The following is a 72,089-nucleotide window of genomic DNA, read 5'->3' as shown; positions in this document are numbered from 1 at the left end:
CAAAAAGCATTTTCATTCCCTTCAAGGACATATGGCCCAAACGGGCATGCCAAAGAGATACATGTGGGATGGAATTGACTGAGAAAACATGGTCTACATCAACGACAAGAGGATAGAGGCTGCCAGCCTTGGCACCTCTAGCAAGCACAAGTCTTCCACCACAGGTAATCTTCTAGGAAAAATTCCCAAATGAAACATGAAATCCAGCATCATCAAGCGCCCTGCAGACATAAGACTTATCAGAAGTGGAGCAGCGGTGGAAGCATAAACATATGCTGACATAAACTGCTGGAACACAAGACAAAAAGAGAAAGAGAGAACATGATACAGATGAGAACTCAGATGTATGCACGAGAAATGGAATCCATATATCTGAACACGAGACAGTCGCATACAACAGTGAGTCACTGGCTGCGGCTCTATTGGCATAAAATGCCACACCATAAAAATACCTAAAATGCCAAATAAAAATGCCCAGCCCAGATCAAGCTCAGACTCACACATGAGCTGACAAATACTCTGCTAACATCCTCTCTCAGATCATGGGTGATCTGATACAATACAATAGTACAATGAAAAGGGATCAGAAATTATACAACATAGAACCACCAAGTAGAACCATGGATACCCAAGCAGTGGGTGATCAAGCCACCACCAAGGTGCCTCGGAGAGAACCTGATGTTGATGTCGATCATACCAAACACCTGAAAATAGAGAAGATCATAGCATGTCTCTGTGTGCATCACCAATGTCTCTCAGTAGCATACAAGACCATCCTGTCAAAAATAACGCAGAACATATGTGACCATGGATTCCCCGCCTTTGGCCAGACCGCCAAAGTGTCCCCTCATGTGAGCGCCAGACGAAAGCCTCCCGCTCTCTGTCAAATAACCAGCTCAACATGAACCTAGATATCAATCCCAGCTCCAAGATTTGATTCCGCCAGACTGAAGTCGATGCGTCAGGGACGTCCCTCTCTGGAACCTGTGCACCTGTAGAAAAGTATAGATGAGGCGCGGCTGCCCCATCTGAACACCCGCTCACACTCCCTCTCTAGCACAAGAGAGTCGTGAGGGATGACCTCATCACCACCACTAGAAAGCAGCCGAGGAAGGGGCCACCAAGCCCTTCCCGCGATCCGAAGAAGAGGATCCCTTCCACGCCTTGGACTTCACCTTGGTCGGAGGATCGGAGTCGAAGTCTGATGAAGGAGAGGACACATCGGTAGAGTCAACATCCCGCTTCGTCTTCTGCTCCTTCTTCCTGGAAGCCGCTAACGTCTTGCAGTCCTTCGGCAAATGTCCCTTTTTGCCATAGTGGTAACACTAGGCCTTCGACTTCTTCTTTCCATCACCCCTCTCTGAAGCTACATAAGCCTCACCTCCATAATGTGCCGAAAGCCGCCCCTATAAGCGCAAGGATGTCTCATGCTCAAGGTCATATGTGTAAAACTGACAGGAGTCGATGATGTCTGCGCCTGCAAAGCATTGGCCACTCCATCAAACTCCGGGGGGAGCTTGTAGAGGACCGTCCCGACGAGATGCGCCTCGGGAAGAGCAAATTGCATGTGCCGAAGCTGGTCCTGTACCTGCGTAACACGAAGAAGAAAATACTGAATAGTATCTTTCGGCTCAAACTTCATCTGCTGGAGCTAGCCATAAAGTGTGACTGCCCGCATGGTGGAGGGTGCCTCGTACATCTACTGCAACTTCTGTCATACTTCAGGAGATATCCTATAGGAGGTAACCGCCGGTAAGACCGCTTTAGAAATACACCGAAGCAATGCCGAGTAAGCACAGGCATCGTCCGAGTCCCATGTGAGCACCGCTTCCTCATGGTTGTTCTCATCAAAGTCTTCAGGAAGAGGAAAAGGACGGAGAGGTCGAGGAATAGCGCCACAGACAATGTACCATAACCGCTTATGCACAAACCAAGCTTTCATGACAGCACTCCATGTGAGATAATCAGGTCCATGTAACTTATCATCAGTGGAAGTGCACGGAGGAGCCATATGGAGAGGAGATGGAATTTAGAGAGGAAACACAGCCAAAACACAAGCACAGACGGCAGAAAATGACAGTTCAAGGCAATATAACCCAAAATTTGATCAATAGAAGACAAAATCTACTGCAGAAAGTCAAACAAATCAGTCAAAAACAGCAAAAACGGCCTAAATTAACAGTCACCCAGCCACAAGAGATGCTGAAGTAGCAAAACGCAGGCTGTAAACTGCAAAAAAATAGGGAGAAAACTATCGCCAGCAGCTCTGCTGATGAAAAACGCAAGCAGTAGAGGGTGCGTAGGCAGCAGGCGATGGCAAAACTGCAAAAAACGCAGGCTGAAAACAGTCCCAAAACAGGTTGCCTGGTTGCGACAGCAATCATCTGATCAGCAGGGGTACAAAACAGTCCTGAAATCAGCAAGAAAACACAGCAGGAGCACAGATCCTGAGCTCTGATACCATGTCAGAAGTGGAGCAGCGGTGGAAGCATAAACATGTGCTGACATAAACTGCTAGAACACAAGACAAAAAGAGAAAGAAAGAACACGATACAGATGAGAACTCAGATGTATGCACGGGAAATGGAATCCATATATCTTAACACGAGACAGTCGCATACAATAGTGAGTCACTGGCTGCGTGGGCACTGGCACTGGCTCTGGCTCCTCTCTCCACAAAGTCTGCAGATGGTAAAGATGATACTGACTGAGGAGGAGCCACTGAGTATAAATAGGCTGAAAAGTGGGGAGCAAAAAATGCTGGTCGGCCAGCATTAATGCTGGCCGACTGGTACACAAAATGCTCTATTGGCATAAAATGCCACACTAGAAAACTACCTAAAATACCAAATGAAAATGCCCAACCCAGATCAAGCTCAAACTCACACATGAGCTGACAAATACTCTGCTAACAAGACTATGTGTAAGAGCAGATACATGACGTACATCTTGTAACAAAAAAGTACTGCCATTAGAGAACTGCAATCATACATCCCCAATTTCAACAATAGCAAGTGACCTATTATCACCCAAGCGAACTGAACCAGAGATAGTGCAGTATGAGTGAAACCATTCATGGCATGGTGTAACATGAAATGAAGCACCAAAATCCAAATGCCAGCATTACGCATACATAGAGTGAACCTTGGTCAACGGCATAACATCACAAAAACTAGCTACAAGTATGTACTCCCCATCGGAGTCATCAATCTACATGACATTTATTTCCTCTATTTTCACACTAAATTTTGCATGTACCATACTACGATCAGAGGGATTTTCTTGTACTTTTTCTTTCCCCTTCTCTTTGCGCTTCTTATTGCGCAACTCATGACACTGTGGGTGTATGTGACGCTTCTTGCCACAATGATGACATGTCACATTAGCATTTCTTCCACGAGACTTGCTGCGCAACTTACCACATGACTTAAACCTAAACTTCTGTGAGTCTCTACCATGGTCATTCTTGTCATTACCATCTCTGTCTTTAATAGTCAAAGCATGCGATACACAAGAGGCATCCAAGTTTTTACAGTTGATCTCTTCCTCTAGAAGAGCACTCTCTACATCAGGCAAGTTCAGAATAGTGGTAGGAGCACATAAGGCAATGCGAAATACATCCCATGACTCACTCAGAGTCCCAAGCAAAAACAATGAAGTAACCTTACCATTAAAGGTAATGCCTTGCGAAGTTAAGTTCTTAAGAATATCATGGAACTGGCTCAAATGTGCAAGCATCGTCATATTCTCCTTCATGCGCAGGTCCATAAGTTGCTTCAACCAATACATCTGACTTACTGGACTTTTCTTGTCATAGAGATTCTTGATTTTATCCCAAAGCTGCCAAGCACTCTGTGCTTCCTCAACCACATTGTAATGCACCTATTTAGTGAGAGACAAGATGAGAGTGGACTTGCATAACTCATCAAGCTCATCCCATTCATCATCAATCATAGTTTCAGCCTGCTCGTCATGCATCTTTAGTGGCTTTGTCTGCGATTTTTACACCAATACCTGCCAAACTTAACTCCTCTAGTAGGCATAATTCATACCATCAAGCTTAGTGATATTGAAGATAGCACTATCAATGGAAGAATATGTCATACTATAGTTCAAAATGGTGTAGGCAGTTCAATATTGCTTGTTATTTTCTACTGTAAATAGCCAAAGTACCACCAAAACCAAGGCAAAATGACCACCAACTGATAGCTAATGATGTTTCCCATACTAAGTACCATCAAAAGTACATTAAATCAGGATGTTCAACATGAAAATTCCACGTTATTCCATGCATAACTGCTTGCTGTAATAAATTACATGTAGGTACAATGAGAGCAAACTATAGGCAAAATGAATCTACAAAGTCAACCACTGACTCTCAAAGCATAACCAGCATCAAGTGGACATAAATCAGCATGTGGCATTCATATGGACATCGAGCAAACACCCAAGTATATCAAATGAATCCGTCAGTAAGGTGAGTGTACACAACACTGGCAAGACCTGACACAAATAGGTGTATGCTCAAGAAGTGCAAAGCCCAAATCAGCCCAAATACATCTATGAGAACCATGGCATATCAACCATGCAACATCCTTGTGAAGATCCCAATCTCAAATATCCAAATACTCAAGTAGCATAAACTGCCTGCTCAATGTCTCCCAGTCTCAAGTATCCGAATACTCAAGTAGCATAAACTGCCTGCTCAATGTCATCAAGTGTATCAAGACGCTCCCACTAGCACAAAAACCAAAAATATCAAGCAAAGAAGCTCAACAAGGGCATATGATAGCACTAGTGCCAGAAGATCTAAGATCAAGCATCAATAAGACCTCATGAGCAAATAAGCCATGTAGCATCCGTACATAGCATCCACACACATCAAGTACATCCAAACTGTAACTCTAGCAAGCCAAGAAATAGTCAAAGTAAGCAATGGAAAATCAAATGTCAAGCCAAAGCAAGGCTCAGCACCATCCAACTCCAGACAATGTAACGGGCATGTAGTAGTGGCATAGGCCAAGCATGTCAAGACCGGTCAGACATAAGTAAAGTAATGCCATAAGTACATCAAAGGTGGAGATCCAAATGCTATGTGAGGCGAGCTCAAGCTCAACCAATGATCTGAAGAAACATCAAGCTCAAAGTTGATCCCCGATGATCAATACATCAATGTATATTTTCAAAGCATGTCCCGATTCCAAGAGGCATAAGCAAACATGAAGTAGTAGGCTTCATCCCACTGTTGTACAGCAGTGATTTACTGCTTAGAACTGAGTATTTGCAACCCTTAGAGGCCAAAGGCATGGCAAAGCGCTAGCATTACATCCACCAACCAATAGGCATCAATGGCCTAGTATACTGGCATCAAGTGAAGTGTAGATAACCTCCAATCTTCATGTAGAGATCTGTGATAGACATAAACAGTAGGTATGTTGTATACACAGTCAAACTAGAGCTGAATATCAATGCCCCAAAGCCTCTACGAGGCTCAAAGCATGGCAAGGATCAATCCAAGTAGTGCCACAATGCCCAAGTGTCCAAGCATAATCATCATCAAGAGCAGAGGAGCTTTCCAGAGGACTGCAGGAAACAGGTGCAAATCACGCTAATTTGTCGATGTTTTTTGTTGCTCCTACTAAGGGTATACCAAGTGGAAGAGGGCTCAACCTTGAGCCAATGAAGGCCTAGTACAAGCCCAAGCTGGCCTACAAAGTCTTCAGGCACAGGATATGATGTGAATAAGCTCCAATGGTGGGAGCTATGGCTGACCCTGATCTTGCAAACCCTATTGTACCTGTAAACTTTGATGAAACCCTGAAGCAAGTGAATAAATACCTTTGTTGGAATGCCCAGAGGATGTCCAAGGGGGCCAGGAAGGTGCTCGGAAAGCCGAGGAGTGACAGGAGCTCAAGAAAGTTGGCTATGGCTGCCGAGAACGAAACTAGATGAGTGTAGGTAATCAATAGGAAGCTGAATGCGCCACAAACCAAGCTTGAGTAGTCATGAATCCATGCCCTGATACCAGTTGAAAGGTGAGAAGGATCAAAGCTTGCTTGGAAATGCTATGGTGGGAGAGCAAGAGCAAGAAAGAGAGAGAGACCAAATGGGAACTCCAACAGTAACAATGTGTGACCGGGCCTTCCTTTATTCAAACTGTCACTAAAAGAATAAAGAATAAAGTGAGGTGACAGACGCTCACCAACAACTGCAGTGTGTAGTGGCAGGTATTGTTAGTGTTGTAATACACGAGTAGCTAGGCGAAGGCTCCTTTACTCCCAACATATATTGTTGGTGCTATTAACCTTATGTTAATATCCACATTATTTGGCCGAGCATTAGTTGATATTCAATACGCTAGAGCTCGATCATATGGAAAGTTCTCTATTGAGTATTGGAAAACATATAATCTCATGTAGAATCCAAGTTTGTACTTAGCTTGTTGCACACCTTATTATTTAAAAACCCCGTAATACTAAACATTATTTCCTCCTCCATTGATCCTAAAATCATTGTTTGAGCCAAGTCAATAAGCCAAAAATATTCAAACATACATTCTTGGAGAACTTAACTTATTTCATAATAGGATAATAGCACATGACCTTATAGACTCCTCACTAAATTTGGTGACACATAGCATCTCCAAAGCATTGTGATTGCTCTAAAAGTACATCCCCATCTAGTATTGATATGGTTTCTTTAGGCTTATCCACAATTTTAGAACCATGTACCACAGACTTTGTAACTTTCACTAAGGTAGTTTTAACATTCATCACCATATCGTTGAAAGTTTCCATCTTTACTGGTTGTGTTTTAACAATTCTTCCTTAAACTCACTTCCTAGAAACATAAAGATGTATCAGTCTTGAATGTACTTTGATGCATGTTATACCATTTTTTTTAATTGTTAAAAGATTTAGCTCAATTTTGATTCAATCTTCAAGATATCATGCCATTTTTTGAATTTCTAGGATCCAACATAAACATATCATTTTTTTAAATATTATTATATTTAGCCATATACATTGTTTGCTTTTGAGCAAGCTTCATAAGGACATTAAGCTCTACAAGGAGAGGAACGATATTTAGAAAGAAAAGAAAAACTATTAGATATCAAATTAAAAAAAGAATGATATATGTAATATATTGAGTTAAAGAACATTGAAATACCTAATAATGTAATAAATGTCTCCAAAATCTATCAAAATTGTTAATAACTCTATTGCCATGTCAACCTTCATCAATGTTTGAGCTACAAATCTATCCATGAGTCCTATTAAAGATGGATACTCATTTAATAATCTCTTAGTTGAAAAATACAACCCAATTCACCTTGTGCTCACATGCTTCAATAATTTTCTATCCTTTATTAAATCATTTTCCATCTCTTGGACTTCAAATATCGTTTGAAACTTCTACAAAAGAAGTTACTAGATCCCCACAAACTTTTTTTTTTACAATCTTGACTTTTGATAATCAAAAATATGCATCAAGTTTTCTTGGACTATTAAAAATATGTTTTTAGCCATGGTATTGTTTTAGATTCTTCTAATTGTGAAAAAATATGCATGTTAAATATGATTTTTCACACAATAATTATTTATGCAAACCCAATTACTATTATCTTTAGTTAAGGTTTCATCTAATGAGAGAAAAAAATTAACAAGATTTGATTTTTTCCTCAAGTATTCCTTAGCAACCTCATCTAATGCTTTTTTCCGATCCCATACACTATTCAATGCAAATGTGAAAATTTATCAATAGCAAGTTGCGAGACAGAAACTCTTTGCACTCAAGATAGGCCACCATCGAGCTTCACTGCCTCAAGATTTCCCTTCATCCCCTAGCAACGCATTCAAAAAGCAAACAAACCCATGAAGTACTCAATGACACGGCACTTCTGTGGACCTCCCTACTCTTGCGTGAGTCTAAGGAAACCCCCCGAGACCCACACAACATGAGGGTGGGGCCTTAAGATTTTGGAAACCCCCCCCCCCCCCTTCCTCGTGTTATGCAATCCCCCCCTGGTGGAGACCTACACAACGCGGGAACGGGGGGGAGAGGACTTCCTAATTTTGGGAAACCCCCCCCCCCCCCCCACACACACACACACACACACATTGTGTGGCTCCCGTCAAAGAGAGAGAGAGAGAGAGAGAGAGAGAGAGAGAGAGAGAGAGAGAGAGAGAGAGAGAGAGAGAAGAGATCCCACTAAACAAAGTTTTCCTCTTGCCACAACTTATCTAATAAAAATACATTTGCAATAGTTGTAAACAAGAAAAAAAGTAATACAAAAACAATTTGAATTCTATTGTTAATGATGACAATTTGATTACAAAGCAGTGTTGTATATACAAGAGGACAATTTTTTATTTGAATACAAAATTTTGGCATATTTACAATCTCTACATTCTCTCTGTATCCAAACTTGGTGCATCTAAAGTCTCTTATTCAACATTAGTCAAGTCTATAGTATTCCAATGGGATTATGGCCTTTTGACTTCTTTGGGTATTTCGTGCAGTGGTGGAGGCATATTGGTAGGTGATGTGAAAATGTCTCGATGTGCAATTGATCATATTTTTAACCATCTGTGCTCTAAATAGGTCATCATTTGTGTAATTTGCTAAGTGATCACTCTACATAAAATCGTACAAAATGCACCTAAGTATAAAGTCACAAATACTATGCACCATTAAATTGCAAAAAACTAAACTTACATCACTTGTTTGTACCTCGAGTAGATGTTGTAAGAGTAGTTTGACATTGTAGTAAACTCTCCACTCCCAATTGTCATCACCCTGCTTTAGAACTCTGCAATTGATGGAGGCATATTGGTAGGTGATGTGAAAATGTCTCAATGTGCAATTGATCATATTTTTAACCATTTGTGCTCTAAATAGGTCATCATCTGTGTAATTTGCTAAGTGATCACTCTACATAAAATCATATAATATGCACCTAAGTATAAAGTCACAAATACTACGCTCCATTAAATTGCGAAAAACTAAACTTACATCGCTTGTTTGCACCTCGAGTAGATGTTGTAAGAGCAGTTTAACATTGTAGTAAACTCTCCCCTCCCAATTGTTATCACCTTGCTTTAGCACTCTGTAATTGATTATTCTTATATTCTCCAACATTTTGTGGTCTTGAAGCACAATCTCAACCCCTAATAAGTTTCTCAACAGATCTCTTTTGATCAAGGAAAACAAAGTTAATGCATCTCTTTCTCGTCCTCCCTCTCTCTCATGGGCTTACAAAACTTACTTCTTCATATTATCATGGTACTCGTCTATTGAATTGGCAAGAAAGTATATCCTTGTCTAAATGTCATACACTATCAAGCTTGAGTGAAATCTACAAGGCAAAGAGAACAAAATTACGAGAAAAAAATTATTTGATATAACTTAGAAAAAATATACCAAAGAGCTTCTTACCTCTCATTGTATGCTCGGGTAACTTACTCATGAATATATGTGTGCATCACGTGAGTTCAAAATAAGATATTTTTAAAATATCATTTTTATATATTTTTTACATACAAAAGGGTGTAATATAAAGGTGTTATTTATATATTAAATAGAAAAGGATTATGTTTTATTCAAAAAAATAAAGATATTTATAAATAAACCTTGAACGCACGTGATATAGAGGATATACATACAGTAGCTTCCCCATGATTATATATCATTACAAGATACTTACAATATCCAAATTACAATCTTTGTATCACAGATACACGTCCACAAGGAATGTTCTCTCCTAAATCAACATTACAAACATGAAAAAATCTATGATGAAAACCTTCTATTGTACATGAAAATGAAGGTTTACAAGAATTAAGCTACAAAAGCAAACAAAACAGTTTGTTTCAAGCCTATCTGCAAATATAACCATGTGCGCATAAGCTTCCAAAATGTCTGCGTCTTGGCAATTTTCGTTAAAACAATCTTCGACGACTTCATGTAGGCAATCTAGTGCCGAGCAATGCTAGCAACTAATCTACATTGCTCATTCCTAATATATCTTTTACATCCTTGGTGAACGAAAGCTTGGCAATGGTAGGCTCATGGGCATTCATAATCCTTCTTAGCTCCTTAAGGATGGAGACGTGTTGCTGGTATTGCTTCTGTTGAGCTTTGGCCTACAGTATAGACATACTTTTCCTAGGACTGGGTTCTTGCTACACGCTCAGTCCAACAGTTAATCCCTACCACGCAATGTGCGGGTCTTTGGGATGCGTGGTACATGTCTTGATATGCTTCTTGGATTGGTTTGAGCTTTTTGCTTAGCTCAGTTATAAGCAGGGTTCTTTACTATATACACAATGGGCTGAAAGGTGAGAAGGATCGAAGCTTGCACGCGAGCTATGGCGGGAAAGCAAGAGCAAGAAAGAGAGAGACAAGAAATGGGAACTCCAACAGTCACAATGTGTGACCGAGCCTTCCTTTATTCAAACTGTCACTAAAAGAAAAAAGAATAAAGTGACGTGATGGGCGCCCGCCACCTGCAGTGTGCAGTGGCGGGTACTGTCAGTGTAGTAATACACGGGGCGGCACGGAGGAGGCGCCTTTACCCCCAACAACCTCCCACTTAAAGGCGAATCTGCCCTAGTGAGAGAGAAAAGAAAAAAGAAAAGACAGTACAAATGTACATAGGTACAAGGGATGAGGAAAGGCAACATCTCATCCAATGCCCATCAATCTCCTGAGGAAGGCAAAGCGCTCAGGCTTTTCGTGAGCAGATCTGCAAGATTCTCGTCAATGGAGATCTTGACAAGGTCAACAGACTTGTCCTCCACACCACCACGTATGAAGTGATACCTCACCTCAATGTGTTTTGTCTTCGCATGGAAGACCGGATTCTTAGCCAACTGAATAGCACTCATAGAATCCGAATGCAGTGTAGGTATAGCATCAATCCCAAGGTCAGCAACTAGACGGCCTAGCCATATGGCCTCCTTGTAAGCCTCAGTGGCTGCAACATACTCGGTCTCAGTGGTAGACAAAGCCGTACACTTCTGAACCCTGGACATCCAAGAGATAGCCCCTCCGGCATAGGTGAATACATAGCCAGAAGTGGACTTCCTACTATCTGCATGTCCTGCATACTCGGAGTTAGTGTACCCCACGACCCCTGTATCCTGGCTGCCATAGCAAATACACATATCTGATGTGCCCTTCAGGTACCTCATGATACCCCTCACGGCATCCCAATGTCTGCTGCCAGGTGTAGCCATATAGCGTACCACAACACCAACTGCATGCACAATATCTGGACGAGTAGCTATCATGGCATACATCAAACTGCCCACGGCTGAAGCACAAGGGATCTTAGCCATCTCGGCTCTCTGCTCATCTATCTGCGGACAATCGGCCTGTGATACCTTCACATAAGAAGGTAATGGACAGCCAATAGGCTTTACGTCCTGCATGCGAAAGCGCTCAAGAACTTTATGAATGTACTCCCGCTGTGAGAGATACAAAAGCCCCTGATGCCTATCGCGCTTAATGCGCATCCCAAGTATATGTGAGGCATGTCCCAAATCCTTCATCTCAAAGCTCTTCTTCAGCTGAGATTTAAGAGCATCTAGCTCATCATGAGCTTTCCCTGCTATCAGCATATCATCAACATAGAGTACCAAGATAAGCAAACTGCCATCACGGGCTTTCTTCGTGTAAAGACACGGATCCATAGCACTCCTGCTGTAGCCCTGTGACTGCATAAAGGCATCAAACTTATTATACCATTCCCTAGGTGCCTGCTTCAAGCCATACAAGCTCTTCTTCAACTTGCACACTAGGTGCTCCCTGCCAGGTTCTGCAAAGCCCTTAGGCTAATCCATATAGATCTCATCATGCAAGTCCCCATGTAGAAAAGCCGTCTTGACATCCATCTGATATAGATCTAAGTCAAGCTGTGCAACCAAAGCCAAGACTAAGCGCATGGTGGTCATCTTAACCACAGGAGAGAAGACCTCATCAAAGTCCACACCATGTTCCTGCTTAAAACCCTTTGCTACCAATCTAGCCTTGTATGCCGGCTTGGGGTGTCCAGGGGTACTTTTCAGCTTGTACACCCACTTGCATGGCAAAGCCTTTTTGCCCTTAGGCAAGGCAACCAAATCCCAAGTCTCATTCTTATGCAGGGAGTCTATCTCAGACTGCATAGCCCTCTCCCAGGAGTGACTGTCACCCCTGCGCATAGCCTCATCATAAGTAAAAAGCTCTTCTGCATCTGTAACCAAAACATAATGTATAGAGGGCTGAAATCTGTCAGGTGGACGTCTGTCTCTAGCAGACCGTCTCACCGCAGGCTCTGCTACATGTCTAACTGCATGTCCAACACCCTGGCCATGTGGAGGAACTGCTGCAGGCTGTACTACTGGCTGTGCTGGAGCTCTAGGCTCCTCCTGAAAGATCACTCTGCGGATCTCAACCACCTTCTCAGGCTGCCTGTGCATCTTGTCTTCATGGAAGACGACATCATGGCTGCGTACTATTTTCCGCGCCTGCGGATCCCATAGGCGATAGCCCATCTCTCCTGACTCACCATAGCCAAGGAATATGCATTTAATGCTCTTTGGATCCAATTTACTCCTCTTGTCCTTTGGCACATGGCAGAATGCCTCACATCCAAAAACACGGAGATACGCATAAGAGGGTGGCTTACCATCCCAAACTTCCTCTGCAACCTGGAAATCCAATCCACTGGAAGGCGATCGGTTTATGACATGCACTGTTGTACTAACTGCCTCAGCCCAAAAACTCTGGGGTAGGCCTGCATGGCTAAGCATAGAGCGCACACGCTCCTGAATAGTCCTGTTCATGCGCTCAGCGAAACCATTCTGGGGTGGGGTGTAAGGGGCAGTCAACTGACGCTTAATACCCCTGTCATCACAAAACTGCTCAAAAGCATGCGAGACATATTCTCCCCCATTGTCAGTCCTAAGGCATTTCAGCCTATACCCAGTCTGGTTCTCAACAAGAGCAAGCCATCTCTGAAAAACTGCCAAGACATCGGACTTCTGCTTTATGGGATAAGCCCACACTTTCCTAGAAAAATCATCAATGAAGGTAACGAAGTACTTCGCGCCACCCATAGACATGCAAGGCATAGGCCCACAAACATCGGAATGCACCAATGCCAAGGGCTCACTCATGCGTGGCCTACCCAATTTCTTATGCGTAGACCTATTCTGCTTACCATAAAGACAATGATCACACGAGTCAAAACATGCATAATCCAAAGGCTGAAGATACTGCAAACCAAATAACATTTTCATTCCCTTCAAAGACGTGCCCTAAACGAGCATGCCAAAGTGATACATGTGGGATAGAACCCACTGCCAAAACATGGTCAACTGAGGACCCAGATACAACAAGAGGATAGAGGCTGCCAGCCTTGGCGCCTCTAGCAAGCACAAGTCTGCCACGAGTAATCTTCCAGGCAGAATCCCCAAAACATACATGAAATCCTGCATCATCCAGCTGTCCTGCAGACATAAGATTGCGCGTAAGCGCAGGTACATGACGTACATCCCTAAGCAAAAATGAACTGCCAGTGGAAAACTGCAACTGAATATCACCACAGCCCACAATATCAAGAGACCTATCATCTCCAAGTCTGACTGATCCAAATACAGTACGGTAAGAGTGAAACCACTCACGGTAAGGCGTGACATGAAAGGATGCACCCGAATCCAATAACCAGCACTGTGCATACATACTAGGTATCTCAGTCAAGTATGAAGCATCAGAAGAACTAGCTGCAAGTATAAACTCATCACCACCATCGGACTCCTCAATCTGCGTGGCATTAATTTCCTCAATCTTGACACTGGACTTCGCAGGTACTATGCTGCGATCAGAGAACTTCTCCTGCACTTTATCTTTCCCCTTATCCTTGCGCTTCTCATTGCGCAACTCATGACACTGGTCTAATATGGCCCTTTTTCCCACAATGATGACAAGTGACATTTGCATTGCGCCCACGCGACTTACTACGCGACTTGCCACGAGATTTAGACCGACCCTCTGCGAGTCACAGCCACGGTTATTACCACGATCATTCCTGTCATTCATGCCTCTAACTGTCAAAGCATGACTACCACGAGAGGCATCCAAGTTTTTGCGATTCACCTCTTCCTGAAGAAAAGCACTCTCAACATCTGTCAATTTTAGAGCAGCACTAGAGGCACAAAGAGCAGTGTGGAATACATCCCATGACTCATTCAGAGTCCCAAGCAAGAAAAGAGGAGTTACTTCCTCTCCAAAGGTGATATCCTGCGAAGTCAGGTTCTTCAGTATAGCATGGAACTGGCTCAAGTGAGCAGACATAGTCGCATTATCCTTCATGCGCAGATCCATAAGCTGCTTCAACCAATACATCTGACTCGCCGAACTTTTCTTATCATAAAGATTCTTGATCTTATTCCATAGATTCCATGCACTCTGTGCTTCCTCAAATACATTATAATGTACCTGTTCAGTGAGAGACAATACAATCATGGACTTGCATAGCTCATCAAGTTCAAGCCAGTCGTCATTGTCCATAGTTTCAGGCTGCTCCCCACTCAACCGAAGTGGCTTAATCTGAGATTTCTGCACCAAGACCTGCCAAATTTGACTCTTCCAATAAGAGTAGTTGGTACCATCCAACTTTGTAATGTTAAAGATAGCACTATCATGCGAAGATGACGCCATTATGCAGGCTGAAAATGCCCAAACAGTCCAAAACTGCTTGCTGTTTTACTGCAAAAACTGCCCAAAAATGACCAAAACGGGGTCCAAAGGGCGAGCAAAGTGTGCCAAAAATTGCTGCCCACTTAGTACTAGGTGCGGTACACCAAATCAGGATATTTCAACATGAAAAGTACACCTCAATCCACCAATAACTGCTTGCTGTAATAAATTGCAGGTATGCAATCTAGAGAGCAAACTATCTCAAAATAGGATCCAATGTCAAGCAAGCAATGCTAGGTCCAAAGCCGGCATGAAACGGACATAAGCAAGGCCAATGACAGTGAAAAGAACATGAGCTCAACTCCGAAGCATGTCAAAATAGCATCTGCCAGTTAAAGGCACACCCCTAGACACTCTAGGCAAAGTGTTCCTATAACTGCCAAAACCTGACACAAATAGGTGTCTGCTCAAAGAAAAGATCCAAATATGAGACTTAGCTCATAAGCATCCTGTGAACCAAGAGTACATCAATACATATCCATAAAGATCGGAGTATGATCCCAAAGTCTCAATGCGTATGTAGCTGCTCAAGATATAAACTGCTCCAAATACATGTAAGTGCTCCAATAGCATGCAACTGTCAAAGGTCAAGCAAGCATGTAAAATGCTCCCACTGGCACAAAAGACGTACAAAGCGAGCTTAGAAGCTCAAACAACCCAAGAGAAAACACTAGTGATAAGTGACCCTGTCAATGCATCAAGCGCATCCAAGAGAGCATGACATACATGAAGCACCGATCGTATTAACCATGAAGCAATACATAAGCCTAAATAAGCTCTCGATCAACTCAATGACATCCAAATAGCAACCAAGATCAGTGATCAAGTAAGCCGAGAATGCTCAAATACATCCAAATCCAAGCTCCAAATGTCGGTATGACATACACGAACCAAATAGCATATGTCACGAACCAAAGCATGTAATGCAAAAGCCTAACTGTCAAGCAGAGACATAAGGCATAGACGGTCCACGAGCATGCCAAGTCGATCCAAATGCCAGTGAAGACGGAGCTAATGCAAAGCTCAAAAGCATCCCATAATCTCATACATATGCTCCAAGTCGTCTCCAAATATCAGAGACATGATGCCAAAGCTCAAAACATACATCTAGTATCGATAGGTAAGTGCCAAAGCATGTAAAGTACCTTCAACCCACTGTTATTCCAACATGTATTTACTGTTCTAAACAGTAGATTTCAACCCCGAATTCAAGCCAAAATCATGGTCAAACCAAATGCATACATCCCCAATACATCCGGGTAGAAAGTAGACCGCATACGGACATCAAATAGCTCCAATGGAATGAGGCATAAGCAACAAATGTCAGTGTTAGGAATGCTGCCCTGTTTCCAACACTGTTATGCAGTGAATGACAGTTTCAAAACTGAGAATTATCAACTCCCAACCTCAATGTCAAGCCAAAGCATCAAAATGACATCCAAAAAAGCTCAAATGCCCTCCAAATAGACCAATGATGAGTGCTCCATGAGCAACAAAGCATTCAGCTGTAAAACGTGGAGGTCAAAGTCTGAAAATGGACGCCATATTCAGCGTGTTGAGGCCTGGAGTGCTGCTGCCAATCACGTGGAGTTATGATGGTTAGGGGGCTCAATAATGGCCCAAGATAGGCACATACCAAGCCGTGAAGGCCCAATGCAAAGGGAAGGGAAGATATGAGCTATGGAGCTCAAGAAGAGTGACTGCCCTTTATTCCTGCCCTGTTTCAAACTGAGAATACACTCAAATGCCTGCAAATGCTGAAGCAATACCTCAAGGACAAGGCCCTGATGAAGCTCAAGAAGGCCGGGATGGAGCTCGAAAAACCGGGGAGAGTTGGGAGCTCGAGAGGTCGGCTATGGCTGCCAGGATGGAAACCCAATGCGTGAAGCGAGTCGATGTGAAGGTCGGAAAGCACCGAGTCGAGCTCAAGCAAGAGAATACCAAGCTCTGATACCAATTGAAAGGTGAGAAGGATCGAAACTTACACGCGAGCTATGGCGGAAGAGCAAAAGCAAGAAAGAGAGACAAGAATTGGGAACTCCAATAGTCACAATGTGTGACCGGGCCTTCCTTTATTCAAACTGTCACTAAAAGAATAAAGAATAAAGTGACGTGACGAGCGCCCGCTACATGCAATGTGTAGTGGCAGGTACTGTCAGTGTAATAATACACGGGGCGACACGGCGGAGACGCCTTTACCCCCAACATGGGCAACAAGTATTTAACTTGGAAACTTATGTATTGAAGGCTTACATTTCTATGCTTATGTGACTGCATGGAATTGATGTATGGGCTTGGTGACATTTGAGGCTTTATTTTGAGCTACATTTGATACTTTGGAACCTTATGCTTCAGTTATTTAGTCATAGAGTTTATGGGCTTAAAGAGTTCTTGTGGTTTATGCTCTCAGCTATGTGCTGGCATTCACAAAATTGAGACCTGTTTTGAGTCCACCTTTCATAACAAGTGCTTCTTACAAACAAATCAGCCTGCTTAACTTAAAATATGCAACAGTATTTACACACCGATTTAGTGTTGGCAGAATATTTGCAAGATTGGCAATGCCTATCAAACATGGGTGTGCTTGATGTTATCATTAACGTACAAAAAAAGATAGCACCATAAAATGAACCTGCTTCAGGTCCACCTGTCTTGACAAATGCTTCTTGAGAACAAATGAACGCTGCTGAACTCTAAAATACGTAGTTTTCATGTATATTTTGAATGTGCACCAAGTTAAACCTGGATAAAATAGCAGTCTATGATATATTAAATTACAGATCTTAGAGCATCAGAGGCAATCACACTTCAAAATGCTTCCATGAAATCGATAGCCTCTGGTTTACTCAATCTAGTGCTTCCGTTTTTTGTAATTGTAGGCTGCTGCATAAGATGAATGAGCATACGGAGAGTTTATCAATTCTCGAGGCACTACAGCACCAGAAGACTGCAGCAGCTGTAGGAAGTCCTTGAAAATCCCTTTGCTTTCATTGTTAATCAAGACCATGGCAGTGCCAGGCAGTCCCAGCCTAGATGCTCTTCCAATTTGGTGAATATATTCTTGTAAGGAATGGGGCATATCAAAAATTATTACTTGCCTAACTCGAATCAGATCTAGTCCCCTTCCAAGCACCCCAGTTGATACAACCACTGGCAGCTCACACATCAAAAAGGACCTGAGAACTTGCCTTCTGTCACTCATCGGCTTTTCACCATGCAAAGCAGCGGCCTTCAAACCTGTCATATGCTGTATAGTGTCTGCCAGTAAGTCAGCACCTGCTTTAGAATTCACGAACACCACTGCTGGGGGCTGAAAATGAGATGCACTTTGTAGTATCTCGAAGAGTTTTTGCTTTTTGCGGTTGGGTTCTACCCAAATCACTGTCTGCTTTACAGAAACATTTGACAAACAAGCTTTTCCAACAGATATGAATAGATAGTTTTTCAAAATGCTGCTGGAAAACTTCTCTATACTAGGAGGAATTGTGGCGGAGAACATCATGATCTGTGGCTGCGATAAAGCTTGCACAATTTGCATGACCTGGTGTCTAAATCCACGGTCAAGCATGCAATCCACTTCATCCAGCACCAACATGCAAACATCGTCCAGGTCTACTGGGTGCTTTGCAAGGAGGTCCACCAACCTCCCTGGGGTACCTACAATCAGTTCAACCCCTTGCTTGATTCTATACAGCTGATTGGGTAGCGCATCTCCCCCAACGACAAGGGCAGTTTTGAAAAGAAGCCCTTTTCCAAATAGTTTAGCCTGTTCCTCAATCTGCGCGCATAGCTCCCTGGTAGGGGTCATTACTATGGCAAGGGGATTAACACGCTCTGGGACATAATGGTGCCGAATCATAGAGCATCGCTGAATGATGGGAAGTAAGAAGGAGGCCGTCTTTCCAGAACCTGTGTCAGCCCTGATCAAAATGTCACGACCTTTAAGAGCTGCAGGGATAGCCTGCATCTGCACAGGGGTTGGGGAAACGTAACCTGCATTTTCAAGGTTGCACTGCAGGCAAGGGGTGAAAGCACAGTCTGCAAAATCAAGAACAGGGGCAGGAGCATTCTCTCCAGTGACATTGACATCAATTTCCTGTCTGAGCACTTCTGCCTGTTGGTTTGTGAGGTTTTGATAGGGTTGCCAAACTGGCAAGCTCTGCTCTTTATCTTTCACATAGATGCAATCATCCTGGAAATAGGTAACTGTTCTGTGGTTGGATAGACGGGTAGAATTGCACCTCGATCGATCAATGACAACCTGTTTGCACTCCATGCTACAGACATCCTCATCCGTGTCATTGCAGATATACTCACCATAGCGTCCACAGACAACACAGGTGGGCTCTCCCACATCTGCAGCCCTCTGTTGCTCACTCCTCTCTTTCAAAGGCTCTTCAGTTTCTGGCAGGCTTCCCTTGTTTTGTTAATATACAAAAGAAAATATATGTACAAAGATCACACAAGAAATTAACGAATCAGTCTACTTACCCTGATCGACGGAAGGCGGGAGTGTGGAAGCAACAACTGGTGATGCTAATTGTGAAGATAGCGAGGATAATGATGACAATGATAAAGAAGAAGAAGAAGAAGAAGAAGAAGAAGAAGAAGAAGAAGAACAAGTAATGGGACCAGAACTTGCAATAGAAGCTTGAAGGCAACGTGGAACAAACATGAGCTTGGGAGGCGTCTTTTACTTTGTTGTGCCTTTTCAAGCCTTTCACTTGTCCTTGTTACAGACCACTTATAACCTCGCTTTCCTTGTCATATCAGTAATAGCTTGCCAAGAGCCACAATGAGGGGGACTAGGCTTGTCAGAATGGTGTTAAGCTAACTGAGTAAACATGAACAAATGATTTGCTTCCTTCTATTCAATATGCTTCCCCAAAATGAAGACATCCACAAAGATCACCATTGAACATTATCAGACCCTACAGAAGTTTGAAGAGACAGTCTCGCCCCAAGAAATGATGTCTCCATGATCTCCCCATTTGATTACAGGTTTTCATCATGCTCCATCTACTGTAACATCAGACATGAACACATCAATTGAAACCCTCCCGATTTCTCAAAATAAGTATTGAAAAATATAAGCCCTTTGAAGAATGGTAAATATTTTATTCCTTGCAGCTATATCAAGCACAGAAGGCAATAACACCAGTTCCTTGTCAGTTAATGTAGCAGCACAATATTTTGTTAATTGAAATAGCTGAGAACTAAAACATAAACCAATTATCAACAGGCTAAGGATGATAAGGAGTTCTGGGATTGAGGAAAATCACAAAATTTTTGTTCTTAATCATTTACCTCAACACTACAGCTACAACAACCATCATCCAGGCTAGATTTCAACATATCCTTCATCTCCAATAGCACCTGAGGGTTGCATTTTGCTCCCTCTATTGCTTTCCTCCATATTCTAGAGTCTACTCCAATATTCACTACCCGCAGGACTGTGTTTCACTCCCTTCATAGAGCAGCCTTTTCCTCATCATTGACACCTCTGCCCAAAGGACTGCATTTCACTCCCATCAAAGTGCAGATCCTTTCCAGGAGCTGCCACCTAATCACCTAGCACAGTGAAATTTATATCCAAGCTCCGCTCCACTGCATCAGCATGATTCAATATTTATCATTCTTTATTCAACAATTTTTTCAATGTTTTTTAGTTTCTTTGTCTGAGTGCTTGTCATACACTTGTGTTTCTCCCTCCTACCATTTCTCAACATCCTTTGCATATAGGAGAAAGAATACAACCAATCTTTCATGAAAAAATTGCATGAAATTGGAAAAAGCACCTACATGCAGCCTAAGGCAACTACCAACAGCAATACGGTGGATCAAGGGAGTATTGGAAAGGGGGTAACCTGTCCATGCTAAAGCCATGTAACCCAAACCAGGCTGACATCTATGCATACCAACATGAAGTATCACCCTCTCTGGCAAGCTGCCTAGAGGACTCAAAAGCCAACCATGCATATCTATGTCTCGGTCAATCCCATAGGCTATGTATGACCGACCGGATGAGGGCCTCTACCACAATTGGTCTAGCCGCTAGCTCAACTCTAACAATCTCATGTGGAATTGAGGCCTTACATCTAATCATCTTGGATATCATGGACACTAGTGTGTTAGAATTTGCCAATCCTATGGGCAGTGCCCAATGTTTTGGTCTTTAGTTCTTTTTAAGTTCTTAGTATGAACACAACTAAAGTTATAAGTTGTGTCACCACTCTTAGAGTTAAGAGTTAGAGTCAATCAGCTCTAGTTGAGTTAGAGCTAGGTCTATCTTAGACCTATCTTGTACCTTTCATTCTCATTCTTTCAGTTCAACGAGTACACTACTCTCTTTTGCTTCAGCACACTCTCATTGTCTCTCTTTTCTCTCCTCCATCATTGGCTGTCATTTTCCAACATTTGGTATAAGAGCAAGTTCTACATGTGGATTCAGTTCAGCTACCGTTAGCCGATGCCGCCCCACCTAAGATCCTGTTGCTGTCAGGCAACTCTCTGCCCGAGGAAGAGAAGGACAAGCTGCTGTTGATTTCAGCCTGCGCGCAGCCCTACGCGCAATCAAGTATGCAGCCTACATGCAGCGCGAGGAGCAACCGTTTCGGAGGAATTGCTGTTGTTTTCAACCCTGCCCATTATTTTCTCACCTCTACCCGCCATATTCTCAGCCTTGCTTGCAATTTTCTGCAAACCCTAAAAAGTGCAAAAACCCTAATTTTTAGATTTGGGGTTTTTTCGAAATTTCTACAATTTCCCATCCATTTTGGCCATCCCTTTCCGAATCTCAGCTTGCACCACCCAAAAGTTGGGATTTCTATCAATTTTTGCTCCCGAAGCTCCCGAAGCTCAAATTGACAACCAATTCAAAGAAATTTCACAATTTCCTTCACATTGCCGCCAAAAAATTTTGGGGCTTTTGCCCAATTTGCAATTCCATGTGTGAATCTTCATTGGAAACGCCAACATTGCACAATTTCATTGACATTTGCGCGAGAAATTTGGAGCTTTTTGTTCTAGAGGCTTCGGTAGGCATCACAAGGCAAATTCCAGCTATTGTTTGCTGTTGCCACGCACCCCGAGGTGACATTGCTGCAAATATTCAAGCTGTAAGGTACAAATTTCTTCAATTTCTTTAAAAGTTTAGGAAGAAATTTGGGGCTTTTGCCCAACATGCCTTCCAAGGCAACAAACAAGCAATACAACAACATTTAATTGCTGTTACAATCAAATTGAACAGAAAATTTTAAGAAAATTCAGTAAATTTTTGTAAGAATCAGAATTAGGTTGCTGCATTTGTACTTTTGAGGGCACACATTATGAGGCAAGTGTGGTACAGCAATGCATTGGTATTATTTCTTGGCTGAGTCCTGATTTGTGTCAAATTGGACACACTTCGGCATCTATGTGACAGTTTGGTACTTGGTGCATAATCCGAAGGGGATTATTGGTACTCTGAGGAGTATAATCTATACTTTAGTAGAGAGGTATTTGGCTGCAAATTTTTTACTATCGCTGATAGCATGGCATATCCAGGGACTTATGATCAAAGAAACATCCTTGGTGTCCTCACTTCAGAGGACAAACTTGATGGATTAAACTACCCGTTGTGGAGTTTTATGGTCCCTAACCTTCTTGTAGCAAAGGACTTGCGGGACTATGTTACACATGATTTGCAACGACCAAGAGGTCTTGCACTTCAAACACCTCAGCATAACACTAGAGGACAGGCTACTAGTGCTACTTCCCCTCCTCCCCCTCCTACTGAGGATCAAAGAAGATGGGACTCAAAAGATGCACATGCACTTTCTTTGATTGCCTTGTCAATAAAAAGATCGATTATTCCACACATCCAGTCCTTGTAAGACCTAAAAATCAGCATGGGATGTACTTGGCGTATGTTTGCAGCGCATAACGAGGCCAAAATATCTTATCTCAGTAGAGACTTGACCAATGTGAACATGGACAAGGGTGATAGCATGACAGATCACCTTACTCACATACAAGATTTGCACAAGTAGTACTCGATGTGGATGAAATCATTCAAGATGCTGAATTGGTAAACATCACACTGAACTCTCTTCTAGAGTCGTACATTGGCTTCCATACCTCTTTTGATGATGTCTTTGAGAGGGGAGCAACAGCCCCTTACATTTGTAGAGTTGAAAGGCCTCTTATTGCACAAGGAACAAACTCGGAAGAATGTTGCATTGCATTCAAGAGATGTGGCTATGCTTTCCAAGTTCAAAGGCAAAGGAAAAGTCAAGCAAAATGCAAAAAATCAGCAAAAGAGTGATGCTAGACAGCCATCAAATAAGGCTGTCCAAGATAAATAAAAGTTTAAAAAGAATGGAAAATGTCATTATTGCAAGAAGTCAAGTCATTATATTGATGAATGTTGTAAGAGATTAGGCAAAGAGAAGAAAAAGGACTCCAATTTGGCTATCCAAGAGGCATCAATCAACAAATCTACTGATGGTGATACTTCAAGTTTGTGGAGAGAACTATGCATTTCTGACTTGCAGTTTTGATTTCTCAATGGCTGATATAGCATTTAATGCTGCCAAAACGCGACAAACTTGATATTTTGATAGTGGAGCTTCAAAGCACATCACTTGGAGAAAGTGTTTGTTTTCCTCTTTGCATTCAACCCTTGTTGAAAAGCGTATTACATGTGCGAACAGCAGCAATTATGATGTTTGTGGCATTGGGACAATCACTATTACTGCTACAAATGGTTTAGACTTCATGCTTCTAGATGTCTTCTTTGTGCCTTTTTTATCGAACTTGTTGTCTATCTCTACTTTTAACAAGCATGGCTTTCAAGTCATCTTTGAGGATGACAAATGCATTCTCAAAGACAAGGAGATGGATTATGCACTTAGGCTGTCTGGGACCCTACATAAGGGTTTGTTTTTGTTGGATACCTATGATGCACAGTCTCATGATACTCTGGCAATCACTACTCTATTACCTGCTATGCAAAATGCGAAGCTATGGACATATTAGGTTTGGGAGTTTGATGATCCTTCAAAGATGTCTACCTACAATGGAGACTCCACCTCCTCATGCATGTAAGGGGCATGTAAGGGATGTATTTTAGGCAAGATGCATAGATTTTCCTTCAAAAAGGATGGTACAATGAGTATTGTCCAAAAATTGCAGCTTCTTCACTCTAATGTTTGTGGTTCCATGAGGATATATGCACTTGGAGGTCATCTTTACTTTGTTACATTTATTGATGACTACTCTCGGTATACAATGGGTATATGGGCTGAAAGCAAAATCTGATGTATTTATGCATTTAAACATCTTGTTGCAAAGCTTGAGGCTGAAAGTGCAAACACTTCATATAGATAGAGGAGGGAGTACATGTCTCGTGCTTTTGAGACATATTTGCTTGACCATGGCATTACTTATCAAGCCACTATTAGAATGACTCGTTAGTAAAATGGTGTTGTTGAAAGGAAGAATCACACTCTTATGGAGATGACTTGTTATATGCTCAAAAGCAAGGGGCTGCCTGGGTGATAAATTTTTTTTTAAAGGCCTTCAGTGTGCAAATCATATGTTGAATCGTACACCCACTAAGGGCACTAAAAACGATCACCCCATTTGAAGCTTGGCATGGCAAGAAACCCAAGGTTGACTACTTTTGGGTGTTTGGTTGCATAGCCCGTGTACATGTTTTGAAAGAGCTTCATGGGAAGCTTGATGACCAGGCTGTAAAATGCATATTTACTAGCTACATTTCAAAAAGCAAGGGCTTTTTGTCAGTAGAGATGTCATATTTGCTAAAAATGCTGCATTTTCACATGATCAGTTTCAAATGCCAGCCACCCATGACATTTAGCATTGGAGGATCCTACACCCATTCTTTTTAACAATCAAAGTGCTATTGCAGTTGCACAAACCTGTGTTTCATGCTTGCAAGAGAGATCAACTTGATATATGTTCCTAAATAGGAAAATGTTACAGACATTTTCACTAAGGCATTACCTTGTGAGAAGTTTGAGGCTTTTCGCAAGTCTTTAAACTTCTATCCTTTGATGATTGATCATTATTGTACTTTACCACATTGGCACTACAAGGGGGTGTTAGAATTTGCCAATTCTATGGGCAATGCCCAATGTTTTAGTCTTTAGTTCTTTTTCATTTCTTAGTGTAAACACAACTAAAGTTATAAGTTGTGTCACCACTCTTAGAGTTAAAGTTAGAGTCAGTTAACTCTATTTAAGTTAAGAGCTAGGTCTACCTTAGATCTATCTTGTACCTTTCATTCTCATTCTTTCAGTTCAGCAAGTATACTCTACTCTTTTGCTTTAGCACACTCTCATTGTCTATCTTTTCTCTCCTCCATGGTTGGCTATCGTTTTCCAACATAGTGCTCTCTTCATCGTCCTCCATTCATCACCTAATTTACTATGGTGGTCAAGACTGAGTCCCCCATATCCATACTTCATAAAGTAGTCTGAATGTGACTGGTGTATCGAAGAGCTAGAACTTTGCGCAAGGTTCTTGGAACTGCACCTGTAAGCACATCCTCTCCAAACCACCTAGTGTTGTGTATCCACGGGTCAATCTAGTATCTATTGCCTCTTGTCAACCTAAAATATGCATTACATGCTGATTAGCCTCTTAAACAGCTCCAAAACATGCTTATTTAATGAGAAACCCTAAAATGAGACGCAATTCAAGAGAGTTTCTATGAAACCCCAATTTGGGAGCATCCATCCACATCTATAAATAGACAACCTCTCCCCATTCAGCCATGATCCCTTGTGCGGATTTTCTGATGGCTATCCAACCTCCGCAACTGCTGCCACTCCATCTGCAAGTGCTCCATGCTAGTAACTTCTTCCACTGCTATCGTACCCTTTGTTCGGCACCTCCATCACTGCTGCGTTTGGCAATTTCAGCCATTGCTAGCGTTCAAACATTCTTTTGTTGCTTGCATTTGATGCTCCATCAAACAAGCACCAGTCTACTATGCCTTCTAGCAACCCTCTACTCCTTGCATTGGACATCATCTATCCCATGCAACAATGGGCTGATCTTCCACATCAGTAAGCGACTCCTCCCCAACTTGCATTTGCAGCTTTCTGGTGCTGCCTACCTCCTGCAAAATCTATACTATTGTCGTCAAGTATTCCAGAGGGTGTTCCAATAGCTTCTGGCATCTATATTTGACAATTTTTCTCGCTTCAACTACTAGCTATAGTACTTGGGATTTGTCTCCAATGGTCATCACTCTTCAACACTAGTACTCTACCCTTGGGCACTTTGTACACTCTTACATTTATTTACAGTATTCATTTACTTTAGAGTTGTTCTCTTTCTCACTCCTACTGGTTGTGTTTGTTCATGTGTTTGAGTTTTGAGTTTTGCTTTCAAGATTTGAGTTTTTCACATCTGTGTCTGTATTGTTGTATTTCTGTGGGGGTTATACACTGTGTTTCCTCAGTGCAAACCCTATCAGCTACTCCATAGTTCTCTTCACATGGTATCACAACCGATGCTCTTGAAAAGTGTATCCTACAAATATTGTGGAGGCTTGGTTTTGGGCAAGGCACACAAACGACTTGTAATAGAATCACAATGTCTCAGACACCTTTGTCTCGGGACCACATGAGCCCTTATCAGGCTTCTCCATCACTAGAGGCCTTAAAGAGACATTATGGACTCAGCGAGGAAGATGGCACCCCACCTTCACCTTCTTTGTTTTCTCCTATTTCATATTTCAATCTCATGACAGGGGAGTTTGAAGAGTACTTGCACATCACATATAGTTAAACTTACATCTCTCCAACTCATAGAAACATGAAACGGGGAACGGGAACGGGGAACGGGGATGGGGACGGGGACGGGAACGCCAAACCTAGGGAACGGGAACGTGGGAACAGGAACGGCATTTAAAAAATCAAAATTCATGAAGTAAGTAGGAACGGGAACGCCAAACCTAGAGAAGGAAGAGAAGAAAGAGAAAGAAGAGAAAGAAGAAGAAGGAAGAGAAGGAAGAGGTTGGAGGTGGGAGGAGAAAGAAGAGAAAGAAGAAGAAGGAAGAGAATGAAGGTGGCTGGGGGCAGGATGCAGGCGGGAGCAGGACGCGACCGGGCGCAGGTAAGTTTTGCCACGTGGCGTTCCCTGTCTGAAACGGGACAAGGAACGTTCCATCATTTGGAAACGCGGTCCATGACGGATACATTCCGAGGACGGCGATTCCACGTGCCGGGGGGCCGTTCCGGCCGTTTCCTGTCACTATGCTCCAACTAGCTTTGCTACTCCATCCAAACCAGTTGGTGAGGCTAGCTATCTCTCTGATCATGGAGGACATACAACATTTGGGGCAATTGGCAACCCATCTTCTTCATCTCAATCAAGCCCAATGTTAGATTCATACAACCCCTTTGAGTCGTATGAATCAAAACCCTCTCCTGTTTCTCCTTTTGGTGTGCAAGATCCGCATGATTTTCTATATGTAAACCTCAATAGAGGGGGCTCTCGAAGCAGATATCCTTCATGAAGTATATATATATCTTCTACTTCATTTGAGCATGTAAACCACTCTTCTCAAATCCCTCCCATCTCACCCTCTTCTAGACCACACCTCAATTTTCTCTCTTCTTCATTCCAAAACCTTGGATTACACTCCACGTCTGCATCATCCACAGTGGGAGTTGGAATCTCTGTTTCCACTCCTAGCACATTCTCATTCTCCATTCTATACTCCCCCTTTTCTATCACTTCACATCATAGGGCATGCCACCCTTTAACACTATATTATCCACTTACCTTCCAGACACTTTGCACCATGGGGCTTTGTTATAGAAAATGCCACCCTTTAACATTGTACCCTCCACTTATCCTCCAATCTTTGCACCATAGGACTTCATTATGGGAAATGCCACCCTTTAACACAATTCCCTCCACCTTTCTACTAGTGAGTACATCATTTCCCACTGGGACAACTATGATGGGCATCCCCCTCACTACCCCCAATCATACATATCATTTGACCTCTCAGACGTAGGAATTTCTATCCTTTACTTATGGTGAGTCACCACACTTGCCACAGGTCACTCCTACGCATGGATTCTCATCCTTTGCTCCACATGTCTCTATCCCTCATCCATGGGCTCCTCATGCAGTTACCATGCCCATGCCTAGTCAATCTATGTCTATATTTAGATCCACTATGCACACTTCCCACATGCATGGTGGGCACTCTAGGATTAATTCCGAAGTATACTCCACTCCCCCACCACCCTATCCACCCTACCCTCATTACACACCTTATCTATCTCCTAGCACTACCACTCTTGTTGCAACGACCAAGAATGCCTTCACGGATAAAACTCGTTTTAATGGGTCGAATTTCACCACTTGATCGAACTTCATACAACAAGTGCTTGAATCTCAGGGACTTTGGGACCTTGTCTAAGGCCTATGCTAAACCTTTAATTAGCTTACCTTGATCACATCCGTTAATGGAAAGCCCATAATGCTACTGCCAATGACATAAGCCTCCTCATGAAGATCACCATTTAGAAAAGCAGTCTTCATTTCCAATTGATGCACACGCCAATCATAATGAGCAGCCAAAGCAATGACATTGCAAATGTTCGTCATATGTAAAGTGGGTGCAAAATGTCTCATCATAATCAATCTCATGTTGTTGGGTATACCCTTTGGCAACAAGATGTGCCTTGTAGTGATCAATGCTACCATCAAATCTGCATTTTAATTTGTAAACCCACTTAGTGCCTATAGCACACTTGCTAGTAGGCAAGTCACATAACTCCCATGTGTCATTTTGTTCAATAGACTTTAACTTTGATTGCATAGCTGCCATCTAACGTTCGTTTTGTAAAGCATCATGTAGAGAAACGAGTTCTTCATTTCATGCAATAGCTACAAGTGCCTGTGCAAGTGGCTCCTCTAGTTCTATCGAGAAGAGAAAGTGCCTGTTTGCTATCCCGTAATGTATTTAATAGCTATCTAGGGACTGTCTTAGCTTCCCGAATAGCAGCCCTCTCATTGGCCACTTCACAACAATGCCTTGATCAATGGGCTGAAAATCAAGCTGCTATTCACATGTGTTTGCTGCTGTAAACCCTCAATAGGTTGCTGAAATTGACCAAAATTAGGTTCACTTTGCTGAAATAAAGGTAATAAACTGCCACACGTGTCCATAGGCCCCACATTGGGTTGATTTTATTATCCATGAAGGGCTAACCAGCATTTTCAACAAATATCACATCTCTTCTAACAAAAATATTGTTGGTGGAAGGGTGCTACAAGTGGTACCCTTCACTTTTTGCACAGTAACCAACAAAATGCATTTGATAGCCTTGTCTTCAAGTTTATGTCTTTGTGATTGTGGCATCAAAGTATATGCCAAACAGCCAAAGACACAAATATGTGACACCATTGGTTTCCAGCTATTCCAAGCCTAATAAGGCGTACATTCAACAAATGCTTCAGTTGGGTTGCGATTCACCACATACATTGCACGCATGATAGCATCAAGTCAAAACTTTGGGAGCAGCTTATTGTGTGACAACATACAATGTGCCATTTCCATCAAAGTGCAATTTTTTGTTTCAACCACACCATTATGTTGAGGTGTATAAGGTGTAGTACACTAATGGATAATGCCCCTTTCAGCCAAGGAGTAGAAATTCCGTGACATGTATCTCCCGTCTTGATCGGTACATAGTGTAATCAGCTTGCATCCACTACCATTTTCAGCCAAGGCCAAGAATGTTTTAAAGCATGCAAACACTTCAAGTTTGTGCTTCAAAGCACATGTCCAACAATGACGAGTCATGTCATCAATGAAGGTAACAAAGTACAAGTATCTTTCGATGGATTTGACACACATGGTTCCACAAATATCATTATGCACAAGCTGTAAATTTTGATTAGCTTGTATAGCTGAACCTTTGGGAAAAAAGGCATAATGCATTTTTCCAAGTACACAGCTTTCACATACATTGTGAGTAGGTGCATTCAAACAGAGGAAGATCGAGCACCATATTTTTGCTTTTTAGGGGAAGCAAACCGCCATAATTAAGATGGCCAAACCGAGCATGCTATAACTTAGTGTCATATCCACAATGGTGGCATCACCAGTGCATTGTTGTTATTTCTTGGCTGAGTGCTGATTTGGGTCGAATAGGGCACACTTTGGCAAGTGTCTCACAGTTTGGTACTTGGTGCATAATCCCGAGGGGATTTTTGGTACTCTGAGGAGTACAAACTATACTTCAGCAAAGAAGTATTTGGCTGCAGATTTTTGTCACTAACAGCATGGCATATCAAGGAACTAATGATCAGAGAAACATCCTTGCTGCCCTCACTCCGGAGGACAAACTTGATGGATCAAACTATCCATTGTGGAGTTTTATGGTCCGCAATCTTCTTGTAGCAAAGGACTTGCAAAACTATGTTACACGTGATTTGCAGTGACCAGGAGGTCTTGCATTTCAAACACCTCAACATAACGCTACAGGACAGGCTGCTAATGCTACTACCCCTCCTCCCCCTCCTACTGAGGATCAAAGGAGATGGGACTCAGAAGATGCACATGCACTTTCTTTGATTACCTTGGCAATGAAAAGATTGATCATTCCACACATCCGATCTTGTAAGAACTCAAAATCAGCATGGAATGTACTTAGCATATGTTTGCAGCACATAACGAGGCCAAAATATCTTATCCTCGTAGAGAGTTGGCCAATGTGAACATGAATGAGGGTGATAACATGACAGATCACCTTACTCACAAACAGGATTTGCATAAGCAGCTAGTCAATGTGGATGAAATCATTCAGGACGTTGAATTGGTAAACATCACACTGAACTCTCTTCCTGAGTCGTACCTTGGTTTCCACACCTATTTTTATGTTGTCTTTGAAAGGAAGCGGGGGGGGGGGGGGGGGGGGGGGGGGGGAGAGAGAGAGAGAGAGAGAGAGAGCAACTTCTTATATTTGTAGAGTTGGAAGGCCTCTTGTTGCAATAGGAATAAACTCAAAAGAATGTTGCATTGCGTTCAAGAGATGTGGCTATGCCTTCCAAATTCAAAGGCAAAGGAAAAGTCAAGCAAAATGCAAAAAATCAGTAAATGGTGATGCTAGACAGCCATCAAATAAGGATGTCCAAGACATAGACAAGTCTAAAAGAATGGAAAATATCATTATTGCAAGAAGCCAAGTCACCATATTGATGAATGTTGTAAGAGTTTAGCCAAAGAGAAGAAAAAAAACTCCAACTTGGCTGTCCAAGAGACATCAACCAGCAAAGCTACTGATGGTGATGCTTCAACCAACTTCGTGGAGGAGGACTATGCATTTCTGACTTGCAATTATCATAGCAAAAGACTATGCACAGTCTACAGAAGAAGGGCATAGATTATAAAGAGACTTTTGCTCCTACATCCCATATGAGTATAGTGAGATATGATTGCTATGGCTGCAAATTATGGTTGGAAGGTATATCAGTTGGACATTAAGACAACGTTCTTAAATGGGGATTTGCATGAGGATATTTATGTGTCACAATCTCCAAGGTTTGTGATTAAGGGGAAAGAGCACATGGTATACAAGCTAAACAAAGCTCTTTATGGTCTCAAACAAGCTCCTTGTACATGGTACTCTAAAATCAATGCATATTTCACCAGCAAAGGATTCAAAAACAATCCAATTGTTCCCACTCTATACATTAAGAATGAAGGGGGGACTTGCTGATTATCATTCTTTATGTAAATGGCATGCTACTCACTGGACCTTTAGAAGCAAAAATTGCAGATTTCAAGGCTGAATTAAAACATGCATTTGCTATGTCAGATATGGCCTGTCTATACTATTATTTGGGGACTCAGTTCACCCAAAAACAGTACGGTATCATCATGTCACAGTCATAATATGTGGATAAGTTGTTACATAGGTTTAATATGCAAGATTGCAAACCTATGTGCACTCTTATGGAGCCAGGCTTAAAGCTGTCTATGCATGATGGGGAAGAGATGTCTGATATTGCAATTTACAGCCAGGCTATTGGCTATCTTATTTATCTATCTTCGCAACACACGCCTTGATATTCAATATACAATATCTCAAGTGAGCACGTATATGCATAGCCCATGGACTATACATTGGCAAGCTGTTAAGTGGATCTTCGGATACTTGCAAGGTACTCACTCACATGCATTATTATTTCCCAGGGTGAGAGACTTGCAATTACAAGCTTACAGTAATTCAAATTGGGTTGGTGATGCAAACACTAGGCAATCTACTAGTGGACTGTGTTTTTTTCTAGGCCATTCATGCATTTCATGGATAAGCAAGATACAACCTACAATGGCTATCTCGTCCTATGAGGCTAAGTACAGGATAGCATTCACGGCAGCAATGAAATGTGTATGGTTGCACAAATTGGTGGTTGATCTACATTTACCATCGGATGGTCCTACACCCATTCTTTCTGACAATCACAGTGTTATTGCAATGGCACAAAACATATTGAGGTGCATTACCATTATGTCAAAGAAAGATGCTATGCAAGAAAGATCAGCTTGATATATGTTCCTACACAGGAAATGTTGTAGATATTTTCCCCAAGACACTACCTCGTGAGAAGTTTGAGACTTTTTGCAAGTCCTTAAACTTACTACCCTTTAGTGATTAATCATTCCTGTAAATTACCATATTGGCACTGTAAGGGGAAGTTAGAATTTGCCAATTCTATGAGCAGTGCTAGCACTTAGTACCTTAGGGATTGTACTTTCATTCATTCTCACATAGTGGATGTGACTTTCTAGCACTCTCCTCTCTTGTTGTTCACTTGTTCACTATGAGTGTGCGCGTATTGTTGAACCCTAACCTTACACATATCCCATTATTCCTTGTAGGTGTCCTAGAAAACTCAAAGATAAAGTCCATACCAATGCTTTACCAAGGCCTATTTACAATAGACAAGGACTCCAATAAACCCAACATATTTTACCTATCATATTTCACTTTCTGATGTATGATACATGTCCTAACAAACTGCTCAACCTCATGTCTCAAATAAGGCTACTAAAGGAATGCTCCACTACTTTAACTATAGCATCAATCTCTCTATGCTTTGCATAAGGAACATGACTCTTAGTGATCACTTTCGGCCTCAACTACTTTGTTATACACAATTGTCCATGCATCATTAGAAAACCATCTCTAAGTACAAAGTACTCATGCCTCTAGCCATTGTGAAGCTGATTATGCATTTGCAAAGTACGAATCAACAACGTACCAATCTTTCATGGCACCCAAATCAGTGTAATATATAATAGCGACAACCGAAGTCTGAGGCTTACGTGCAATGAATCGGCCATCATATTCTTTTTCCCATCTATATGCACAATCTAAAAATGAAACATAGATAAAAAGTTTGCCCATCTCATATGCTTCTCAAACAACTTAGTCAATCAAGAAATAGCGCAATGTTTGATGGTCTGCTTGCACTATGAAATCATCCCCTAAAAGATTGTGTTTCCACGTAGAAGGTGTATCAATTACAACAAACAATTCTTTCTCATAAACCTGCAAATTTCTTTTTGCACCATGGAGAACATAACTCTCATATGCTGTAACTTGGACATCTTGTATTAAAACAGCCCCTATGCTATTCTCACATGCATCACACTAAACAATGAATGACTTCCTTAGCTCAAGCAACGCAACTACACGATCTGACGTCATCTTTTCCTTTAACTTTTCAAATGTTGAAAAGTGCATTGTTAATCCCAAGAGCATCTTCTACTCACCCTTGTGGCAAAAGCTCACTGTTCACTTTCTCCCAATAAATTCTAAAGATACACACAAAGATGATGTATCCCAAAAAGCTTATCTACTCCATGCACTTCTATTACTTACATTGAGCTTATTCTTCCACAGCACATCTATCATGTGTACCCAAAGTCCCTATCCATGTTGGATTTATAGGATGCCATTGAAGCAAACATACTTCCCTAATAGAGACTGCAACACTCGTGGCATTGGAATTGAAAAGAATGCTGATACATTTGAAGGCCAACAAAAACTTGAAAGGGATTTTGAAGGCCATGTTGAGCACACTCTCTAGTGGGATCTTAATTCGAATATAATCAAAAGTTGAGAGGGTTAATTTATTAAGGTGAAGGTTGGATATCACATGGCGAAGAGCCATGCTTCTAAGTGAGGACTAAACGAGAGTGCAAGTCTAGCTCTTCGAGGAAGAAGTCTACAGCCTGAGATTCATTTTAGCATTGGCTGGCAGGTGAAACCTGGCTCTATCCATTGCTCACCCTTCTCTAGTTTCAAGCTTTATTTCATGGCTGATGTGAAACTAGTCACATCTACAAAAGGCAATTATCCTTAATGGAAATGGCAAAAACCCATCGAACTATAGACCCTTGGTCACAAAAAATGCGTAGCTGCCATGTGAACTGCTGTTGATGGTAAATGTAGGCCTGGAAAGACCTATGACAGCAAACTGAAAAAACAATATTGTGGTCCCACTTGTGGCGAATTGTTGACTGCCAAATAAGCGATACTTGTTCCCAATTCTGAGGCCTCCCTACTCTGGCTAAAACTGTGGCTTCGTATAAATTCCTGAGTCTCTTGATTGATGCAAGACAAAGGTACATGTCCTAGGTGCAAATACTGCGTGGCCAACTGCATTAGAGTGTGCAAGACTGATAACAACTCATGAAGCCATGGGGATCTGGATTCAGTTCACGAAAGGTGTAACACTAGTAGATCAAGAGTCGTTAATATGATAATGTCTTGCAGCTGTAACGAAACGCAAGATGCTGGAAAGGCAGCAAATAGACACAAGCCCTAATATGATAATGTCTTGCAGCTGTAACGAAACGCAAGATGCTGGAAAGGCAGCAAATAGACACAAGCCCTGTCAACTAACCGACTCTGTAAATTAACGCATTCATGCATAACCCCATTTCTTGTGATCTGTAAATCTTCAGTAGTGATCGCATCATAAACTAATAAAGATCTTGACAGACATAAAGCTTTGTATCATAGAGACGACAGCAACAGCATACCGGGGAAGAAATGATTGTCGATCAGGAGAAGAGCTTGGGGAGGAGAAGGGCGAGGCGAGACAGAGAGTAGCCGAGGATAAGGCCCGCCAGCATAAGCCTCAATGCCCCCCCGCTGGAACGTCGAGCAGCAGGCGGTGCGTGCCTAGCTCCGTCATCGGGCCTTCCGTGTGCCATCGTCGGAGCAAGTAATAAGAGCATAATAAATGGCAAAATGCCTGCTACGCATATCTGCATGTCGTTGTAAATCTTAATTAGTCGCTAAAAGTAGTGGACTTATTTTGATTATTTAAAACTATCGATATTGTTTAGACAAAAATACTGCTCGAATATTTTCATCTAACTATTTCTGACTATCAATATTGTACATTGTCTTGTACAAATGTATTCATCCAAATATTTATTTGTTTGGTTTTAATTGTACACTATGCCTAACACATTCCATATTTTTATCAAGTAGGTTTACAACATAGCTTAGTAGAGAGATTAAATCATTATCTATTGATCTTGATCTTCAAAACAAGCTGATGATATTATATATTATGCTCACATTTACTCATGTATGAATTTTGATACAATCAATAAGCAAAGAAGCATGTCAAACTATTGGTGTGCAAATGATGAGCTCGGGGTTTCATTGCTCTTTCGTGCTATGATGTATCTATCTTGTTTGGATTGTGAGTCTATTGCTCTCCGTATTTCTTACATTATTTTACATACAAAACAAAATTTTCAATAGCTTAAGATGATAATCATAAGCAAAATTTCCTTCCATCATTAAGGATAAGTTATGGAAACTTGTATTCATGGCGATAGAGAAATGTTTATAAGCTGACTTTGATAAAAACTTGAAATTGTACATCTAAACTACTTACATCTACCAAGCCTACCTCCTACCCTACATCGCAAGTGCAAAGGGCACTTCAAACTTGGCAACTTTAGGAATCTATGCTACTTTCAGATTGAAACGTCTCCCAAACCTACCTCCTAACCTATGTGGTAGGTGCCCGGGCACTCCAAACCTGGGCAGCTTGAATAGGAATCTATGCCACTTTAGAATGGAAACATATAACTGACCATGGAAAAATACAAGAATCCTTAGGTACAAGCCCATGTAGCTCAATGTCAACCTTGGGACTTATTGATAATCATTGCAAATGCTAATTGAATGGGAAATTGTCTTCTTCTCATTACAAATAGAAGACATACTAACATAGGAATAAATATAATTCTAGGAACAAAAATTATATCACCAATAATAAATTTAGCTTCCATCATTTTTCTATGGAATTGCTTGCATACCAACCCCTAGCACCATTGCATAGACCCATTGCAAGGTTAAGTTTCCCCAAGAGTGTAACAAAGGGTATTTTTCTTAAATATCAAACAATTGGGGGGGGAACCACCTCCGAGATTAATAGAGTTAAGATACTCAATTGAGTAAATGAAAGAATCAACATCACTCTCAGCTATGGAATAATCATTGTAGAACATGCTCGTACATGTAGGCATACCCAAGCATTTCGCACAAGATTGCAAAATTCAAGGCATCAACATCTTTGTTATGTGACACCGAAATAACATAGCCACCACTAAAGAAAGTTGCCAAGCTTTGTGTGAATAAGATATCCATGTAGACATGTGAAATAAGATCTTCCATGGTGGTATTGTGCAAAATCATATGCAATGGAATGACAATATAGTTACCACCATGCAAGCAATTATCACCATTTCCAAGAGAAAGAAGCTAGGTAATGAAGCTTTTATTCCTAATGTTGACACATGCATTGTCATTCGCAATTCTAAGACAACTGCAAATATCTACGTATGGTTCTAAAGAGGAGAATGGCAAAGAGCAACACACGCTCTCTTCATAGCCACCCTTGGAAATGACAATAAAAATCCTTAGCTTGAAATTACCCTTCAGGATCAACAAAGTATTTGAGTGCAGTAAGCCACGCTTTGAACTCTACCACACTCATGTATCCTACAACTTTTCCAAACAGATTTCTCCTTAAAATAGAATCCATCATGTCTTTGTGTTTTCAATAGAAGGTTGTGGTCAAATTTGGTCTGTCATGCACCATTTGCCTAGGTAGCAAAGCATCCTCAATCTATGTCTATCTTGGATTGCATGTAAATGTAAAAAACGGTTACGTTTACCTCTATTATGAACAATTGCCATGACATCTTGGTACAACTAGGACATGTGGTACATGCCACTACTAGAAATAGCACAATGACTATCAATTGCAATAACTATATCAATAAGGCCAAAATAAACCTTCTCACACAAATTGGAATGATTATGACAATGCTAGGTCAACCTAGATTTCTCTGTACCACTATCATTATCAATTGATTAATATTGCAACAATCATCCACCCCCCACAATAGGCACATAATAGTATCTGATTGAATTTGAATATGAAATGCATAATATTACATCGGTGTGACACATTCTTTGGTGAGCACTTGTTTTGGAAGGACATCCAAGGTTGCAATAGTGTACAAGAGTTTCATGTACCGTCCACTTTCTTCATTGGGGAATTAAAGAACATAAAGCAATTGCATATAGCTTCTATAGAAGTTGGATATAGAGGCAAGGACACCACTCTTTGTATACATCTTTATGTCATGATGTTAGAAGATATCATCATCACCTTGCACAAGCATTATAATAGCAACTTCATTACCTATAGGCATGAAGTACTATCTCGAGGGACCTCAACCTTTTACAATAGCCATTCTTAGCTCCACTATAGGGTTTTCAAGCAATCTCTTAGCCAAAGAATGAAAAGCACGAGTACAAACATTGTGAGAATGTGTCATTGCTGGAAGTAAAGCTAAGATTTCAAAATTAATATTTGGAATAACATCCATTTTATTTTGAATCTCATTCTCATTATCATACACATATACTTGGGCAAATCTTATCCTTGATGATATTAAGCATTAGACACTAGAGAACCAATACAATGTGATAACAAAATATGCACTTGAAAGGTATAGCCACTTCATCCAACAAGTAGGGACTCATCTATTTTGGCACTCATAGATACAAAAGCAAGGGTAGCATTATATGCATGAATGTTTTTCTTGAACTCCTTATTGCATAGATGCTCATTAAGCAACAAAATTCGTGAAGGCTTTGGTGGTTATTGAAGGGAAGGCAATTCCATTTTGACAACAATACTTTGGTGGTTATTGAAGGGAAGGCAATTCCATTTTGACAACAATACTTTTCCAATGTTAACCCACAAACAATTTTTGACTTGCAACTCCAAATTTTTGCATCATAATGAGAACATGCTTTATTCATTTTTGAAAGGCTATGAGGTCTAAGATCATGTAAGTGTAGTACAGATATCATTGGATGAATTTCCATCTCAAGCATAGCACGTAAAAGTGAAATGGATTTACCATTAGGAGGTTCAAACTTGGTAGTTTAGCCAACCTTTGATCATTAGCAAGTGGCCTTTTAGAAACGTGTGAGATTCTGTCCTCCATATGTAACAATGGTTGCACTTGACTTGCTAGCATATCTGTATCTAACATTGCAATATTAGGATGGAGAGAATAATTGCTACGAAGAACACACTCGATCAAATCTATCACTTTCATTTGGATGACAATATGAAGCAAGACCTAAATGAAACCGACACATTTGTGTGCAAAGTCTTGCATGGTATCTTTGACCAACTCTTATAGAGTTTAACCAAAGTCTATGTAGTTGTCGCATGGGCTCCCTTCAACATATATGCGCATTTGCAGCCATATTAGGATGATGATGTTGAGATTTAAATGAAAAAATAAAATATATACAATAATCTTATCAACAAGAATAACATAGGGGTGTGTGTGTTGCATGCGCACCTAGAGATAGAGAGAGAGAGAGAGAGCGCGCACACACACACACACACACACACACACACACACCTCTCTCTCTCTCTCTCTCTCTCTCTCTCTCTCTCTCTCTCTCTCTCTCTCTCTCTCTCTCTCTCTCTCTCTCTCTCTCTCTCTCTCTCTCTCTCTCTCTCTCTCTCTCATGCGGGGGTTTGGTTTCCAATACACATGCTATGGATGGGCTATGAGACTCAAGACATACGTTTTGTTTTCCAAGGTCTTCATTTTCTTTAAATTGTACATGGGTTATTGTATCTTGCTTAACCTATCTTCCTAAGTTACCTTCACACCTTAGGTTTTAAAAAAAGGGGGGAACCCCCTTTTCAAATCTTAGGGATTTTTACCTTTATAAAAAAAGCTAATCACATCCTAGGGTGCTCTTTAGGAGAAGCATACGTGAGTGGAGTTGGGAAAACTCCCTCACCTTTAGCTTCTCCTCCTGTTGAACATCACCAAGTGATGTGATGATAGACTGGACTGGTTTCTCCTCTTTTTCATCTAATGCTACTCTTTGATGGCACCTCTGTCTCTGTCACAATGGGTGGTTGCCTATTTCTCCCTTTAGACCTACTACTGTCCAATTATTTTGTACTAAACGCAACATCTTCTTAGTTACTGTTCTATGTTATCTTTTATATGGCTATAAAGTACTTATTGCCTCACTTTACTTCTAAAAATCATTGACATGTAGAACTATATCTAGCAATGAAAGCCACCATGGATCTACCTAGATTCTTGCTATTGCAATTCTCAATCTATGGGCATTTGTGCACCACCTTATGTGTCCCATTTACTCCAACTATGTAGTTCTCCACTAGTGTAAGGTGCTCTACTAGTATAATGCCACCATTTCTCCTATTATTACATGATTTGCATACTATAGATGTGTTTCTGCCATGCTACACAAATGGCCACATGGCTATATGCCATGCAAATAACATACACACATTATTAAATCACATGCATTAGTCATTGATTTGACTATGTTCTGATTTTGACCACCATTTTGGGAATTTTTTCATAAGCATTAAATGTTAATTAAGTATACATCTCTTTATTATAATCATACACCCTCAATTTTCACAGTTATATTGATTATAACTATCTTTTCCATGGCATTCTAGTGGTCATTCTCATGTAGTAAATGCATTTAACAAGTATGTTTGAGCAGTTCATCTCAAGATATACCCATGTCCCATCATAGTCTACCTAAATAACATGAAGTATACCTAATACTTCCTAATTTCATTCACTAATTGCCTTGATTTTTAATTTTGATCACTTTTAGTTTTTTTTTTGTGCATCCCATGAACTACACATTCACAGATTGAGAGGTATCCGCCCTTTTTGGATTTGGAGATTTCAAGTAGATTCATTGTGGAGCACATTATTCTTATGAGGGTGATAGTGGTTGATGGTATCTCCATTCATGTGATTTTCTATTATATGATATCTTTCTCATTTCATGATTTCTCTAAATGATTGTGTTGGTGTTCTTATATTTGTGTTGGTGTTTCATGGTAGATGGATGTGTTCCTTCTATACGTGCTTCAATGTTGCAAAGGCCTAGCTTTGGTACAGCTCATGGAGTTCTCAGAATTCACATAGAGACGGGGTGTAGACTTTGGCTAGCACGTCCTTTGGTACTACTTGTCGGATGTAGGGAGAAAAAGGGAAGGAATCTTGCCTTAGAGCTATTGGGTAGTGCAATTATTACACCACCTTCAAAAGTTCAAGATGGAAAAGCCCCAAAAAATCAGAAATGAAAAACAACCCCAAAGTGAGAAAAAAATGGAAGAGAAAGGCAAGCTCAGAAAAAATGTAGGAAAAGCCTCAAATGTAAAGTGAAACACACAATGATAAGTGCACTGAATATTCAAGCAAGGAAAGCACTGGGCGCATTGTAATTCATTTTGTAAAAGAGCGCCAAGCTCCCTCCTATGCACTTTGTAAATGTAGATAGGCATGGGTGAAGGAACTGTGTAAATAGGAAGGAATAAGGACAAAGGACCTAGGCTAAAATGGTTGATCATGTAAAAAAGGGATAAGCGCTCAAGGAGCAATATGGCATGTATAAAAAGGTAAAAAGTGAATGAAAAACCTCATTCTTGTGTGTGACCAAAACTAGCTCTCTTCTTCTTCTTCTTCTTACTCTTGCTTGTGCTTGAGAGAGCGAGTGTGAGGGAGTGAGTGTGTGAGGGTGAGGGATTGGGGTGGAGAAGCTCTCCATCTTCTCCTCTCTTCTTCTTTTTCTCTTCTCTTTTCTTTTCTTGTCCCGCGCCTGACAATGGAGCTTAGAGCTTGGGGATCGAGCTTGCTTGAGCTTGCACCATGGATCATGGAGCTACTCAAGAGTTTGTGGGAAGAGGCAACTTGATCGAGCATGAAGGAAAGTTCACTACACTCGTAGGCATGAGAGTGCACACAACTATGTGAGAGGTAGCCATTGCAGTCGGCTTGAAACGCTTGGAGTGATAAGCGGTCTGTGGGTCTTCAGGGTTGAGCAAGAAGCTTCCACATTTTGGTTCCATTGCCGGGACCAACGGATTCAAGTTTTGAGTGCTTGCGTGCTCTAAAGAATGACAAAGTAGGAGTTTGAATCCAAAATGGCACTTGGTTTTAGGTAGGAAGCAAGGGATTTGGAGGCTATTCGATCCCTTTTGTGGATTAGTTTAGGTTTAGGAAGCCTTTTGTGCATTGGTTAGAGTAGGAGTTGTGCATTTTGATCAGACTTGAAAAGGAAGGAAAGATAACTCTCTGGATAACCAAGAAATAAGGAAATAGGGGAAGAAAGAAAATAGTTTTTTCATGTCCAAGAAGGAAAATAGAGTATAAAGGGAGAAAGAGAGAATAAAAAAGGTGAAAAAGGGAGGGAGAGAGAGCTCATTTGCATTCAGTGAGATTGGGAGAGAGCTAGTGAGAGAGAGAGAGGGAGTGATAGATCCACAGGTTGCTGCACCAATGATTCTTGCCTTTAATGCTTTCAGCCCTTCCAAAGTATGCTATGAGTCCCTATGTTGCTAATTGTTGCATTGTTCCAGAATCTTGGGTACATTAAATGGTGTGCATTAAGTTATAAAAAAGCATATTTGTGCCATTCGATGGGTTTTCAAGTGCCGCTCCATGGTGACCACATGCTTTGAATAGCCGAGTCGTGACCTGGGCTCAGACATACAAGTCACTTAAGTGACCTACTTGGACGTCTGACTCAGATAGACTTGACCACTCGGCCTCACATGGCCAACTTGGGGCCTCGGATGACCACTTGGATGCTCACCAAACGTGCATGTCTTGTCTAAGTTTGAGTTTGACCACTCAGATGACCACTTAGATGCTCAGACGGGCACCCCTCTAACCACTCAAATGGCTAAATCCTTTAAGAAGTCCACTCAAATGGCCGAATTCACAACTCGGACGGTCAAGTCTCGGACTTGGACCAATTGTCTAGAACCATGTTTTGACTGATTTTTGATCTTTAGGGGCTTGTAGGACCTACTCCCAACCAACCCCAAACCTATAAATGAAACCATAGGACTATTTACCAAAAAAAGAAAGAAAAAGAGGAATCTCAACTTAGTAGTCCGTAGGGGAGAGATCTGACCATTGGCTGCTACTTGATTAGACACCCAAGTTGACTCACTTGGCTGCTCGACAGACCACCTGTCACGACCCATAGAGAACCCAGTTTCAACAGTTAGGAGTAGTCAAAGCCCCTCCAAAAGCATAAAGGACAAGAAGTTGATTGATGTAGTTGACTTCATCAAAGGTCGCACTCTGGAGTGTAGGCATTTAAGCACGTGTGAAAGCTGGAAAGTTTGAATTCACACAGTGTACATTGAGATACACTGTTGGTGTATAAGTGTTGCACATTTGTAAACTATTGGGTTAACAAGGAACATACTAAATGGGTTTAAGCTAAAAAAGAACCCACCAGTAGAAGTACAACCCCAAGAATCAGATAAGGGACCTAGAAAAACAAGGACAAAGACATAAAGGGGACTGAACCATCACATTACCAAGAGAAGGAAAGGCTCACCAAGATAAGGGATATGTCTCTAGCCGGCTTAGTTGACCTCATAGATGCACTAGTGGGTCAGGAGGCAACTACTATGACAGGCATTAGCTCGAATGAAAATAGTCTAGACCTCGACCTTGTCCTTAACATAGTTGAGCACCCAGATGACATCCGATGACTTGTTACACAATACGACCAACAAAGATGAGGATAGCGCACCATGGGAGACCAATAGCCGATCTCATAGACGATCTTGAGGAAGAAAGGAGATTGGCAAGGATAGCATTGCAGTGCATTGTGACTTGTTATAGCCAGGAGCAAAGGGCTCAAAGGTTGCATCAGGAGAGAGAGCTCAATGAGGTTGACAGGATCCTAGCCATCTCAGGTAGGAATAGAATGGGAGGTAATGGCAATAGGGAGAGAGCCCTAGAAGCTGACCTTACAGTAAGTGAGTTACTCACAAAAAGATTGTTGGACAATACTAGCATTGAGCAAAGTGTGGTAGCCTTGGCCGCATCATTACTACCCGGGTTGGAAGTCACCCCAAATGCTAGGAGCCAAACAAAAACACCCATAGTTGCAAAGCAACTTGATAAATGCCAGGCTGACAATGACCCCTACAACTTTGTCGAGCACTTTGATCAGGTATGTAAGGCTAATAAACTCATGGACCCCACTCAACAAGCACAAGCATTTGGTCTTTGCTTAGGAGACAAGGGACGAGGACTTAGTTCACCAGTCTAGACAATGCGGAATGTAATGACTTCACCTAGTTGAAGAATCTCTTTATCAAGAGATTCTCAAAGGCATGATACTCTGACAACCTCATTGTTAAGCTTATGAATGTCTGCCAGAAAGACAAAGAGGACATGTGAGACTACGTCACACATGTGAGGAGTCTCTATAATAGGATACCTATAGCTAAGTGACCCAATGAGAGAGCAGTCTCTACCGTATTCATTAATGGGATCCACAAGGAAGAACTCTATAAGGTGTTAGAATATCAAGCTCCCACTACTCTTCAGTCAGTCTATCTTTATGTGTGTGATCAACATTAGCTGGATACAACTATACACGTGTGTGACATTTAATAAGTCGATGTAGTCAGTGACTTAGTCTTGGTTAGTCATACCTAGGTGTGTAAGTCTCTTTCAGTAGTATGATGGAAGAATAATAAAAGAAGAACAATGATGAGCTAAGGCTCATCTTCTACTCCACTCTATCTCTCTCCCTCTCTTCCAATATGGTATCAGGGCCTGAATGCCTGAAGCCTGGAGGCTTAGCAGTGGCCATTTGATATCAAGACATCAGTTCTGAAGAAAACGTCAACAAAGGAGACTGTGCTTGCAACCCATTCTTTTGAAGAAGCTATATCTTGCTACATAAATGGATTTTGGAGAAATGGCCAACTAATCTTGACTGTTTCGATGTGATCTACAACTTTGTAGAAGAAAGTTTTTTCAAATTCCTCACAGATTTTGAGATATTCATCATAGACTTGTGTAGACTAGCTGTTTACTACAATAAACAACAGGTGATACCATCATTACTTGACTGAGAGCTCATATGGGAGCTTGAAGAATTGATTACAGATTTGAAATAATGGTGCTCTACTGTATACAGACAACCTACAGCATGTATGCACCTCTGACATGAGCTTGGAGCTCTCAAACTTGTTCAGGAGTACCATTGAAGCATAAGTATATGCTGGGAAATCATATGGACTTGATGTCATTCATTGGAATTGAGATTTTATGTTGAAAAATATTTAGATCTGGAATTTTTTAATTGCAAAAAATTGTCCTGAATTGCAAAAAATTGTCTTGATTTGCAAGAAATTGTCCTGCATTGCAAGAAACTATCCTGATCTCTGCAAGGAAACTATCCAGAATTGCATGAAACTGTTCTAAATTGCAGGAAATTGTCCTGATCTGTAGGAAACTATCCTGAATTGCAAGAATTTGGTCTTGAATTGTAGGAAAGGAAATTAGGTACTTACAGGTTGTATACATCATTGAATACCTAAGATGCAACTATGGCAAATGCTCAAGGCATTGATAATATCACTCAAATTGTGGGAGAAAAGCTGGACAACAAGAATTTTGCTTTACAGAAGTTCCGTATGAAGAATTTTTTGGTTGGCAGAGGTTATTGGGACTTATGTACAAGAGATGATGCTGAACCTAAAATGCCTGAAAGGAATCCGACAAATTATCAGAAAAGGGCTCATAAGCTATGGACTAAGAGAGCATGCAAGGTGTAACATTGGTTTTCTTTATGTATATCAAATGCTATGGTTATACAAATTACTAGATGCAGTTCCCCAAAGGATGCATGGGACATACTCATGAAGAATTACTAGATGCAGTTCCCCAAAGGTGTTACATTGGTTTTCTTTATGTATATCATATGCTATGGTTATACAAATTACTAGATGCAGTTCCCCAAAGGTGTTACATTGGTTTTCTTTATGTATATCATATGCTATGGTTATACAAATTACTAGATGCAGTTCCCCAAAGGATGCATGGGACATACTCATGAAGAATTATGAAAATGTAACACATGCAATAAAGATTCAGCTGAAGCAATAGTTAAATAACATGTGTAGGAATGGCAGAAGCATTCAAGCCTACACTACAAAGATCAAGAACATAGTGGATCAACTTGCCACCATTGGATTTTCAGTGCCTGAGGATGATATGATTGCAGTGACATTGAATGGACTTGGCAAAGAGTATAAAGCATTTGATATGTCTATTTCTATGAGAGCTAAATCCCCTGATTGGGATGAGTTGATTGCTTTGTTGCTGCATGAGGAAGTTAAGCTTGGGCTGAATACACGTTCTAGTACATCTCAAAGCAAAGACACTATTCTTTACTCTAGTCAGAGTGGAAGAGGTGGCAGAGGCCATGGCTCTTTTTGAGGTCAAGGAGACACTCGAAACACTTATGGACAACAATAGCAGAACACCTGGCATGGCATGAATACACAGGGCTAGCGTGGATCTGGCGATTTTTGAGGCAGGGGGAGATTCCCTAGAGGCAGAGGAGGATCTTGGCAGTCAAATGATTAGTCCAACAAGAACAAGGACTGTCATTATTGTGGTAGATATGGGCATATAGCCAAAGATTGTCATAAGAAGCACGCTGACATGAAAGCCAAGGGTAGACAGCATGGAAATTATGCTTCATCTAGCGGAGTTCTTGATGATCAGGGTAACAGGTTGTTTGCTCTATACAACATGTGTCTAAGAATGCATCTAGGCAGAACAACGGAGATGAGAGATGGTACATTGATTCAGGGGCTTCAAATCATATGACACCCCATGGAGAATGGTTTGATGAGATGTTTGCAGATTCACATGGATATCTTTGTATTGGGGATGACACCCAGCATACTATTCAGCATAAAGGAGTCGTACCTTTATTGATGCCTAGTGGCAAGAAAAAGACCTTGCATGATATACTACATGTATCTACAATAACCAAGAATCTTTTGAGTTGGATAGATGGCACAATAGAATCTACAGCAGGTGAGATTTGATAGAGATGGATGCTTTGTTGAAGAATATGGTAATGGTTGCAAATTGATTGCTAGAGGCCAAAGAGATGCTAGAATGTTTACTCTTGATGCGTCAATTCCAGAATTGAAAGCAGCCATGTTTGCACATGATGATGGTGCTATAAGGGATGTCGATATATGGCATAAGCGGATTGGCCATGCGAATGTATAAAAGCTGAAATCTATGCAGTAGAAGGAGATTGTGCTTGGATAGCCTAAGTTCGAGTATCATGACTTTGGACATGTATGTGATGCATGTTAGTTTGGAAAGCAAGGAAGGTTTCCATTTATGAGACATGTACGGAATAGTTCACGACCCTTGCAGTTGGTACATTCGAATGTATGGGATCCGTCTCATAATGCTTCATTTGGTGGTTTTCGTTACTATGTATCCTTCATTGATGATTTCAGCAAGTACACCTGGCTTTACATACTGAAACATAAGGATGATGTGTTTGATGCATTCAAGGACTTCAAGAAGCATGTTGAAAATGAGTTGAGCTATAAAATTTCATGTCTTAGATCAGATGGAGGTGGAGAATATGTCTCTAATTACTTTGATAGGTACCTTGCTAAATATGGGATCAAAAGACAGTTAACTTGCATCTATAGACCGTAGCAAAATGGTGTAGCAGAAAGGAAAAATATGGTACTGATGGAATCGACAAGAGCTATGTTGAATGAGAAGAGTTTGCCAAATGGTTATTAGGCTGAAGCAATAGTAATTGTTGTCTATGTGCTGAATATAATCCCTACAGCAGGGATTCTTGATGTAGTCCATATGAGAGGTTGTATGGTCACAAACCTGATATTTCACACTTGAAGGTATTTGGTAGCATTGCATATGCGCATGTTCCTGATGAAAAGAGAAAGAAATTAGATCCTAAAGTTGTCAAGTGCGTTCCTTGGTTATGCATAAGACCGAAAAGCTTACAAGTTTTATGTACCATCGACACATGAGACATTGATTAATAGAGATGTTGTTTTTGATGAGTTGGCATTGTGGTATGGTAATCCTATTGCAGTGGCTATTGATGGATCAGTTAGCACTAGTGATGCTGAAAATATACCTATAATGAGTACATCTACAAGTGGTCCTACAAGTGATGGGTCACTTATAATAAGTCCTTGGTCAGGATGCTTCCACAGTCGTACTCCTATGTCCACTGACACGGTGTCGGAGGGGTTTTTGTCGAAAGGTTGAATCCATCGGGGATCAGAAGTAGAAGGATGTAGAGATAGGAGATGGAAGAGAAGATAAAGAATACCCAAGTGGTAAACACTACAAAGACAAATCACAATGAATTGAAACAATATGTATTGAAAGAATCTAGAGTCTTTGCACTACTCAGAAGCAATCTCCAGGCATTAGATCTCCTGGAGCTTCTGCATAGAACAAAATGTGCATAAAAATTACAGCTTCTTCTCTGTTGCACGGAACCCAAATCTGATGGCTCTGTTGGCTCCGAGGGGGGTAAAAACGCAGGACACCTGGTCACGGATCTCCAGATCACTCCTTCTTCTTCTTTCAGTTCAATCTGCAGTTTTCAGCTTGTTTACAGCGATCGCGACGTGCCCGATTTCGTCAATCTGTCCCTCTTGTGAAAATCCCCTAATTGGCTGAAAAAGCCACTAGCTTTTTGCATGCCATCCTAATCTAGAAGCTTTTTCCTAACTTTTTTGGATTTTTACAATAAATAATATTAAAAATAGGCTAAAATTATCCAAAAATCTAGTATCTTCGGATAATCCATGCAACTCACACTAGTACTAATGGCTCAGATCACATTGACTCTCTAGATCAATAAAGAAGTCGGATGATGATGCATTCCATAAATTTTCACACTGTGTTCTCATAACATCACGACATCCACCCCCTCTGAACTTGCACATCCTTCAGTATGTGCCAAAATCCTAGTTGTCACCGGATTCTGAGTCCTCCTCATCCTTTGCAACCATATCCTTTACTTCTTCATCTTCCATATCTTCCTGGCTAGCCCCTGTATCAGGACCACTATTTTCATCCAATTCTGGAAACTCATAGGTAGTAGATTCCCACCTTTTGAATAATTTGATTCTTTTCCCTGCTACTAGAAGTTTGATGGCTGTCCCATCCATCTCATTTAATGCATAAGTAGCATTATCAAACACATGTCTTACCACATAGGGTCCAAACCATTTTTTGGAAACTTTACGCATGGCACTATGCTGGTTATCTAAACTGCTATCATAAACCAATACCCAATCCCCATCTTGTATGGTTCTTGGTCTCAGTCTATGTCTTTTGTCAAACCGTTTCTTGTTCTGTATCCTTGCTGCCCTTAACTTTGTAGTTGCTACCTCTATATCTTTTGACTTTCTTTCCAACTGTCTAATGCGTAAGGCCAACAACTCCTCTCGATTCAACTCCTCCTCCCAAGGTAACACACTCCATGTGACTATCATCTCTTCTATCGGCATGATAGGTTTTTGACCATACATCAATTTTGCAGGCATATATCCTGTAACAGCACTATGAGTTGTTCTGTCGGCCCACAAAGCATAAGGGAGCAATCGTGGCCACTCTTTTACCTTCTCTCCACATGCTTTTGCCAATTCCTTCACAATAGGTGGGTGACCTCTTTCACTTTTTCCATTTCCTTTAGGGTTATAGGCTGATGTTAAACAAGCTTTATCCCAAACCGTGCAAAGAAATCATGAGCCTCATCTACATCTAGCTCACCCCTATTTGCTGCAATTTTTCCCACACAGCCATACCGATAAAAGATATCTTCTAAGAGAAAAGTACATACGACATTTGTTGTCTTAGTACGTAGAGCTCTCCCTTCCACTTGATTAGTCAAGTCTTCACGGGCAAGCACAAGATATCTCATTTGCCAAAGACCTGTAGGAATCGTGACTAAATCCACCACCCACTTAAAATGAAGAGACAATGGATATGTGGATTGCAGTCCATCCCGATGTCTCACAGATGAATACATTTGACATGTCGTACATGTTTCCACAAAGTGAGAAACATCCTTATACATACCTTGCCACCAATATCTTTCTCTGATCTTTGCAAAAGTACCCCAAACACCTCTATGACCATCCCATAAGCTTTCATGAAATTCTTGCATAATAGTTACTTGTGAAGCTCTATCACCCAAAACTCGCAATGGCATACCCTGTTTCTTTTTAGCATGTTTCCATAAGTATCCATCTTTTAAGAAAAATCCATAGGCTTTCCTCTTGATCTTCTTAAACTCCTCATCTGGTCATTCATCTCTCTTTGTTAATGTACTGAGATGTTGACCAATTCTTAGCCACTCTCCTGCATATTTGTCTTCCAAAAACACTTCTACATAAGATGCAAAACATCTAAAGTGTCTTCTCTTTGTTGTCCAAGCTTCTGTTAATGTTGTAGCAACACCTTGCATTGCTAAATTCACTCTTGCAACATCATTTTCAGCCATAAGAAAGTCATCTTCTTCCTCCTCATCCATCATCCCATCTTCATTCTCATAGCGTGCTTGAGATAACATGTTTGCCACTGGGTTATCTCCTCCTGCAATATGCTAAAATTCAGGGTTCAAGATTTGATGTATGCAATCCACCGGAGCATAGCAATGTCCAAGGTAGCACAATTAGTAATCAAACCCAATACCGGCAAACAATCAGTCTAATGACTACATGAGTACCCATAAAATACTCCTTATCACATTTAAGGGTTGTCATAATTCCCCATAATTATCTTTTTACATGTGGATATCTTCTCTGTTGTTTAGTCAATACTTTTGCACCAAAGCATATTACATATCTTTGCCCTTCCTCATCATCTTGCCCAATGGCCCATCCAATCTCGATTGGGCTTGTATCAACAGTAATAATGATAGGCTTTCCATGTGAATAGTCAGCCTTTCTCAATGTAGGAGCAAATTTTAAGAGTTGCTTCAATTTCTTCATTGCTTTCTGATGCTTCCTTTCCCAATGAAAGCTCTGACCTTTCCTCAGAAGTTGATATAGAGCATCAACTACATGTGCGAAGTGAGGAATCCATATCAAATAGAACACACATGCTCCCAAGAATCTACACACCTCTGATACATTCATGCATACATCTTGCATTCTATCAAGTCCATCTATTTTTACTGGTGATGGTCTTCGCCCATAGGCCCCACACATATGCCCAACAATCAAAACCTCTTCAACTCCAAAGACAGACTTTTGTCTAGAAAGAGTTAAATGCACCTCTTCTAGACGCGTCAAAATCCTCTCACAATCCACAATATGGTGTGCAACAAATTGTTTACACCCATGAGCATCCATCTCTTCATTCTTTTCATCCACTGCACACCCTTTGATTGGAACATCATCCAAGAAGGGCATAGTCAATTGTGGTATAAAATCCCTGAGTACCCTATTCATAGCATTTGCCATGTGTGCCACTAAGTTTGTTGCACCCTGTGGGAGAGTACACATCTATACTAATCCCAAAGGAGTCTTCATGGTTGTGATATCCTTACTTTCAATTGCAAGCTGAAATTGATCATAACCTGAGTAAAGATCACCCAAAGAATAGATCGCTCTGCCTGCAAAAGCCTTTGCAAATTCATCAACCATAGGACCTGCACCCACATTTCTTATGGTCACTTTATTGACTGGTTGCATGTCTTGAATAAATCTCAAAGCTCCATTCTTTTTGGGCACAGTATTGACAAGTTGCATGTCTTGAATAAATCTCAAAGCTCCATTCTTTTTGGGCACAGTAAACCAACGATTTGAGTACGAGGCTGAAGAAGGTTCCAAGATCTTCATGCGAATCTTTTCATTTAGCAAATCCATCAACTTTGGCAAGTAAGCTTTAGGCACTGGAATAGGCCTCAAGTTCCATGGTACATGTGGCACAGTAAATATGACCATAGGAGAGACAACATTTGGATCCACACAACCTATTTCACTTGGTTGAAATGCAAATGCCTTCCCATGTCTAGCCAACATCCGCATAAAAAAGTCTCTCTCAGCAGGCAAAAGAAACCCTTCTGCACCAACTTTCAATTCATGTAATGTTTCAGATGTAAACTGATGACCTATATCTTTAGGATCCCATAAGCTTGGCTGCCTTGACACTTTTTCATATATACCCTCGCTCTCTGATGGAAGTGGCAAAGAAATTCATTTCACCTTTTTGTCAACTGTCTTATACTTTGTCTCCACAAGTGCTTCAGCCCATTGTAATCCTTCTTGTTGAGCAAACAATGCTATAACATCATACATATCCATATAACATATTGACAACACTCTGTTTTCAGCCTCATTTTCTGCATGTATAGTTGCTAAAATTTCAGCCATAGTTCCGTAAAAGTGTTAGTAATATTCAGCTCATAAAAGATGCCTGAAATTCCATCATTTTCAGCTAACAACCCCAATGCTCTCAGTTTCTTAGTAGCCCATTTCATAGATATGCGTTCAGCCCTACACATAGCTTCCATAGGCTTAAACCAACATGAACTGTTTGTTGTAAACTGAGAATTACCAATAGTAAATACATGCTTCATTTCATCAAGAGGTGAGTACATCCATTGAACAGCACTACTGTAGCCCCGCATTACAGTAGTGCTTAATGAAAATCCAGGTCTTTGAATTTCCTTGCATTTGGAACCAAAGGAGACTCTCAAAGCGTATCTCGATTTCTAGGATGATTAACACACAAACAGTAAGAAATTGGACTGCTTTTCTCCCATTAAGCATTTTGGACAGCCAAGTCTTCCAACAACTTTTGCATACCTCCCTTTCCAAAATTCAAATCAAGAGGCAATCTTGTTTCTTGTGCATGGTTCTTGCCATCTTTCCAAAAGATGAGCTGTCGTGCCAAGGCCTCCTGATAGGCACTACAATCCTTTCTCTCGTGCTGCAAATTGTCACACCACATACATCTTTTTCTAGGCTTAGGGGTTGCTACTCGTTCCCTTTTCTCTTGTCCTTTTTCATCCAATTTTGCATGTACAGAGGGAACAATAGCATGTACAGCCATAGGGTTAGCCATAGGGTTAGCATGTACCAATTCATGTACAGCCATAGGGTTAGCCATAGGGTTAGCATGTACCAATTCATCTAAGACATCTTCCCTAACAGAGGGAACAATAGCATGTACAGCCATAGGGTTAGCCATAGAAGTAGGTGGCTTACTGGATACATCAACTCGCTTGCCCGTAACAGTGGGCAAGCTAGAGACACGCAATCTTTCTCTTCTTCTATGCTTCTTCACAAGTGCAGTAACAGCTTCCTGGACATGTCTCCACTCTGTTTTCAAACCTGTCTCTATAATCTGATCCTCCAGCAAATCATCAAGCTTCTCTTGAAGCTCAAGATCAGTTGCCTATAGAAACAATTCAATTTTATGACTTGCAAGAGCTTGCTATTCTGCAATATCTAACTGCTCAAATCGACTTTCAAATTCTCTTAACAATTCCGTAGCCACCACAAGACCCTTATTGGGTTGTAAAACCCACTTTTGAAAAGTCTTGTTGCGTGTAATCAAACTGGTGTCCTGAATGTAAAATTCTTCCTTGAGTGTCTTCTTGAAGGCTACCTAGTCTGCATCCTGCAAGTATAATTCAGTAATCCGTGCTTTTAGTTCATGAACAGTAACACACACAAAATACCGGCTCCATGCAGATTGAGCCACCCCAAAGAATTCCATCTTCTGAGCATAGGTATATACATATGCAGATACATTCCTGCCATTGAATAACTTCAACTCACGCTCAATTGCTTGCAAAGCATTCATCACAACACTTTTTGTTTGAGCTGAAGCTTACATTACTTGTTGTTGTTGTTGTACTTGCATTAGCATATTCATATTTTGCACCAACTGTTGCAAAACATCACTGGAGAATGGATTCAAAGATTCTCCCATCTTGTCTTTTCTTCTTCTAATAACCTTTCACATCGGGTTCACCAATGTCAGAGGGGTTTTTATCGAAAGGTCGAATCCACCGGGGATCAGAAGTAGAAGGATGTAGAGATAGGAGATGGAAGAGAAGATAGAGAACACCCAAGTGGTAAACACTACAAAGACAAATCACAATGAATTGAAACAATATGTATTGAAAGAACCTGGAATCTTTGCACTACTCAGAAGTAATCTCCAAGCATTAGATCTCCTAGAGCTTATTCATAGAACAAAGTGTGCATAAAAATTACAGCTCCTTCTTTGCTGCTCGGAACCCAAATCTGATGGCTCCATTGGCTCCAAAAGGGGGTAAAACCACAGGACACCTGCTCACAGATCTCCCAGATCACTCCTTCTTCTTCTTTCAGTTCAATCTGCAGTTTTCAGCCTGTTTACAATGATCACGACGTGCGCGATTTCATCAATTTGTCCCTCTTGTGAAAATCCCCTAATTGGCTGAAAAAGCCACTAGCTTTTTGCATGCCATCCTAATCTAGAAGCTTTTTCCTAACTTTTTTGGATTTTTACAATGAATAATATAAAAAATAGGCTAAAATTATCCAAAAATCTAGTATTTTCAGATAATCCATGCAACTCACACTAGTACTAATGGCTCAGATCACATTGACTCTCTAGATCAATAAAGAAGTCGGATGATGATGCATTCCATACTTTTTCACACTATGTCCTTATAACATCACGACAACGGATATGTCAGTGAGGGGAAGAGTGGATAACAGAAAAGAAAAAGTGTTTGAGGATGTAACATGACCACTTACTGCACGTTATGAGTCATCTGACAGTGATAGTTTGGATAGTGAGTTGGGGATTCCATCTATTATGATGCTAGGTGCTAGGCAAAATCGGTATGTACCACCTCATGAGAGGCATGCTCAGAGTGAGCCACAGTTGAGGAGATCTGAGAGGATCAGAAGGCTAGTTGATAGGTACACTTACACTGGTTATTCAACTTGCCATTATGCATATATGACTAGTGTGATAGGTTACAAAGAACCTACAAAGTTTAATGATGCAATTATAGATGATAACTGGTGTGCTGCCATGGATGAGGAGTATGCAACCCTGGCTGAAAATGAGACATGGGAATTGGTTGAGTTGCCTGAAGGCAAAGTCCCCATTGGCTGCAAATGTGTGTACAAGCTTAAGTGCAAGTCAGATGGTTTGTTAGAACGCTATAAGGCCAGGCTAGTTGCAAAAGGGTATGCGCAATAGTATGGCCTTGACTATGAGGAGACTTTCAATCCGGTGGCTAAAATGGCAACAGTCAAAACTGACATTGCTTGACAACATGCAAAGGCTAAAAATTATGGAAAATGGACATAAAAAATGCTTTCTTGAATGGTGATTTGGTTGAGGAAGTATATATGGAGCAGCTTGAAGGCTATGTTCACCCAGACTTTCCTACACATGTATGTAAGCTAAAAAAGGCTTTATATGGGCTGAAACATGCACCTAGAGCATGGAATGCTCGAATCAGTACTTATTTATAGCAACATGGATTTAGATTGGGTGATGCAGATCACAGCCTGCTCATGAAGAAGACAGATCATGGATATGTGTTTCTAATGGTTTATGTAGATGATCTTATCATCACTAGAGATGACGAAGAGGGCATTGCTGAAATTAAATCATGTTTACAGGCTGAATTCAAAGTCAAAGACCTTGGTGAGCTGAAGCATTTTCTTGGAATTAAGGTAGTGTCTACGCCTCAAGGTATATGGCTGCTACAAAAGGAGTATGCTCATGACATGTTATAGAAGTATGGTATGGCTAAATGCAAGCCTATGCAGACACCTCTTGATTAGAATGTCAAGATGTAGATTGATGTTGGGAATGACATAGAGAATGTGACCATGTATCGACACATGGTGGGTAGCTTGATATACTTAACTATTACCCATCGTCTTGACTTATGTTATGCAGTGGGGCTGATTAGTCAATTTATGCAGAAGCCTCGCAAACCACATTTAGATGCAGTCAGGAGGATAATGAGATATGCAAAGGGTACTATAAATTATGGGCTATTTTATGCATATGGAAAATCCCTTGACTTGATAGGATTTACTGATGTTGATTAGGCTGATTATGCCTATGACAGGAGGTCAAGTAGTGGTTATGTATTTGGATTAGACAGCAGCATGATTAGTTGGCAGAGTAAGAAATAGCCTACTGTTGTATTGTCTAGTACAGAAGCTGAGTAGAGAGGAGCTGCATTAGCAGCTTGCGAAGCACTTTGGTTGATGAAACCACCGAAAGACTTGGAAATACAGCTGGAAAGTAGAGTGAGATTGCATTATGATAACCTCAGCAATGTTATGTTGGCTAGCAATCTTGTCTACCATGCTAGGTCCAAACATATTGAGGTTCACTATCATTTCATCAGAGAAATGGTTATTATAGGAAAAATTGACTTGATTCATGTGAAGACTAAAGACAGGTAGTAGATATATTTACCAAGTCTCTTGGTAAAGAAAAGTTCATATACTTCAAACAACTACTTAGATTTTATCAAATGGTTTGAGCTTGAGGGGGAGTGTTAGAATATTAAGCTCTCACTACTCTTCAGTCGGTCTATCTTTATGTGTGTGACCGACATTAGCTGGATATAGCTGTACACATGTGTGACATTCAATAAGTCAGTGTAGTTAGTGACTTAACCACAAGTTAGTCTTGGTTAGTCATACCTATGTGTGTAAGTCTCTTTCAGTGAGTATGATGGAAGAATAATAAAAGAAGAACAACAATGAGCTGAGACTCATCTTCTGCTCCACTTTGTCTCTCTCCCTCTCTTCCAATATAAGGCCCTTGCAAGCAACTCAAATATCCAAAAGGATGTGCTTGCGAGAGTCTTTGAGAAAGCCATATGGGTAGATGACTTGCTTAGGGAGAGAAGTTCTTAGGCCGCACAGCAAGGTAGCAATGCAATTAGAAACATCAAGAGAGCTACAACAACTAGTGAACAAGTAGCCCTCAATGAACAAGAAAAAGGGAAGAGTGTTGACTAGACCCAAGCTATTGTTGACCTAAAAGCAGAGCTAGCTAGACTACAAGAGCCATTACGAAGACTAGCACGACCTCACATGCAGTGTGTACACTGCGGAGGGAACCACCTGCCTTTTGAACGTTCCAATCCTAGATCAAGGCCTTGTGCTAATTGCAAAAGTTTCGGGCATGATACCATGCACTTTTGGTTGCCAAGACATTTGCCTTACCCATAGCAGCCTTACACTCAGCTATACTATCCAGAAGTTAGACTCGTATTTTGGAAGGGGAGCCCCTTTAGTTCTCCCTATGCCTAATGTTTCAAAGCCAGCTACCCCAAGGATAGACATCAACTCGATGGAAATACCTAGACCTCTAGCACCTATCGTGACCCATCCACCAAGCAAAGCTCCAATGCACTTTTTGGAGGAATAACTAGAGAAATATTCTTACTTGAATCCTTATGTCTCTTATGATCAAGAGGGCAATCCCATATTGATAGACTATAGGTCTATGCGAGTCATGGCCTTAGGTAGAGGAAGAGGTTGGAGGCCTAGGAGGAGATCAAAACCAGGAACCCATAGCATGTTGGACATGTGGCCATTGAGGGCATATCTCATCTCACTACCCTGAAAAGGAGCAAGAAAATAGAGAGAAGACCAATTTGAGGTGTCCCGAATGCAAAGTCACACATTTTTTCACCAATTGGTCTAGCAGAATCCCTCCATTGGTTCGACAATCATGCCATTTGTGCCGATTGGACTCTTTTGTGTTGAGTCACTTGATAATGATGCCACATCTATTCCCCTAAATGTCACAACATGAGCTCAAACAAAGCAGGCCAGTATCTCTTTACTTGGACCTAGCAGCCTCTGGATCCATGCTCTATAGGGAAGAGGAGTTAACAACAGAGGAAAAAGAGAATCGAGGCAAAAATAAAGCTCAAGACCAAGAGTGAGCCCACATTAACCAAGGGAAATAGGTCACGGATGCCACAACATAAACATCTACTCCTAAGATGAGAGAGAAGGGAAGCGCTAAGATTGGAGAGTACCATGACCCCAACCAGCAGAGCTGAGGGTTGTGGTCAAGGAGTGGATAAAAAAGCACAAGCTCACCTTTAAGATGCCAAACCTAGCATTGAGGACAAGATTAACAAACTCTCAACCTTGAGCCCACTAAACTCTCCCACATATTTGACAGCTGGAGAGACAACACCACCATGTGAACAATTGCATAGGCATAATGAGGGGGCCATGGATACATTAAAAACTCATGAGCATTGGTAGGGAGCCCATGGAGCTCAGGAGGGAAATACGAATGGCAAATTGCTAACCTCATCAATAACAACTCATGTGACATTGTTGTTGGGAGAGTTGATTAAGAAAAACTCTACACTTTGGCAATAATTGAAGCGATGGGTAGAATGTAGTAATGACCATGACCTGCAAGATCGTCCACACTATGATGCCATGACACACATACTAAGCCTAACACACTGAATCCAATATCCAAGTTCCCACCACAAGTAAATGCCTTTTGGGAGGGCATTGAGATGCACACATTCTCACATGTAGTTACCTTAGGGGATGCTACACAAAAGGAGATAGCGGACACAGGAGCAGGGGTTAGTATACTTGGTCATGCAGACTTGCAAGCTTGGGGAAACCCATCGATTGAGACTGCAAAACTCAATGTCACTCTAGCAAATGGAATGAAGGTTAGATCCTTCAGAGTCCTAAAGGACTAGCCACTAAAGATAGCATGAATCAAATTCTTAGTGAGCTTCATAGTTATGAAGGAAGTGGATTATGATGACTTGCTCGGCAAACCTTGGATGAGGAATGCCAAAGTAATAGAGGATTGGGGTAATGGGCCGATATTCTTGGATAATTGATCAAAAGCAATTTGAGTAGAGATGGACTTATGGAAAACCTCACTAGTGGACTTAGATGTCATCTCTACCTTGCTAAAGGGCGGCTTGAGGTCTAGAAGCGATTATGGACCTTTAACAAGGTACATTTCTTGCCCTAAGGATGAGCGAGACTAGATGCATGTATTGGTAACCATTGATCTCCCATTCTCGAAGGATGAGGGTGGATCCAGGCAAGCTACAGACTCAGCTAGTAAACCTAAGATTGCCCTCACTTCTAACATGCCCGTGGTACCCTTGTGCATGATTGCCAAGAGTTCCATGGGTCAACCAAAACCAATCACTTATCATGTCCTAGCCAATAAATTAGAACTTCGCAAAATCCTCAAGTACTTGTCAAGTCAACTTGGGGGTAATCCATCTACCAATTTAAAGCCTCTCAAGGATCTTATGGAAAGGAGAGAGTGGCAATGGACTAAGGTGCACGGCCTAAATTTATCATATAACTAGACTCTCATGGCAAGTGTGGCAAAGCTTGGAAGTAGGAACCCTGCTAGCAACATACAATCCCAGTATGAGGATTCTGATGATGAGTACTTGACCTGTGTACATAGCGGACGACGTAACCGAGAAGGAGGAGCATAATCTCATAAATCTCCTAAGGGAATTTGATTATGTGTTTGCATGGTCCTTAGATGAGCTTAAGAGAATAGATCCAAGTATAGTTACTCACAACATCCCTTGAGCCCTGATGTAGCACTAGCCAAGCAATGACCATATGCAATGAATCCTAAGTATGCACACATCGTAAAAGAGGTGATTTATAAGCTATTGAAGGTAATATTAATTTACGAGATAGAGCATATGGATTGGGTGTCACCCACCATAGTCATAGTCATGAGAAAGAATGGGAAGATTCGAGTATGCATAAATTATAAGAAGGTCAATGGAGCTACCAAGAGAGACAATTACCCGCCACCATATATAGAGCATGTGATAGAGAGAGTGTTATAATATCCGAGATACACGCTTGACTTTCTTATATACTTAAAATATATATGGTGAATATTATGCTGGCATAGAGAGAGAGAGAGAGAGAGAGAGAGAGAGAGAGAGAGAGAGAGAGAGAGAGAGAGAGAGAGATTAACAACACACTAGGGATTGGAAGATGGGCCAGCCCCCCCTTGTGGAGTTACATTTTTGACAAGGAGCAAGCTCCTCCATTATACATAAACCAGTTCTTACTTGTAGATCTTGGAGACAAGATCACAATTCCTTGTACGGTATACAATCGGCTAACACTTGCACAACTTGGAAGTTGGCACCTTTTGATCCTTCTTGAGTCTCCTTCTCTTCTACACAATATGTGTAAGACTCTTCTCTTGGCGCTTGATTTTAGCAGAGCTTCCGTAGCACTTGCACCTTCTCTTCTTCTCTTGGAACTTGATTTCACTAGAGCTTCCGCAGCACTTGTACCTTCTCTTCTCCTCTTGGAATTTGATTTCAACAAAGCTTTCACAGCACTTGATTTCAGTAGAGCTTTCGTAGCACTTGCGCCTTCTCTTCTCCTCTTGGATGTATGCAAGTGATGCTTCCTTCACCTCTCTTCTACCCAAGGAGAGCCTTCTCTTTTAAAGGCTTTTGTGGGAGCTTTCGCTCAACCGCCAAGACCCACAGACCGCTTATTGTTTCAAGCGTTCCAAGTGAGCTCTAATGGCTATCTCTCACCTAGCCGACGCACCGTCGATCCTACGAGTGTAGTGAGCTTACCTTGATGCTCGATCGAGTACCCTCCTCTCTTTTGCACTCCGATAGCTCACGATCCTAGATGCTAGCACAAGCATCCTCAAGACTCCTCCATCTCCAAGCTCCATCCTCCATAGTTGCGCGCGCAAGAGAAGAGAAGGGGAGAGAAGAGAAGAAGAGGAGAGGAGATGGTGAAGAGCTTCACCCTTTTGATCCCTCACCCTCACACACACACACACTCCCTCACACTCTCACACTCCCTCTCTTAAGAGCACACACAAGCAAGAAGGAGAGAATAAGAGAGGAAGAAGAAGACTCCTTTTGCCACACACCAAAGAATGAGCTTCTCATTCATTTTTTCAACTTTATATACAAAACCCTAAATCCCTTCCGGGCGGTCATCCCCTTTTCCTCTTTTACATGGCCGGCCGTAGCCTAGGCCCTCTTTCCTATTTCTCACCATTCTAATTTACCCTATTCCCACTAATGCATACACTTTACACAGGAGCGAGCCTGGCACTCTTTTGCACAGATTTGGGAGCGCTCCCATATTTTAATGGTGCGTCTTTTCGTCTTTTATTGCTGCGGCGCCACACCGAAGCCTTTTGAGGGTCGTGTCCAAATATTTTGAATTTTTCAGGGATTGGTTGTTGCCAGTCAAGGCGCCTTTTTTGCTTTTGCGCATTTTTTTCTCTTTTTTCTTCTTTCCCAATTCCCGTTCCTCTGTGCTGCGGTAACATGGTTGGAAACACGGTAACATTACCCCCCTCCTAGCCAAGTGCCAGTCCCATAGCACTGCGGTGGGACAAGGGGCGTGTTGGGTCGGCTGGTCGGCGGAAGAGGTAGGTTGGTGGTTAGGATGACTCAGAGCTCCATGGAGACATTCAGCGTCCGTCACGCTGTTGTGGCCGGTCGTCTTGTGAGTCGGAGAAGCGCTTGAAGCAATGCAATGATGGTGTGGGGGATATTATCCTGGTAAACACCCCTTGAACTCAGTTTGGTCTGATCCCTATGGCTGTGATTGAAGATATGCACCTTGGATCTGAAAGTGCTCGGGCCGGTGGAAGCAATAAGCTATCCGTGGATCTTGAGGGTAGGGCATGGATCGTTGGACGAGACATATCCAAGATCTATGCCAATGGCGGACTTTGAGCTGGTTCGATCATAGTGGCCATCAGCACCAGGTGGGTGGCTGGAGGCCGATGCGCATTGGGTCTTTAAGGGGTGCCAGGGTGATAGTCGTCCGTGGGTAGCCAGCCTTTGAGAGTTGATAAAACCTGTAAAAAGGATTGTGCCCTCCCTAAGGGGTGTGTTGCTTGTCGTATAGGGTGTTGTGCTCGTGGTAGTGAAATTGGGAGATGGGTCTAACCTTGGGCAAGCCCTTGGTAACGTCCCACACTTGAGGACCCAGCTTGTGCTTCGTTGGTGGTGCGGTGCGAGCCTTAGGGTGACAGGTCTGGAAGTCCTGCCCTTGATGTGCCCTAGGCGTGAAGTGGGGGAGGGGGCTAGGGAGATCCCTAGGTGCTTTTTTTTGTTTTTGGGAAATGAGACATAGGCCCAAGTAACTTAGTCGGAATGAGGAGGGGAAGGTGGACGGAGAGACTTGCTCAAAAATTGGCGATTCTGCATGTAATCCTTTAGATTCATGCGGACATGTAGGGAGGTAGTGGAGAGAAAGGGATGGTTGCATCTAGTAAACTGGCTGTCGTTCATGTCCTCTAGGAGGGCTAGGCAAAAAGAAGGGAGGAGAGTAGCCCGCATCATGAGACGAGCCATGGCACAATTATCTATAGCATTAGGGTCGAAGAATAGGGGAGGTAGGCCACGCTCTTGTGGAGTCGAGTCCTGCTTAAGGAGTAGCCTAAGTAGTCTAAGATAGTTACAGGTGGTTATGAAGGCGGGGTCAGGGCATGAGGAAAAATCCACAAGGAAGCGCATCATGGATTCATCTAGGCTTTCTGTGGTGAGAAGAAGGGCGTTGTCGAAGGATGCTATAGTGGAGTTATAAATGACGGGGAAGTCATAGCGCCCATGGAGGTTGGCATCAAAATCTACGCCTACCCTTCGAGGGTATGCCATATAAGTAGGGTCGTTCCGCTCGAATAGTAGAGTATTACAAAAAGCCATCCAGGCGAGCATGCTTATGTCGCATACTCGCCTCCTGCACAGGGGTTGGTCCCTATAGTTTTGTACAGTGTAGGGGATTTCAAAAACTTTATCGTGCCAGTAGTCACCCGGTTCGATGCCCCAAGAAGTTGGGGTCTTTTCCAGCTCTTCCAGCCATCTTTTTCCCAGCCCGGCCACACCGAGCGCGATCATCTCGTCCATCACTTTGAGGGGCAGGACCCTCCACAGACTGTTGGGTAGGAGGAAACTGAAGGAGAATGGCTCCTTGGCTAGTTCTTGCACCTCCCACACCACCAATTCTGCATGGAATCCCGCCGGGAGATCATCTGGGCATGGAGGGAGAGGCGCGAACGGTAGCACGACTGGTTTGGCTTTCAGCTTCTGTCTGGCCTCTTCCACCAGCTTTTTCCGCCTTTCTTTAGAGATGGCTTTCCTCTCTGTAGCTGGTTCTGCTTGTTGTGGATCTTGGGTCTGTGGCGAGGGGGGTTGTGGGACCACATCTTCCCTAAAGCGATTCATATCAATTTCCAGCTCGGCTTCTTCCCCCTGCCGTTCTGTGAGTACTGCTTCTTCCTGGAACCCTAGGGCATCTATTTCTTGGGAGGTTAGGCCGGCTCTCGTCAGGTATTCCCACTGTTCCCCTAGACTCAGCCTCACCTCCGCCGGTAGTGGTGGCATCTGCAGTCCTGCGTGTAGAGCCCTTCTCGCCATGCCAAGCTTCCTCTGTACTACTTCCAGCGACTCTCCTTGTGCTGTGTGAGTGACGTCCAAGATGGTGTTGAGGAAGATCTTCTGTTGAGCGCTGAAGGCCACTTGGGCGGCCTTTGCCTTGCTCTCCGCAATGATTTTCTCTTTTTTTGTTAAAGCAAGATGGTGCGCCAATGTCTTCACCTTCTTCTCGTTATGCGCGGCCCACTCCTCTGCCCTCTTGTTCATCACTTCCAGGCCTTCCCCTTGTCTCAAGGTCAATATCATGATTTTCTGTCCATAATCCTCTAGTTCCCTGACCAGCCTCTCTTGTTCTTGTCGTTCATGGGTTAGCTGATCTGTTAGGCGCTTGATCTCCTCCTCCTGCTCCTCCATGCCTCGTTGCCTTTCTTCGTCCTTAGCATCCAGCTCCTCCCTGAGTGCATCCACCTTAGCGGCTTTTGTAGCAAGCTCCTCATACTGCCCTATGAGAAGCTTGTGCCCTCTTTGCATGTTCACTAACTCTTGCGTCTCATTCTCAAGTAACTGCCTCCAATGTTCCTCTCGCTCATCCCTAGCCTTCAGTTCCTGCTTTAGCCCTGCAATTTCGCGCTGCTGCAAGGCCACCATTCTTGTCTTGTCCAATTGGAAGGTGGCCATGGTTTCCTTCTCAGCTGCCAACTCCGCCACGGCTGTTTTGCGTTCCTCCTTTGCTCTCTCCAACTGGAAGAGCAGCTCCGCGACGTATTCATCGTAATTGGTCGGTGGCATCATTGTTGCATGAATAGGCGAGGTGGAGGCTTCAACCTTTTGCTTTTTGGGTTCCTGCTTGGACTCTGCATCAGCGACCGGCCTTTTCTGTCATGTGGCTGTAGTTTTCGTGCTCCGCCCCTCGCCCATTTCTTTGTTGATAAAATATTGCATCCACGCCACGAAATTCGACACCTCAGCACTAGTGGGGATGCTGGGGGTGAGTTCCGTGGGAGGTATCAGGAGGGTAGGGATTGGATGAAGCGAGGCCTTGCCTTTGCCTTCGGAGACTGGGGGTGGCACGAATTCAGGCACCTGTGTGCTGGATCCAGGCCCCTCCTCTCTACATAGGCTTAGGTTCCTTAGTTCGTCCGCCCAGCATTGTTGCTCGATGGATCGTCGTGTGGCCTCCGCCAGGTCTTCCTCCTCTTTCCTTCGCAGCTCCTCCTCTTCTTCCTCCGCTTTCCTCTTCCTTTCCTCCTTTCTTTTCTTCTGCTCCTCCTGCTTTTTCCCTTTTTGTTCCTTTTCCCTCCTTTTCTTTGCTTCAGCTTCTTGTTTGGATGCTTCCTTAGCCTTCTGCAACTCCTCTCTTTCCCTCTGCTCCTCCTGCTTTTTCATCCTCTCTCTCTCTTTTGCTTCTTTCAGGGACTCCTTCTTTGCCCTTTCCAAGTCCTCCCTCTCTTTCTTCTTGCCTTCATCACCCTTTTTCTTCTTCTGTGCCGCCTTTTTCTTTGTTGTCCTGATCACCCTCTTACTAGCTGGTCCTTCCTCTTCTTCTTCTATTTCTGTTCGTCGGTGGACCTGTCTTTGTCTTGTCGAGGGGGTGACTTCTCCGACGTTTCTCCTTCTCCCTCCTCCAGCTCTTGTGCTACTTTTACTGCCTCCTGAATTAGTGCAGTTAAGACTCCTCCATAACCGATAAAAGAGGCCTTGGAGGAGGCTTTCTTCCTTTCTGTTACCTTAGAAGCAGGAGAGTTTGCTCCTGTTGGTGCGCTTCCCAGGACTAGTGCTTTGGCCGCTTGTTTGATAGTCTTCTGCACGTAGCCGTTCCAGTCCACCTCATCTAGTGTATGAGCTGCTACATTCTCCAGCATGGGCACACTAATTCGATGCATTAAAGCATTGTATCGTTGGCCAGAAAAGAGCATGTGCACCAACTTTGCCTATAGCCTGGCGTCAGTGTCGGGGATGTCTTGGATGCTTATGCCATCGTTTGTAAGCACCTCTTCCTTCTTCATTTTTAGCAAGGTGTAAACATCCCTTTTTTGCCGCCTTTCGGTCCTTGGTGCCAATCCCAGAGCTTTTTCCACTAGGACTGGGTCCAATCGGACCGGTACCTTCTTTGCGCCCTCTCCTCGGCCGACTGTTACAATGCCCGTTTCCTGGTCCGAATCGTATGTCCTGAGGAATTCCACACATTTGAAGTGATCAGGCTCCTGCGAGAAATTTTCAATGTATTTTGTCAGGTTGCACTGTTCCACCACTCTTCTGGCTGCCTCCTCCTTCGCCACCACGACTTCGATGTTGTGGATGGTTCGGAACTTCATCTGGCCAAAGGCGCGGTTTTCCAATTGGATGCAATATAGCTCCCTTTCTTCGTCAGTGAATGGGAGCCGATGGGCTCGGTCTTGCTGCGACATTTTCTGCTCCTGCCACAATTCATAACTTTCGTTAGTGTTTTCCATATGGTGCTTTGCTGTTTTTAAACTCTTAACTGAATTTTTGGCAGCCAATTTTCCATACTAATGCTTATATCTTTCACTCCTTTTATTTTACCATATTTCCCTTTTTATTCATTTCCTATCTGATTCCCTCCATAGTATTTCCCACTTTTCTTTTCCTCGGGTTTTTGCACGTACATGCATACCACCATTCCCCCGGCTGAGAGAAGAATCCTTCCTAGGATTGGGAGTTAAAGGGTAGCGTTGGTGCTGTGGGGGTAGGACCTTACGTGTGAGGAAGCCATGTGTAGAATTGGGGATTGTATTCCAGTTGCACATGGCAATCGAGAGTAGCCGGTTGGATAGAGACCTGGGAGATGTAGGTCAAGACATCATGAAAGAGATTCCCAGTATGAAGGCGGCTAACAACATGTAATTCTTCTTTGGTTAGGAGTTGGTCAATATAGGGGTGGGCAAGCGTCTAGGTGCTGATTGCGGGTGATGGCTAAAACCCTAAACAAGATGGGTGCCACATAAGTGGGGTCGTATTCAATGGTCTTAATTGCCCTGCGTTGCTCGGCATTGGTCATTATTTGGCAACCTTTTTTCTCCCATTGGATTCGCAGAGCAAACCACTGCTGTAAGAACGTGGAGGGCGAGCTTGCCATCCTCATGAGCTCATGCAGTTCACTTTCAAGAACAGAATGGGGAGGCTTCCGATATGAAGGGACTAGGCGTTTGAGTGCCGCTTGCTCCCTTGAGATTTCATTGTTTGCTACAAGTTCTTCAGCGATCTTGGGGGATTTAGTAGTTATGAGTTCGTATTCCTCCCATGTGCAAGGTAAGGCACGAACCTCCGAAGCAAGGGTTTTGTCCAGGAGGCCTAGGTCTAGCCACTCATAGCTTCTAGCGAAGGTGGTGAAAGTGTCGTCCAATGTCCTGATGCAGGTTATTAAGTCATCCCCAGAGGTCGCGGCAAGGTCGTTAGCCAAGGAAAGGAAAGGTCGTACCGTGTACGAGGGTCTAAGTCCTGCTGGTGGAATTGGTGCAACTGGACTGGATAGTGGTGACTGCCTCATCGGTGTCACATGTTGGGCTTTGCTCGTAGAAACACATTGAGGTGTTGCAGGGAGCTCTGGGGGCCTCGGGGTTGGGTTGGGTTCTAAATGAGCAGTCATAGGGTTTTTTAAGCCCTCTGGATTAAGCAGGTTTAAGGCTTGTGGCGGTTGCTTTGGTTGGTAGGTAAGTTGAGGCTCACTAGCCGTTGCTGGTAATGGTGCGCTGATTATGCGCTGGTTACCCCGTGTGCAAGCCTTCCTGTCTAGGGTGATATCACATGTACTTGAGCTTTTTAGCTGGCCATTTTTAGGCACCCAGATCCAGGGGTTGCCCTCGTAGTATCCTTGTGTCTGCAAGAGATCCTTACAAATCCATCGCAGCATGGTCGTTTGGCTATGGCAATAGCGTCTATACTTTCTCCTAGGCTAGAACGGTTGACTTTTTTGGCGGTTAGGGTCCCGTTTGGGTGGTGTATCCGAATGCGGTTTCTGCCATTTTGGCACCCACATAAGTCTGGGCTCCTTGGCCTTGTGAGCATTCTTGGTGGGTTTGGGCCTTGGTTCGAGTGCGTGGCACGAAGCCACAGGTTTCATTCGTTTAGACTGGGTTTGGGGCGTGGTTTTAGGGGTTTCTACCGTTGGCGTCGTGATGGTGGAGGGATCACGATAGCCGTTGTTGAAGGTCGTTACTATTCGGGTGTTGCCGATGGTGAGATGAATGCGGTTTAGGTTGTAATCCACATTACAGTGGGTTAGCTTCTTGAAGGTGCGCCCCAACAGTGACACGTTACCGACTTCTTTAGTGTTAGGCAACACATGGAAGAAGGCTGGTAAACTTTCAGTTTCGATAGAAACAAGTGCCTTGCACTTCCCTAGGAGTGAATAGGGAGCACCTCCAAACGGGGTGAGGTTGGCCTTAGTGGGCTGTAGCGTTGGTTGACCAATGCGTGTCCAATGGTCATGCGTCAAGATGTTGTAGTCAGCCCCTTCATCAATCAAGGCGTCGAAAGAATATACCGCGCTTGCTGTGACTACGATTCCTAGATACGCCGGTGCTACTGCTTCCTCGTCTTGATCCGTTAGATCGGTTACAGTTGCCATTCGGACGTCCAACGGGGCTACTAGCATGGGTGGCTCATGTAATGGATGGGAAGGAGGATAGTACTTCTTTATGCAGCTGCCATTAAAAAAACCCACTCCTTCACCGTCAAGTGTCTCCAACTCGACATTCTCGGTTCTACCAATCATGCGTACTCTAAAAGGACCTAGTCCTTGGAACTTCATCTTTTGCTTGTGTCCTTTTACTGAGTATAGCAGAACAAGATCTCCTTGTTCGAAGTCTCACTGCTTGACATGCTTGTCAAACCACGTCTTCCGTCGAGCCTTCTCGCAGATGAGCGTGTGGGTGGCTAGAAGACGAGTCTCAGATAGGCGTTCCAGCTCGGTCAGGTGTTGTGTCCATGCTTTCTTCCCTTCCCATCGTTCTTGGAGTGCTATTCTCAGGCTAGGGACGAAGAATTCTACCGGTAGAATTGCTTCAGTCCCATAGGTCAGCCTAAAGGGGGTTTGATTGACAGCTGTTTTGTAAGCTGTGTGGTAGGCCCACAAGGCTGCCATCAACTTGTTATCCCAGTCACTTCTCGAGGCTGAGACCACCTTAGTCAAGACGTTAATAAGAATCTTGTTAGTTGATTCTGCCTGGCCATTAGCCTGAGGGTAGTATGGCGAGGATTTGCGATGGATGATAAGAAAGGTGGATAGGAGGTGTGCTATCACTTCGTTGATGAAGTGTGTGCCTTGGTCGCTAACCAGTTCGATGGGGCAACCAAAGCGCGAGATCACCTGTTCCCATAGGAATTTGGCGGCCATCCTAGCGTCGTTCTTTCGTGTTGCTCTTGCCTCTACCCATTTCGTGAGGTAATCTGTGGCCACTATGATATACTTGGCTTGCGAGTACTGCGTTGTAGGGCTTATTGGTCCTATGAAGTCGATTCCCCATTTTTCGAAGGATTGGCGAGCGATAATTGGAGTTAACTCCATTTGATCCTTACGAATCAGAACTTTTGCCCGCTGGCACTCGTCGCAATGCTTGACATATCGCTTGGCATCGCGGAAAAGTGTGGGCCATCATAGTTGGGACTGCAGCACCTCCCGTGCCGTCGTGTCTCCGCTAAAGTGTCCACCTGCAATGCCGCTGTGCGCTTCTGAGAGCACATCATGCATCTCATGTTCACACACACACCTTCGCAACAATCCATCTTGCCCTAATCTATAGAGTTGGCCTGCAATCAGCTGGTAGGCTGGAGTTTCAATATCAGGCGCCTAAGGCGTGCCTTCTCTATAGGTCGCTCAGGTAGTCTGTGCTCGAGCACTTGGACTATGTCATTTGCCCAGTATGGCGTCAGATCAACCTTAAATAGGTCTCTTTCTCTGGACAGGTGGAATAGGTGGGCGTTAGGTAACTCGTCAATGATGCCTTGTCTAGATGCTTCTCCTATGGGTATATGGGACATGTGATCTGCCATGTAGTGCTGCTTTCCCTTTCATACCACCACGGAGAAGTCGAACTCTAGGAGCAGGAGGAGCCATCGAGCTATGCATCCTGTGGCACAAGGTTTGTTTACCAAGTAGAGCAGGGCTTGATGGTCCACGAAGAAAATGAAAGGTGTGGCTAGTAGATAGTGCCGGAACTTCTTCACGGCAAACACCATGGCAAGTCCCTCCCTTTCTGTTGTTGAATAATTCATCTCCGTCTCGGTGAGTTGCCTGCTAGCAAAGCTCACTGGGTAGTCCAAGCTATGCTCACCAGGTTGGCACAACACTGCTCCCACGGCAAACTTAGAGACGTCAATGTGTACGTGGAAGGTAGTGGTCCAGTCCAGGGCTCGTAGAATCGGTGCCGTTGTTAGAGCCTTTTTCAATTGTTTGTACACCTGTTGGCAGGCTTTGGTCCACTCAAAGACGATTAGTAGCTTGTACAATGGCCTAGCGATCAGTGCGTAGTTTAGTACAAACTGCCGATAGTATCCCGTGTGACCTAAGAAGCATTGAACTCCCTTGTAATTACTTGGGGGTGGAAGGTCAACGATAACCCTGACCTTCGAGAAGTCCGTGGCAATGCCGTTTTTTGACACCACGTGCCCTAAGATGCATCCGTGCTTCACCCAAAACTGACATTTCAAGGGGTTCAGGGAGAGGCGATATAAGCAACACCGTTCAAAGACTGTGCGAAGTTTGTCTAGATGTTCAATCCAAGTCGAATGGACACACAGGTCGTCAACGAAGACCTCCAACTCCTTACGAAGCATGTCCTTGAATATGGTGCACATAAGGCATTGGAAGGTGGCGGGGGCATTGGTTAACCCAAAGGGCATGACTACGTAAGCAAAGATGTCCCATTCAGTGGCAAAGGCGGTCTTGTGCCTGTCTGCAGGATGCACTTGCACCTGGTTGTACCCCGAGAAGCCATCCAGGAAACTGTAGGCTTCCTTACCTGCCACCCTCTAGAGCATGTGCTCGGTGTACTGCAAGGGGTAATTGTCTCTCTTTGTAGCAGTGTTCACCTTCTTGTAATTGACGCACACTCGAATCTTGCCGTTTTTCTTCATCACAATGACTATGGGAGACACCCAGTTTGTGTGCTCAATTTCGTAAATGAATCCAGCTCTCATCAAATTTTCGATTTCCTCCTTGACAGCATGAGCGTGCTTTGGATTCATGGGGTACGGTCGCTGCTTGACTGGCGTTGCGTCCGACGTCATGGGTATGTTGTGAGTCACAACACTCGAATCTACCCTTCGTAGCTCATCTAAGGACCAAGCAAATACGTCTATGTACTTCCGCAAAAGAGCGACAAGACTGAACTCCTCTTCAGTAGTCAAGTCCTCGGCAATGAATACCGGTCGGGGTACTTCCCCTCCCGGGGTTAGGTTTACCTCCTTGACCTTGGCTGGCCCTTCGATTGGTTCTCTTGTTTGCCCTTGGTGCTTGGCACCTAGCAAAACCACTACCCTATTCCCTTTTTTGAATTTAGTGAAGCGTTTGGGGAGGTCTTGCGGCTTTCTCTATTCCTCTAATCATGCATCCTTGGGGCGCTTTGCCTCACCCTGCCGCAACCATTTGTGCCTCAGGTGGATAGGTAAGTCCCCCTTGGTGCATCTGGTCATGGGTGGCCTAGGGATTTCTGGGTCGCTATTAGAAGTAACTTCCAATTCAGAGTTAAACTCCCCATTTCCACTAGTAGAGGTGGTCTCCCCTGGTGGTCACAGTTCAGATGGTGATTCAGTTCTAAGCAGTGATGTCATTCTTGGTTGGGTGAGGCCGGCTTACTCAAGGTCTACGGCTCCTACGCATTCCAACCAAGCACGATCACACTTCGTACACATGACTCCTTGGTCCATTCTAAGGGCCTGTCTCCTCTACGGCTTGGCGTCTGCCCGTATCTGCTCAATTTCTTGTCCTTCAGTGTCGTACTCTATGGTATCCACTTCACCCTCACTTTCATCACCGAAGGATTGGCAATCTTCGTATTCATCACAGGAATCTTTATTGCTCGACTGCTCATCGTCTCCCAAGGCTTGCTCTGGGTCGTCTTGTTGGTCGGGGACCAAGGCCCAGCTATACATAAGGTTCAGCTCGTGCACCCTGGTCCACTTCCACTCGGACTCCTCCAAGAGGTCCTTGAGCGGCTTGAAGTTGGTGGCTGTGTTGCCTGCTAGCCAGTCCGTTAAGTACTCCAGTATTCCCTGGAGTTCCCTTTTGTTGGAAGGTACTTGGAAGGTAACAGGCTCAAGCCCTTCATGGGGGTTTGCTGCCATCATGTAGACTAGCGCAGGAAGTGTTCCGTTTGCCTTACCGATCGTTTCGATGGCTTGCTCGTATGCCCCCTGGTCGGAGAACGGTAGGTCAATTGTAGTGAGGACGTGCATCCAATCCCACTCATCCTCTGGGTAGGGGATATACTTGGTCAAGGACTCATAGGGCTTCCTGATCTGAGTGTTCCCTTTGAGCATAGCTGAGATGGTGTCTAGGTCGACTGGTGAGGTCTTCCAAGTGTCCATTTCAACTCGTACGATGTTATCAAGCCGTTACCCCAATCTTCGATGACTCTAGCGTTGCGCATCCAAGGTCAGCCTAATAGGACATCGTAGTCCACTCCCTTCATGACTATAAAGTCAAGGGAGAACTGGACTCCTGCGATCTTCACTGGCCAATTTTTCAAGACCCCGAATGGTTTCACTCTCATACTGTTTGCTAGTGTAATGTTAAACCTAGCAGCTTCAACAGGCGGGTTTCCCCAGGTTTGCAGCACCGCATGGCTAAGCACACTAATGCCAGCTCCCATGTCTACGATTCCCTTCCTTGTTGAGTCACCTAGGGCTAGGACTGGCAGGACTGCGTGTATCTCAGAGCCTTCCCAAAAGGCGTTGATGTGCAAAGATTTAGGTACAGAGTGCAGCGTGAGGCTGGGTAATTGTGTTTCTGCATCCTGGTCTTGCGGGTCTACCGTGACATGCTCTTGTGAGCCCTCAACCCACTACTTAAGGTCTTGCCATAGGGCAGGGTGTTGCTTAAGCAGCTCTCCCAAGCCAAACGTTACGGGGGTGGTCACTAGTGTGGTCAGGAGATTGCTAAGTGCTTGTTCCTCCTTCAAGCTAGGCTATTTGGGCCAACGGCCACGGCTGATCTGCGGCTCTGTTGCATCCAAGCTTGGTCTTAGTGGCACTGTTTGTGGCACAGTAGCCTCGGCTGACCTAGGTGGAGGTGGTGACCTTGGCGTGCTTATGCTGGAGAGATCATCGATCTTGTCCTCCATGACGGGTTCCGCATCTTTGAGGTGCTGTTGAGCCTCCCTCACCCATTCCTTCACCTTTTCTATGGCCTCTAATTGTCGCTTGGGGTGCGGGTATTCCCCTATCTTGGTGCTTCCC

The 72,089-nt window shown here is 42.7% G+C and overlaps 1 protein-coding gene across 2 annotated transcripts; it reads right to left on the bottom strand.

Moving 5' to 3' along the window:
* Positions 1-17,313: 17,313 nt before the first annotated feature.
* On the bottom strand, positions 17,314-35,070 carry LOC148026120 (P-loop containing nucleoside triphosphate hydrolases superfamily protein). Of its 2 annotated transcripts, none has more exons than XM_087693378.1 (3): positions 34,838-35,070; positions 19,237-19,764; positions 17,314-19,149 (listed from the first exon to the last, which is right to left on the bottom strand). In XM_087693378.1, exons 2-3 carry the CDS (start codon positions 19,418-19,420, stop codon positions 17,597-17,599), a joined length of 1,737 nt encoding a protein of 578 aa, XP_087549504.1. In that variant the 5' UTR covers positions 19,421-19,764; positions 34,838-35,070; the 3' UTR covers positions 17,314-17,596. The 2 variants fall into 2 exon arrangements, with proteins under 2 accessions (XP_087549504.1, XP_087549503.1); XM_087693377.1 differs by having other exon boundaries at positions 19,237-19,767; positions 34,838-35,069.
* Positions 35,071-72,089: the final 37,019 nt, after the last annotated feature.

Source organism: Lygodium microphyllum, chromosome 14 (assembly GCF_053477565.2).
Source record: "Lygodium microphyllum isolate KBCC chromosome 14, Lygodium_microphyllum_v1.1.10, whole genome shotgun sequence".
NCBI lineage: Eukaryota > Viridiplantae > Streptophyta > Polypodiopsida > Schizaeales > Lygodiaceae > Lygodium > Lygodium microphyllum.
The sequence above is the reverse complement of the archived record's forward strand: the minus strand, read 5'-3'. Positions and strand labels throughout refer to the sequence as shown.

Coding starts and splice junctions, on each gene's coding strand:
- LOC148026120 (XM_087693378.1), bottom strand. CDS start 19,420: ATGTTTGTTCCACGTTGCCTTCAAGCTTCTATTGCAAGTTCTGGTCCC. Junction 19,150..19,236: donor CCCGCCTTCCGTCGATCAGG/GTAAGTAGACTG, acceptor GAAGCCTGCCAG/AAACTGAAGAGCCTTTGAAA.